This window comes from Mauremys mutica, chromosome 1 (genome assembly GCF_020497125.1).
Source record: "Mauremys mutica isolate MM-2020 ecotype Southern chromosome 1, ASM2049712v1, whole genome shotgun sequence".
In the NCBI taxonomy this organism is placed as follows: Eukaryota; Metazoa; Chordata; order Testudines; family Geoemydidae; genus Mauremys; species Mauremys mutica.
This window is the reverse complement of record NC_059072.1, coordinates 116667177-116739265: the sequence shown is the minus strand read 5'-3', so window position 1 is coordinate 116739265 and position 72089 is coordinate 116667177. Positions and strand designations below refer to the sequence as shown.

Here is a 72089-nt window from a genome sequence, read left to right as displayed (position 1 = left end):
ACAGTATTTGACCTCAGTTTCTTTGGATTAAAATGGTTTTAAATGAGATTAGAATCTGGTCCAGATTCTTCAGTTACAGGATAATTTACTGTTTTCCCATTGGCGTAGGGCTCAATGCCCTAAATTCTCCTATTGAATTAAATGGGAGTTGAGGCCCTTCGGCACTTAGCAAGACTAGGTTCTTAGATGCATATGTGTAATATGTTGTATGGCCTTTTTTTGGCAAGGTCTCTCCTCCACCATAACCAAACTAGATGTGTGTGGGGCCAGAGGGCATGCACCCCATCTTGACTTTAAACCTCAGCCCCTCCTTGCATACTTTCTTATTGTGTCACCACACCAGGCCCTTCACTCTGACAATGAATCTAGTCTTGATGCCCATCTGACCACCTCTCAGAACTGTCTCTGTGCTTCCTTCCATGTTGACCCTTACACCTAGAAAATCTGCTCTGAACTGATCTTCCTAGGCCACTTCCCTGTCCTTTAAATTCCTCCTCAAGTTAAACGTATACTACTCCATACTGGGAAGCCTATGAGAAATTACCCAACTTCCAATGGCTATAGTGAGGATTTGTTTGGGAAGAGGAACTTAGTTGCATGTTTTACCTCTTTTTAGCTACTCTTCGGTTGTTGTTTGTCTTATTGTGAGATTTTTGGAGCAGGAACTATTTTTCACTATGTATATGTACCATATTTTTAGAATGTGGCACCAATTTGGGTCTTCAAAGTGCTACTGTAATACAAATGATAAAACAACAACAATTGATCTAATGAGATACAATTTAGGAGAATATGGATGGATACAAACCCCAACTGATCGCAATACAAATGCTTTTGGGGCTTCCATAGCAATTCTGTATTTAAGATTGCCTTGGACTATAGCAGGACTAAAATTCTTCCATTTTACATATTCATTGGGTTATACTACCATCTTCCTGATCAGAAAAAGGATATTGAGTTTATGATGTGGCGAGAGATCAATCAAGTGTAGCATGAAAAATAATTGGTGATTCCAACTGTCTGTCTAAAAAGTGGCCAAATATAACTTGGGAGCAAGGTTTAAAGAAGCAATTTGTTAAATCATTGCTTCCTGGAACAGTTAGTTCTAGAGAATACAAGAAACTATTTTTGACTTAATCTCAAGTGACACAGAGAAGATGGTTCAAGAAGTAACTTGTGGCACTCATCACTGCACTACTAAGTAATACAGACTATGGTACAATTAAGTTCAACATCAGGGAAATAATCATGTCAAAAACTAGCACTATGACAGTAAACTCTAGCAAGTGAGATTTCAAAAAGTGTCGCAGTTAGTCAAAAAGACTCTAAAGTCACAAGTAAGGAAATTAAAATCCTTAGGCTCACCATAATGAATACTTAAATATCACATTACAGTCAAAGAAGGCATGCGTGCCCATAAACTAAAAAGTAAGCAAGAGGAAAAAAATCAAGGACTGTGAAATAGTGATGTTTGAGAGGTTATTTGATCCAGGCAGGCATCTTTCAGGCAATGGAAACTGAGCCCAAGTCTTCTCCAGTAAGTGTTTATAGATGGCACTCATCATCCTCTCTGAATTCAATTAACATATAAGATTTTAAAAACAGATGAGGAATTTTCTTGTTGGTGAAAATGAAGTTTTGACTGCCCTGGTGATAGAAATCCAATGTTTTTAAACAGTACAAGTATGCTGTGGACAGTGACAGTGCAGACTTCCCCACTCCAGTGCACCAACATACCTCAAACCTACCTTGGTACTAAGGCAGTTTAGCGTCAATAGCCCATTCAGTCTTTGACATCTCTCCAGAGGTGGTCACCAGTGGATCAGCCCATACAATTTGTAACTGTCTTTTATGATGTTGACACCTGTCCATGAAGAACTAAATTAATACCACCAAGCTCATTTCATGTAGACCATTGAACAGAATGCCTACAGTGGTAACTACTGACTTGGTAATGGTTTTGGAAAAAAGATGAACAATACCTCAGTTACAAGTTTTTCTAGTTATACTGCAAGGACTATGTTCCTGAATACAGAACAAGTCCACTTTCTCTCTAATTTCTTATTAACACAGTGAAGATTCTGAGTTGTATTTCCAATATGATACAATGAAGTTAATTGTTGTCCTACCATGGCAGGAGAAACTCATTCAATTTATGGCCATGGTTCTGCCCATGTAAGCAGCTGAATTCCAGTGCACTCTGTTCTCATATCCACTGCTGCCTATATTCATCACATTTGATTTGCAAGCTATCTGAAATACCTTTAATCAATAGTTATAATACTGAGGACAAAGGAATCTAAATGTTAGTTGCTGGCTTTCTGCATATTTAGAGCAAAACATGAATGTTGGGTGCCTTTTAACTTAGTATCCTCTCTGTTTTGTACAAATATGGGGCTGAATCCAGACATTAGATTGATAGCAAACCCTCTTGAGCTTTACAAAAGTTTAGGTCCAAATCTTAACTTTTTAATTTCGTTTCCTCTCTGTAACATGAATTTGAATAAGAATACAAAGAACTATAATTTTGTCTCCTAAAATTCTGTTAGTGCAAGACTCTTTGGGTGAAATGCTACCCCTACTGAAGTCAATAGAAGTTTTGCCATTGGCTTCAATAGCACCAAGATTTCACCTGATATTTTTAGGGAAGTCAGGTGATATGTTGGTAACTTAATGCAGTCCACTGTTGACCAGACAGGAAATACAAAGGAGCAGATCCTCAGTTGGTATAAATTTCTGTAGTCAATGGAGCTATATTGATTAACACCAGCTGAGGATTTGGCCCAAGGTATTTCTCAATATAACCTTGAGCACTGCACTGTACTTTAAAAGCATGTGACCCCCCCCCTTCCTGCCCCATCACAGCGACGTCAGATAGTCAATATAAATATAGTGTACTGAGATGCTGACTCAGCTTCTTATTTAGACAATAGCAGATAGATGGGAATTCTTTAACACAGGATACAGCAGGTCGATGCAACTACGCTAAAGTCACCTTGCCAGGTCTATTCTGCCAAAGGAAATAAGTATCTGAGAAGCCCACAGGTTACATTTAAAACCAGCAAAGACTTTGTTTTATAAGACACACAACATTAGGAAACCTAATTACATTTGGAACGGTCAGAGGTAGGGGATGTAGATACAGTCATTGTCCCTTGCAGGAGTTTTACTTTTACTTATGTGCAGCACACTGCTGTAGCCTTCAAATATCAATGCCCTAATCAACACTCGCTATGATTACAGTCCCATGAGCTGCCATGTCTCTGCAAATGTGTCATATTGTCTTTGTTATTTTTTATTCATTGGGGAAAAAAAATCTCTTCCTGTGAATTCTACTTGATGATCTCTGATGCAGAGGCTTCTGCCTGATCTATGATTTTGACTGCTAATCTCATGTAGTTGGATGAAGGTTACAGTTTGGCCTTGGATTCATTAACCCACTAGAGCACTAGTGTCTAAAACCCCTTTGCCATGTGGATAGGTTTGAGGACAAATTGGTAATTGTACATGTTAAAGTGCATGAAGAAATTCAATAGTTGTCAGCGTAACAAAATCTTTACTTTTACTATTACTATGCTATTTTACCATGGTAATGGAGCGTTTCCCTGTAAAGCCACTGCCGGCTAACATTTTTTAAATAGATGACCAACCTTGTTCCAATACCTCTCAATTAGAGAAGAGACCAAGGTATGGATCTGGAGCTTACCACTCTCAAGGTCAGGTGTGGGTGGTGTGAGGGAAGATGTTGTCCCTGAGGTTTTGGTTTTGTAAAACAGAGGCCATTGGCAAAATTAAGAGTTTAGATTTTAAACTCCCTCAAAATTCAGGATCCAGTGTTTTGGCCCAGGCCTATCTCTAATCTCAAAAAGGCCCCTATGAGCCAGCGATTAGAGAGCAGGAGTGGGAGTAAGGAGATCTATGGGTCATTTCTGGCTTTCCTCTGCACTTGCTGTAAGACCATGGGCAGCTCACTTTAATTTTTCTGTGCTTCAGTTTGTTCATCTGTAAAATGGAGATGATAATACTTTACCATCCTTTGTACAGCACTGATATCTATGAATGAAAACTGTTATGTATGTAAGTGCAAAATAGTATTATGATTAGAACATTTTACCTGTTATTATCTGTACTGCAGTAGTGGCTGGAGGACCCAGTCATGGATCAGAGCCTTATTGTAGGTGCTACAGACACATATAACAGGTAGACAGTCCCTGCTCCAAAGAGCTTATAATCTAAAACAAGTGCCAACACATGGATACTACAAACAGGCATGGACAGCAATAGGTAATAGCGAGACAATTATGATCAGCAGCGTAAGCAGTGCTCACAGCATACCTGCTGCCTAACCATGGTTGAGTATTTTGCAGGCTCATTCAGGTGTGGATAAGAACTACAGAGAGTCTGGATCCATCAAAACACTATGAGCCCACGGGACAAATTCTTCTTGCCCTGCAGGATAGTTTTTCTCAACTCATTCCTTACTTACAAATAAAGCTGGTTGAAATATAGAATTTCTGTTTTGCAGGACATTTTGACATTTCAAAATTTGTTTTTATTCCAAATCGGAATAAAACCAAATATGTTTTGAAATTTCCTATGAAACAAATACAAAAATAATTCAAAAATTTCTGTTTGGGGAATGTTTCAAAATATTGTTTCAAAACCAAATTTTTTGTTTTGAAATTTATTTTTTTTAAATTATCATTGATATGAGAGCTGGATGGAAAATGGAAATTCTTTCCTGCAAGAAATTCTGTGTTTGTGAAAACATTTTCATCCCAAACTGGGATGAAACGGCAATTCTGTGAAATTTTTATGGGAAAGGATTTCAAAACAATTATGTTTCGGGAGAATATAAACAGAATTTTCCAGCTTCCAGGCTGCCCACCTGGAAGGCTGCTCGAGAGGAAGAGAGCAGGGCTGTTCAGCATCTCAAGCTATGGATTAGGCAGGAGACTCAGTTCCAGCTCTCTGCCTCTCCAGCCCATAGCAGGAGGAAAAACTAAAAATCAGAGGGTCAAGACCCTTCCATGCAGCAGCCAGGGAGATGTCATCTCAATTTTTCCATCCAGAAAGTTGATTTTTTCTTTTTTTTGGCAAAAGTGAAATGTTTAGTTTTGTGAAAAAAGATTTTTCTTTGGAAAAAAACTTCCAATGAAAAATCTATGTCCAGTGCTAATTTTTAAATTATGTTTACATTTATGACCTGACATGTCAGTAGTAGCAATGCATAATATGTCATATCATAGCATGTCAAACAATGCCATAGTATGATATGTGATAATAATCCAAATATTCTACTATTACATTTTCTTTCATTTTAAAAATTGTTAAGGGAAGCTGTTGCTACTTACTGCATATTGAAACATCTTATCTTATCAAATTACCTAGGGAGGTTATGGCTTCTCTATCACTAGATATTTTTAAGAACAGATTAGACAAATACCTATCAGGGACAGTCTAGATAAACCGTAGTCCTGCCTCAGTGCAGGGGACTGGACTAGATGATTTCTCGAGGTCCCTTCCAGTCCCACATTTCTATGATTCTATCTAGATCAAAGTGTCTCCTATTTATGTTGTAATGAAATACTTTGACACTTGGATTTAGAAATGGGAGCAGAGGTAAGCCAACGCTGTGTTCTTTACAAAATCCCCACCAGGATCTCAGGAATATGGAGATCTCAGTTTTGAGGTAGGATGTTCCAAAATATTGCAAACTACAAAACAAACAAAAATCATTAAAGGACTTTTCAGAGAATGAAAATCTTTTGTTTTCTTATTAATATAAAACTTTCTCCAAGAGTTTTCCACTGCCAAGACACCTCAGAAAACAACTTTCCTCAGATAACTTTTCTTAAGACAACTAGAGGTGAATTATATAATATATATATCAAGCTTATAGTGAAAACTCTCATTGTCTTACCCTATTTGCCTCATGGAATGTATATGATCTGCAGATTCTTTCATAAAAAAAAACAGGAGTACTTGTGGCACCTTAAAGACTAACAAATTTATTGTAGCATGAGCTTTCGTGAGCTAAAGCTCACTTCTTCGGATGCATAGATTCTTTCATGTTACTTGTAACTTCAGCAAGTCCTCTCAGAGGTTATAATGTTCTGAGACCTTCACATAGCTCACAGAGATTAAAATTTTCATATCTAATACATCCAGAATTTTCCAATAATATATTTAATAATATTTCCAATAAGATATTTAATAAATATCTTCCTATGAACTATTTTTTACTGAAAAATAATATAAAATATATTTGAAGTTTTTATACCAACATGTTTTTAAAATATACTTTGAGAGAAAAGTTTGAAGACTTTTCAGAAAGCGTTACCATTTTTTCCAAGTTTCATTATCCTAAAATATCTTAGTTACCTATGCAAGCTACCCCTTAACCTTAAATTGTTTTTTGTTCTAAAGATAAGCATGAACATTTTCAGGGAAAAAGATGGTCAAACTATAGCATCTAAAGGCAACTGTAATGGTAAGCTTAATTATGGAGTCAACACCAAAATTCCATAAGAAGGCAGACTGGTCCCTGCTTGAAAGATCTAGCAATTCAGACACAGACTAAACATTTCAGACACGTATTATACTAGCTCATACTAAAAGCACAAGGTAGTGCAAAAATCTGGCAGAAATCATCATTTAAATAAGCAAGTTTGAGTTTGAATAATCTAATGAAGTATTAGGATTTTTTTAAATAACAGGGGTTTTAAATTGGCAATCTCCCTTTAATTAACCAACATGTCTAGTAAAAAAAATAATATAATATGCCACAGATCCATAGATCCCCACCCCTCCTCCCCGGGTTGGAAGTATTATGTACACTGTGTCATCATCACACACTCCTTACAATCCTATTTCCAACTTCTTCACATGCTAGAACCTATGGCTTGTGGGACGTGGCCAAAGGTTGGAGTTATGCTTGGGGTTGAGTCAAAGAACTGTAAGCTGCCAGAAGAAATTAAATTTGGGCTGACACTTAATAGACAGAACTCAGACTAGGAATAATGTTGTTTGTTTGCCTTTCATTTCAGTGGGATTTCAGTGGGAGCAGTGTTATACCAACTATAAGCACTACCAAATATCCCATCCTCGGGTTTAAAATGGAATTCCTGGATCCATACATGTCCCTGCCTCAGAAGGGTGGGAAGATAGTGAGGAGAAAGTGAGGTTTGGATCCATAGTTGAAAACTTACGTTAATTCTTATTCCTTTTGCCTGCTGTTACAAGGAGTTCTTCTAAGCTAATCAATAAGCATCTGTCCCTCTGTTCCTTGCATCGCACAATGACATGACCAGGCTTGTGCCACAAGGTCCGGTCACACAGTGTAGCAAGTCAAAGCCATGATATGCCTTCCCATCTACTGATCACAGAAGGGGCAGACTCAGGAAGGAACTGTCAAGCCTTCTACTTCTGGAGGGAAGGTCATGTGACCCAAGGTACTTACAGGTAAGGGCAAGGATGTAAACAGGGTAGAACTGGAGAAAAACATAATACTCTAAAGTTGGGCTGCTAGGTTTGAGCCATATGAGTGTGTGAAAAACAAAACCTCACAGCAGCGTGCAAGAAATCAAGGTTCTGCACAAATCTGAATCATTACTTCAGAAGAACCAAATATTTGACGGTTCATTGTGAGAAAGCAAAGGGAGGGGAGGTTTGAGTGAAACTTGCCTAATTTTTGCCTTGAAGTAGGTTTTACAGGTGCAGTTATAACATTAGAAATTAAAGTCGTGACAAAAAAGTTATAATTTCTATATTGCTCATCACTCATTTAACCTCCGGCAAATTCACAGTTTGTCTAACGGATCAACTGCCACCAGAGTTAAGTGGAGGATGACAATACTGTTTCACAACAACTTTTGAGGTTTCAAAATTGGTTTTCATTCCATATTAGAACAAAAACTATGTTTCAAATGTTTTCATGAAAATGGAAATGTGCTGAAATGTCCATTTTCCGATTGAAACATGGGTGGCCTAGTGGTTACAGCACTGGCCTGGAAAACGAGAGATTCAGGATCAAGTCCTTGTTTCAGTGGATTTAGAGAAGAGTTTTTCATCCCTGATCAAGGATTTGAAGTTGGATCACCCATACCTAACAAGTGCCCTAAGCACCAAGCCACAGAGTTACTTTTACAGTCAAAAACTTTGTCAAAACAAATACAGCACCATGAAATTTCAATTAGTTGAAAATGTTTTGACCAGCTCTCAACATTTCCTTTGTTTTTCTACTGCGAAAGGCTGATAAAAATGTCACAGTTTGCTCCCTGAGTAAGACAGGACTCTTGGAAAACTCACAAGTCTCTGAGTATAGCTGTAATTTGTGATGCTTTGTTTTCTATATCTTTCACCTTCACATTTCTCAGAACTCTGCCTGTCTGCAGAGAGGCTGGTAATTTTGTCCCCAGAGTTACTGTACCCTGTACAAAAGGAGAGACACAAACTGTTCTCTCATGGGGACTTTACTTTGGTTCTTTCTTTTTGTTTCCTTTAAAGTGAAATAAGTAATTTTGAACTGAAACTATATGGTTAACCTTTGTACACAGACACACAAAACTATAGTTTATATGTTAGTACTCAAAGGCCGACTGATAACTTTCGCCCTGCTCGAACAAACAGGAACCTGCTTTCATGCGATTTACAATTTTTAAAAAAATTCTTATTTCCAAAATATGTTTCAGTCTCATATAGGGTGACCAGACAGCAAGTGTGAAAAATCAGGACGGGGTGGGGGGTAATAGGAGCCTATATAAGAAAAAGACCCCAAAATCGGGACAGTCCCTATAAAATCAGGACATCTGGTCACCCTAGTCTCATATCAGTAGATTGAAGTTAGAGGTCCACTTCCCACAAATTTTTTTTTTCCCAAATAGCAGGATAAACTATTATTACTTTTATAGCACCACAACTGTGTGTGATCTCTGCCAAAAGGAGTCAAGGAAAAAAGTCCCCATCCTGAAGGGCTTGCAATCACAATAAAACCTAAAGAATTGTAAGCAAGGAGAACAAATAATGGCATGGAGGCAGAGAAGGAAGACAGAGGCTGACATGAGGGCAAGAGTAGCTGACGCAAAAGAGGAGTTAATTGTAGAAAAAAAAGAACGGGTGGAAGGGAACAAATTGGCACATTGCAATTGCTCCAGCAATAGGGTATTAGTAACTTAGAGCAACTTCTGTGGTGTGTCTTATGGCCTGAATCAAATCCCATTGTACTCAATGGGAGGGCTTTGGATCCAGCTCTCAGGGAGGAGTGCAAGAGTTGACTAAAGTTGTGGAGCAATCTTGGCATTAAGCTCATTCCCTTTGAAACTTGCTAGTATGAAAGGTGTGTTCTCCCCTTCTTTTTGATTACCTTTTGTCTTCTGTAGCTGAGTGACCTGTACCCCAAAGAGGTAGGCCTGCTGCTCACCCAGCATCAACCTTTACTACCTTACATGGCTCAAAAAGCTGTAAAATATACTGCAGTGGACAGTAAATGCAGTTGTTATATTTGCCATTGTTCTTTGCAAGAGCACTGTTGTGGCACACAGGAATCAGCACTAATCTTTGAATAATGCTGTAAGCTAGTTTGCTCAATCTGCTTGCTGAAATACTCGCTTATGAATATGCAACAAAGCAGAAGGAGCATTTCTATAGGTTTTAAGCCTCTTGGGCCTTTAGTCTTTAAGCTTTCTAAATCCAGGCTATGATTTTTTGTGAGTATGCATGTATATGTGTGGAGTATGTGTCCTTGTGTCCCCTCACTTCACGTGTTCACATGCTAAAATGCTAGAGTGTGCATATTCTCATTTGGCCGTATCATGTATCTTACGTATACAGAAACCCATCTGCCATGGGAGCAATATTACTTCTTTTAACAGCATGAATGATTACCTCCCCAAGGGGTATATCCCATTACAACTATAAGGAACATCTGTTGAGGTGTTACCCATGGGTAAAAAGGGAAAAGAAACTTTTGTTAATTGCAACCACTTTACAACAACCAAGATTATCAAGAGTGACTAGCAACTTTGAGTGCCCCGGTCTTTAGAGTGCTCAGCTGGAGGCACCTTAAAGTCACCTGAATTTTAGAGGGTGAGTGCTCAGCACTCTCTCAAAGTCTCATCTATTTAAGCAAGGCCCCAGGTGTTCTGTGGCACAGTAGCACAGACAGGGCCGGTGCAAGGAAGTTTCACGCCCTAGGTGAAACTTCCCCGTTGGGCCCCCCCTACAGCCCTTCGGCAGCCCTCCCCCCCACTGCCCTGAGGCACCCCCCCCTGTGGCAGCTCCTCCCCTGCCCTGAGGCACCCACCCCCCGTGGCAGTTCCCCTCCCTCCGGGAGCCATGCATCACCTCCCCACCCCAGCTCACCTCTGATCCGCGTCCTCCCTGAGCACGCCGCCCCGCTCTAATTCTCCTCCCAGGCTTGCGGCACCAAACAGCTGATTGGCACTGCAAGCCTGGGAGGCAGGAGAAGTGGAGCATCGGCCGCGCGCTCGGGGAGGAACCACTGTAAAAAAAAATTGGGAGCACCGCTTTTTGGCGCCCCCAAATCTTGGCGCCCTAGGCAACCGCCTAGTTCGCCTTAATGGTAGCACCGGCCCTGAGCACAGAACTCCATAGCAAAACCTCCTGAATTCCAAAGCAATGTTAACTGATATCACTCGACAGTGCTCTTCCTGCTACCCACAGAAACATATCCACTGAGTTTGCTTAAACTAGCTAGTATCAGAGGGGTAGCCGTGTTAGTCTGGATCTGTAAAAAGCGACAAAGAGCCCTATGACACCTTATAGACTAACAGAAGTATTGGAGCATGAGCTTTTGTGCACATGCATCCGACGAAGCGGGTATTCACCCATGAAAGCTCATGCTCCAATACTTTTGTTAGTCTATAAGGTGCCACAGGACTCTGTCGCTTAAACTAGCTAGGCAGCTGAAAGAATCAGAAGTGTGGGCTGGCCAGCTGGGGTGCCTGAAGAACATCATGGGAACTGTGACTCAGGGAGCTGGATAGCTGAGCCTCTGAAGTTAGCTGTTAGCTGCCCCCTTTCCTGTAACATAAAGGAAGAAGGGGGCCCTAAACCGGGGAACTTGGACACATTATTTATTTATATTGCAATAGCACCAAGAAACCTGTCAGGCACCAGGACCCCATTGTGCTAGGGGCTGTACAAACATAGAACAAAAAGACAGTCTCTACCTCAGATTGCACTAGTTAATAGCCTTGGAGCTGCACCTCCTAGAGAACTTTGCACACAAAAAAAATCCATCCTCAAGAATAAGCAGACACAAAAATATTCATGGACATGGACACAGACATAATATTAATTCATGAGTATTTTTGCTATATGCTCCAGGTGGCCCAGCTCTAATTCCTGGCTGTCTGAGTCTCAGTTCCTGGAATGCTCTCCCCAGCTTCCTCTCTATAAGTTTCTTTCTAGCTCTGGCTCTCCAAACTCTTGTTGCTTGGCTCCAGAGAATAGTGCACTTTTGGAGCAGGGAAGTCTGATGACCAGCTTGCCTATTGGTCAGCTCACAGCCTTATGATTTCTGCCAATCTATTCGTCCCAGATGGGGCTCGAGCTGCAGCTTCAATCACCCCCTCATAATCTGACTGGTCCCCCCAGAGTTCAGTCACTACAAAGGAGTAGGGGGTAATGGGGTCCTGGACCTACCCACTTCACTGGGTCCCAACCCAAGGCCCTAAGGGGTTTATCAAAGTATCCAGCCCAGCTACTGAACTACCTCAGATTACATTTCACCTTGGGTCACTTCCTACCTGTCTGGAGCTCCTCAGTTTGGGGCATGGTCTCTGGCTTAGCAAATTCTCCTCTCTCTGTGTCCAGTTCAATCAGTCAATCTCAGTCTTTCTCTCTGGGCTTTCAACTCCCAAAGGCAGGATGCGAGAGGGGAGGAATCCAAATCCCTGATGCTAGAGCAGCCTTCTCAAAGCTTTTGCCACTTCTAGCACACCATCAACCTGGCTTCTTAGTGCCCCATGCAGCTCAGTCCCAGTTCCTGCACTGGGAACATGCCTTGCACCTGTTCAGAGGTGGGGCCTCCCTAACTCAGTATTGCTCTGCTCCCTATCCTGGTTCAGTGTGGGGCCTATATTGCAGAGGATGCTGGAAAGGCAGAGGCAACTGCAGGAAGGTCCCAGAAAGGCATGAAGATGGGAGACAAATTGTTGGGGGCTTGCCCGCAACAAAAGAGTGAATTCAGCAGCCAAACTCAAGAATTTGTCAGCATTTTTTGGGGGGGGGAGGGGAAATCAATTCTTTTGCAAAAGCTAGAGCTGTAGATATTGCAGACTACATTGGGTTCTGCCTTCTAAAAGCTCTCAAGCTAGGCACCCACAAAGTGAAGTATCAAAAATCACTAGTTACTTTTGAAATTTTTGGTCAACCTATGTGCAGTCAGGTACACGTACATTCAAATCCATACACAGTGAGCACTGTTAAAAAGCCTTCCTCCCCCCCTCCCACCCCCAGGATTGTTCATATGTACGCATGTGTGTTCCTATGTGGACATGAAAAAAAGGAAAAGAATATGGAATGAGAGAATGAAAAAGAAAGAGATGTATCTGTCCGATGCTGTTAAATTAAATTAGACTGTAATGATTACTCTGTGCCTTCACAAAAGACATTTTGTAGCATTTAAGATTTCTGCTAATTGAACGAGGTGCATTATCGTGCAAAAGAATGTTAGTGAAGGTTGAAAAGGACAAACCAACTATTCTTGTACATCACCATAATTATGCAGCCCCATGTTCAAACAATTACATTTATGTAGACCCACTGTTAAAATCAATGTTACTTGTACAGCTAGTCCTTAATCAATGAAATCAGTCAATTTACCATGGTCACATCCTTCTTCTTAATTAAGACAGTGATATCTCTGGAGCGCAGGGTCTCAAAGAGATAAATAAGTACAGAGGTTGGGAAATGTCAAAGAGGTGACTCCCTGATTTTACTCTCAACGAACTTGGGAGGAAATAAGACAGTTCCTTCAGTTCAGGGAAGCAGCACAATCTTCTAAAGAGATGGCTTAGCATTCATTAAGAAAAGAGCAGGTAGCAGTGTCTGACAGAAATACCACTAATGAGCAAAGAGCGCTTTCAACATGCGTATCCTTCATAGTCATAGTCTGAATTATGAAGGTTGTGCCACCTAAGCCAATTTTAATTAGAGTGAGCATGGACCTCTTTGGACAGTTAGCCTTTCTTTCCAAAATCCATTTCAATATGGTGTCATTTTGTTGTCATAATCAAAATGGCAAAGTGATGGAGTAACCTACTTAAAATGTCTGCAGTGTTAAAGCAGATATGGCAAACATCCTCTAATGACACATGTAATAAGGGTTTTACCTAGAGGACTTTGACAGTGTGCTCTGTATTGTCAGTATAGTTGGAATAATGATAGAGGTCTTCTCTGGAATAGGACAGAGGTCTTCAAAGACCCGGCCTAAACTTCCTGTCCTACAGGTAAGCTATTAAACTCCTGTGTGTTGAAAGAAAGGGAAAAATACAGATCTACTGAACTGCCAAATGCAGATGTAGTCATAACTCCAGTGATTTTTTTCCCCTGCAAAACATATTTGAACTGTCAAGCCAAGATTAGTGATTCCTTTTATACTAAAAGCACTTAACAGCCTACAAAAAAAAAATCTCCAACCTGCTCTCCCCTTCAAACCCAACAATCTTGCAATTAGCTTGCAGTTGTTGTTTGTAAAGGGTTGGTTTTACTACTTCTCTTCCACACAACACAATGTTGTAATATCAATATCTTATATATAATACAGCACATTTCACCTGAAGAATTTTGATGTGGCATAAGTCCCAGGGGGCATATTTGTAAAGGTATTTAGGCACCTAAAGATGCAGATAAGTGCCTAGTGGGTTTTTCAAAAACTTACGTGTCTAACTCTCATTGATTACAATAATTCAATTGGAGTTCAGTCAATTCTGAAATCAATGGGTGTTAGGTACCTAACCTGCTTAGGTGCTTTTGTAAATCCCACTAGGACTTATCTGAATCGTTGGCACCTAAATATCTTTGAAAATCTGACCCTAAGTGTCTAAATCACCTTGAAAATGGGACATAGAATCCTAACTCACTTAAACTCTTTAGAAAAAATTACTCAAAAGTACTGTCTTTCAAAGCAAATAAGATGTGAAATCTGCCTTTATTTATAGGCTAATTCCTTAGCCCAGCGAAATAAACGTAGTGCCTGTTCCTGCTCCCATGTAAGTCAATAGCAAAAGTCCCTTTGCCTTAGATAAGAGCAGGATTGGACCATCATTCTCTTTACAGTTCAAAATGCCTGTTAAATTATGTTCGGTTGGCAACATTCCTTCAGAGGAATAGAATGTCAGAGGCTTTCATTTTCTCAACAAGCCAAGAATGAACATAATTAGCCAAGTATAAAGACTGTGATAACTCCTTATTCAGATACAAAAGGTGTAATGCATGATAAATATTTTAATTCAGAAGGAAAAGGATTTCAGTAAAAGAAGATCAACAATGAACCCACATCTGATTATTCTGTGGGCTGCTTATAGCAGTTCAGAAACAGGTATGTTACTTAGAGGTAGACTTGGTTAGGATATTCTTTTGTTTCATGACAATTTTTAAGTTTTCATTGAAAAACAGACCCCTCCCTCAAAAAAATTGGCTAAAAAAACAAAAAAAACAAAAATCAGTTTTTTGAAACATTAACAGACATTTCCCTCAGAAATGTCTTCATTGTTGAACAACGATTTTTTGTTTAAAAATGTTTTGAACATTTTTTTATCAGTTCTAAGTAGAATCTGGTCAGAAAATGTTAATAAAATAAAATAATAAAATCATTAATTTTGAGAAATTTTGAAGAACAATCCAATTTTCCCCAAATTTCTCCTGAAATTTTTTTTTTCACTGAAAAACTGAAACAAAAAATATCTGTTTTTGAAAACCATTTTTGGTAGAAAATTTCAAACCACTCCGACCCTTATCTTCATTATTCCAGTGGGTAATAAAAAACTCTAAAATGAAAAAGAAAAACGATATAATTCCTCAAGCAAGACACTAGACTTTAATTTGAAAAGTCATTAAAAAAGAAAATAAAAGCAAAATAACCCTTATGGTAGCTACTTAAGAGGGGAGCTACTTGTGGCATTTCTTCATGAGTGCCTCCTGCAGTAAATTCAACCTAAAAACTATGATCCATCAAAAAGAAAGGAAGGAAGGAAATGTGGATCACTGGGTTAAAAAAGAAGCTTCTAAGTTTCTAACCTTGGTTCTGCCATGGACTCACTGTACAGTCTTGGGCAATTCTTTTAACCTCTCTACCTTACTTGCCACAAGTTCAAAATGGGGCTAGTTTCCTGCCATACAAATATATGCAACGTAATAAATTCATGTCTGTAAAATGATTTGAAAAATGTAAAGTACTACGGATTACTCAGAAATGCTAGTGTTCTTACTGGAAAGTTATTATCTTGAGGTTGATGAAGGAACACCCTTTAGATTGATCTTTGATTTGGACTAGGAATGGGACGAAGATGATGAATATAAATTTCCTTTCAACTCTGCTGCAACAACAGGGAACATGGGAAAAAGATATATCAACATACAAAGAATAGACAGTCTGAATCACTTCAACATCGGAGGATTTTTTTCATGTTATGATTTGAAACTGTGTTTAACTACTCTACATTTATTTGCTTCTGCATTCAGGGTATTTTGAAAGCCAAAATTATACAATGGAAATTGAAGTGATTTACTATTTGGGGAAAATTACAATAAAAAAAGTCCAGAATGATTTTTACAGTGCTTTCTGCACAGAAAGAGAATTAAGAGAAAAAAGCCAAGAAAGCTGCAGGGATTAACAAAGATATTTCCTAAGTTTGAAAGCAGCTGTTCTGCCATATGTGCTTACCTGTTCCTTTTTTCTTCAGCTAAAACACTTACTCTGGATCACTACCAGCCTGTCTTGTTTTTAATCCAGTGGTATCATCAACTAAATAACCAATACCCTCTCCTCCTTTACATTAGAGTAAATGGCAATGCAATTTTACTGCAATGGAGTTATATAATACTGTTTAACCCCATTGCAGTAAAATTGCATTGCCATATTTATATACATATAATTTCATTTCAAAACCTTCAGTTTCCTGTAAATTGCAGTACTAAAGACACAAGTTCCCCCAAACAAATGGGTCCTAGTCAACTGGGTAGCCCATAATTCTATGACACTATTGCATATGCTTAAGATCCCAAACCACTAAGAACCCAATTCAGCAAATAATGTAAGCAAGTGATTAATTTTAAGCATATTAAGCATAAATTATTTGCTGACCAGGGATGGACTAAAGCACATGTTTAAATGTTTTGTTCAATTAGGGCTTACCACAATGCATGAACAGTCTTTAAGATTATATTGTGGCAGAGCTCTGACCTTGCTCTTGTGGGTCCTGCGCTTCTAGGCAGTTTATGGTAGCCTCAGTGGCTCACTGTGACCCTCCACGTAGCCCTTCTCTCTCTAGGGCCAGGGTTACAGTCTACTTTTCATCATAGGCTGCAAGGAGGTTGGTGAGAGAACTCCCACAGTCTCTGTTTAGCCTCCTGTCCTGACAAGGACCTGACTTCCCCTTCCTGGAGCTGTTCCTGTAGTAGTGGGTTGGGGGGAACCCGGGCCCGCCCTCTACTCCGGGTTCCAGCCCAGGGACCCTAATGGTAGCAATTGTTGGCAGCCAACCTTTCACTGCCAGAGTTGCTACTTTTCCCTGGGCCACTTCCCCACAGCTCTCCTGCTTTTCCCTTCTTCACCCTTACCTTAGGGCTCCTTTAACAATGGTTTGAGGGTGTCTTCAGTAACCAGTCCTTCAGCCACACTTCCTCTCCTCTGGCTCCCCTGCCTGACTGGAGTGAGCCCCTTTTTTGTAACAGCAGGGCCTTAGTTAGAGTCAGGTGGTCACATTAACTGAATGGCCTCACCTGACCCTTTACAGGTTAATTAGAGTCAGGTGTTCTCATTAGCCTGGAGCAGCCCCTGCTCTGGTCAGTCAGGGAACAGAAAATTGTTAATCCAGTGGCCAGTATATCTGCCTTCTGCTATTCTGCTGTACCCACCTGGCCTGGGTCTATCACAATATATAGATAGAGACATAAATACCCACTTCCATACAGACTCAAACACACATACTTGATTAAGATGACCCAGAACCAAAACCCCAGATCCAAATACTCCCAAATGGTGGTGAAGTTCAGGTCTCAAACTCAGTATCACCTTTCTAGAAAAGTTTTTGATGTACCATGGAGGCTAGTAGTCTATGTTATACACTGTCATGTATGTGTTTTTTATGTCCAGTATATTTGTTTCATTTATTCTGGACTGAACTTTGGAGTGGGTGGGTGATCATGCCTTTGTCTTTCTGGCTCCCTATTCATAGAGAAACATGACAAATGGTAGAAGAATGAAGACAAAGATAGCACGCTTAAAAAAAAGAATGAATCATTGCACATTCAACAATGGAGCACATCAAAATTGTTCTTAGCACCACATACTTTACATTCAATGGTCAATCTTTGCACAAACTAGTGCCTGAGCTATGGCTTCTGCATCTCATTTATCATAGCAGAACTATATCTTTCTCATTTCAAGAAAATTACAGAAAATAAAACTGCAATAAAACCAAAAAGCTGGAAACAGAGATGACACCCATGACAACATTAAAAAGAGGTTACTGGAGATATGTGGCCATCCATTCAGCTTACAATTAATACAGCTCAAGATATATGTCTGCCTTTTCCAGTGCAATATCCGTGAGACAACCTGAAAGTAGAAGAAACACTACACAAGTCTCCTACAACCTATGTTACAAATAGTACAAATCAGTACCTCAGTTTAAGTAGAGATGGGAGAACTAATTCAGATAAAATCAGGAATGCCTCAGACATTTGCCACAAGTTTTAAATGTAGAGATGGGTCCAACTAAGACCTCTGATCCAAACACACCCAAAGTTTGGCAGAGTACAAAACCCAAATCCCAAACTGAAAGAGCTCCTATCCCTGATTCAATCTTGTCCAAATTTTGAGTTGTTCAGAATCTGACCCAGATCTGAATTTTGTAGCTTGAGGCCTTCTTCTGTAACAAATTAAGGCTAAAATATTTTTCCTGAAGTTTGAAAAGGTTACATTTTCCAGTATTTTTTCCTATTTGATTAATTCTCCCCTCCTGATGCCAGCATTGCCAGAAAAATATGTGCTGAAATACCATGAAAAAGCCAGTTGTTGAGAATTTTCCAGTCCAGTATTGCATCCTCAAGAGGGTCATGTTATTTGGCTAAGGTTTGGATAATCATCTATATTTTGGAATATTGACTCAAACCTGGCTTTCACTAATTTTTATTAGGGCTGTCAAGCAATTTTAAAAAGTAATTGTGATTAACCACACTGTTAATCACACTGTTAATAATAGAATACAATTTATTTAAATATTTTTTTATATTTTCTACATTTTCAAATATATTGATTTCAATTACAACACAGAATGTAAAGTGTACAGTGCTCACTTTATATTTATTTTTTATTACAAGTATTTGTACAGTAAAAAAAAAAGACATAATATTTTTCAATTCACCTAATACAAGTACTGTAATCCAATCTCTTTATAATGAAAGTTTAACTTACAAATTAGAATTGTGTACAAAAAATAACTGCATTCAAATATAAAACAATGTTAAACTTTAGAACCTACAAGTCCACTAAGTCCTACTTCAGCCAAGCACTCAGATAAACAAGTTTGGTTACAATTTGCAGGAGATAATGCAGCTGGCTTCTTGTTTACAATGTCACCTGAAAGTGAGCACAGGTGATCGCATGGCACTGTTGTAGCCAGCATCGCAAGATATTTATGTGCCAGAAATGCTAAAGATCCATATGTCTTTTCATGCTTCAACCACCATTTCAGATGACATGCGTCCATGCTGGTGATGGATTCTGCTCAATAACGATCCAAAGCAGAGCGGACCAACTCATGTTCATTTTCATCATCTGAATCAGATGCCACCAGCAGAAGGTTGATTTTCTTTTTTGGAGGTTCGGGTTCTGTAGTTTCTGCATCGGACTGTTGCTCTTTTAAGACATCTGAAAGCATTCTTCACACCTCATCCCTCTCAGATTTTGGAAGGCACTTCAGATTCTTAAACCTTAGGTTGAGTGCTGTAGCTATCCTTAGAAATCTTACATTAATACCGTCTTTGCCTTTTGTCAAATCTGCTGTGAAAGTGTTCTTAAAATGAACATGTGCTGGGTCATCATTCAAGACTGCCATAACATGAAATTTATGGCAGAATGCAGGTAAAACAGAACAGGAGACATACAATTCTCCTCCAAGGAGTTCAGTCACACATTTAATTAACACATTGTTTTTTTAATGAAGCACGTCCTCTGGAATGGTGACCAAAGCATAAAGGGGCATACAAATGTTTAGCATATCTAGCACCCAAAAACCTTGCAGTGCTGGCTACAAAAGTGACATATGAATGCCTATTCTCACTTTCAGGTGACATTGTAAATAAGAAGCAGGCAGCAGTATCTCCCATAAATGTAAACAAACTTGTTTGTCTTAGCAATTGACTGAACAAGAAGTAGGACTGAATGGACTTGTAGGCTCTAAAGTTTTACATTGTTTTGTTTTTGAGTGCAGTTATGTAACAAATAAAATCTACATTTTTACGTCACCCTTTCACAATAAAAAGATTGCACTACACTACTTGTATGAGGTGAATTGAAAAATACTATTTCATTGTTTATCATTTTTACCAGGCAAATATTTGTAATAAAAATAATAATATAAAGTGAACACTGTACACTTTGTATTCTGTGTTGTAATAGAAATCAATATATTTGAAAATGTAGAAAAACATCCACAAATATTTACTACATTTTAATTGGTATTCTATTGTTTAACAGTGTGATTAATCATGATTATTTTTTTAATCACAGATAATTTTTTGCGTTAATCACGTGAGTTTACTGCGATTAATTGACAGGCCTAATTTTTATCAATAGTTCAAAAGTCTTCCTGAAATCAAATAGCATGTAGAAACATTCTCTCCTTTACATTAGAGTATTCTCCTTCATAATTGGAGAGAATTTCTTCTCCTTGATGCCTATGTATAGCTAGCCAGTGAGAAATACATTTGTGGGTCTAAAAGCAGAATTTGGCCCTTCTTGTACAAAGCATTAGCCAAGATATAGACAGACTTCATTAAATAGAAACGTCTCCATCTAGTGTTAGAGAAGTAAAATAATTAGTATTCCTACTTTGCTCACAACTTTACATACAACCAGGTTGTAAGAACTTTAAAGAAATATATTTACCTCTGCAAACAAGACATCCATATGTTATGGCAAAACTGCTAACCCATTACAGTGATGAAGTTCAGATAGACAGATAGATACAGATTGAGTGGTTGAATGTAGTGAGCCAGGAAATGCCATAGCGTGCTACTCTTTTTACAATGACATCATACGTTTCAGTGACGTCCCAAAGCTCAACAAGGGGTCCTTTCCTCCAAGAACTTGTAATCTTGGTAGAATGGGCTGAAAATGATCCATTAGTATAATCTTTGAAAAGTCCTGGAGGTGTTTTCAAAAAATAATATCAGGATAACAGTAAAAAATCTTTGTTTTATCATTAGTGTGAAAAAGTGAAACACTGTTTTTTTTATGGCAGTCCTTTAAATGTCATTACCTCAAAGTGGTTCCTTATCATGCTTCATTACAGAGTTATAATTTTTCTGAAACAAATCTAAGAGTGAACATCAAACATCAGAAAATAGAGGTGCAGAGAAGACACAAAGAAAGACTAGTATACTATAGCTAAGAGGTTGTTTTTTTGTCACCTAGCTTGTTGAATATGTATTGGCACAACTCAGGCACCATACAGAATAAAATAAAATTTGTTTTGATATATGGCCTTTCATACTCAAGGTATCTCAAAGCACTTTAGAGAGCAATGAGTTAGATAATGTAGTGCAGTGATTGTGTTGGCAAACTTGACTGTCATTATACATTCAGCAATAGATCATACATAGCCTAAGATATCAGAAACTGTTTGACAGAGAGGAAATGTTGGCCAAGATATTGGGGATTATCCCTTAATCTTTTAAAGGAGTGTCATAGGTACTCTTAACTCATTAATGGATAGCAGGGACAGGCAGAAGGGACCTCCCTTTAATGTTTAATTCAAAGGATGGCACATCTAACAATGATGCAACATCATCTAATAGTGCAATATTATTGGCTTGGAAAGCAAATTTTGAGGTGGGGTTTGAAGTCTTCTAGCTCAATGTTGTTACTGTTGCTACTCTTATCACCATGAAGAAATGGAGCAACAGAACTAATGGGTCAAATTCTTTACTAGTGAAAAAAGGGACAAAAAATGTCACCCAATATATTATGCTGGGAGTTTCCCATCTGGGCAGCTAAAACAGTGATTCTCCCTCCTTTTAATCACTGGTATCAATATGAATGTAACCCACTGTCAATGACCAATATCTGCAATATGCTAGCCCAGCTACATAATGTATTATGCATAAATACATAGCAGTGATTCCCATGTATACATAGCCCTCTCCCATTGTGGAGGACTTCCAAACCTTGCCAGGGTGTTTTGATTAGGCCTCTATATACTGTATATTGGCTCCAAAGGATTCCAACTACTTCCAGTTGAATTGAAAAGTGTGAGTACCCCAGAGACTATCCTTGTTTGGGAGACCCTGTCAGTCCCCTTGGTGGTCTGGTGTGAAAGTCCTTGTGCTAGGGACAGTATCCCATCACAAGTAGCCAAGGTGAAGATCGGAGACCTTGTAAGAAAAGTGATTGCTGGCTTAGAGTTGGTAAATGCTGTTTTATAACCAGGATTATCATCAGATATTACTGGGTCAGTTTTAACATGCTCTATACAAAAGTGTCTCACTGGACTGCCTCTGATAATTCAGAGATGCCTAGTGCTGCCCTTGAACTCCCATTCATCAAGTCCACCATTGCAAGAAAGTGTCTGGGATTTTAAAACTACGGGGGAGCACGCACTTTGGGATGGGATGTGTTTGTATAATATAATGGTGAATGTTCTTATGTAAGTTTAAAGGTTTTTTAAAACATAAGTCTCTGTTGTAGTGAGTAGTGGTTATGTTTACTTTAATGCTTATAAGTGGCCACCATTAGCTGAACCTTTGCCATGCCACCTATTGACTTGTCACAGTCCTACAGTAGGTACTCTGTTTTATTCTAGTGCTTTCTCATTGTCTTTTGCTATATTACTTCTAAGTAAAGCTGTTCCTGGCTCCACCTTGGGTATGTAATGCTTTCCTTAGAGCAATAAATACAGTGAAACCCTGATATAACATGCCCCGCTATAACACGAAATCGCATATAACGCGATCATAGGTTCAGGGCCGGTGCAACCATTTAGGCAAACTAGGCGGCTGCCTAGGGCGCCTAGTGGTTGGGGGCGCCTAAAAGTCCCCTCAGGTGAGGAGGTGGAGTGGAGGTGAGCTGGGTGGGGGGGCGCGTGGGGAGGGCTGCCCGCAGTAACAGGGGGGTGCACAGGGGAACAGCTCCCCGCCCCAGCTTACCTCCACTCTGCCTCCTCCGCTGAGCACACAGCCCAGCTCTAAGTCTCCTCCAATCAGCGCCGCAAGCCTGGGCAGGGAGGAGAATTAGAGCAGCACCGGTGTGCTCAGTGGAGGAGGCAGAGCCGCGGTGAGCTGGGGCGGGCTCCCCAGGCAGGGTTAGCTGCTGGGGGGGGTAGTCTCCCCAGGCAGGGTTAGCTGCTGCGGGGTGGGGGGAGTCTCCCCAGGCAGGGTTAGCTGCTGCGGGGGGGGGAGTCTCCCCAGGCAGGGTTAGCTGCTGTGGGGTGGGAGGAAGTCTCCCCAGGCAGGGTTAGCTGCCGTGGCGGGAGTCTCCCCAGAAAGGGTTAGCTGCCACGGGGAGACAGGGGAGAGTCTCCCTGGGTGGGGTTAGTTGCCGTGGGGGGACGGGGGAGAGAGGGGTTATCTGTCGTGGTCGGAGGGGGGTAGCTGCTGCAGGGGGGGGGGGGCTCCCTAGGTGGGGGGCTGAGTTAGCTGCCGTGGGGGGGGGTTAGCTGGGTGGGGGGTGCAAGGTGGAAGTTTCACCTGGGGCGCGAAACTTCCTTGCACCAGCCCTGCAAAGGTTGGCTCCCCTTTAAGGCAAATATAACTTAGATAATGTTTTCACAGTACTGTACAGTACCAGTGGTTCCCAACACCATGGCAGGGGAGAGAAGCTGCAGCACCGCGCCTGCCGGGGACAGAGAACTCCGAGGCTGCAGGCGCCGGTGCTCTCTGTCCCCAGCAGGCGCGGGCCACAGCTTCTCTCCAGCTTCTCCGGGGTTGCGGGTGCCGGTGCTCTCTGTCCCCGGCAGGTGCGAGGCCACGGCTTCTCTCCTGCTTCAAGAGGAGCCGTGGCTCCCTGCCTGCCAGGTATAGAGAACTCCGGGGCTGCAGGAGCGATGCTCTCTGTCCCCGGCAGGTGCAAGGCCGCGGCTTCTTTCCGGTTTCAAGAGGAGCTGCGGCTCCCCGCCTGCCGGGGTCAGAGAACTCCGAGGCTGCGGGAGCCGGTGCTCTCTGTCCCCGGCAGGCAGGGGGCCGCAGCTCCTTTTGAAGCTGGTTTGAAACCCCACTATACCACGACCCCGCATTTAGTGCGATGGAAGTTTTTGGACCCCAAAGGTCGCGTTATAGCAGGGTTTCACTGTATCATATTCCCTTATTTGCTAGATCAATGCATGGTTTAGGCCGGCGCTGTTCCTGGAAGCAACCAAGGTACCCTAGCAGAGGTATATGGCGCATATTCGGGTGGAGACACTGCCAACTGCCTTTTTTCATATGAACAGAGAGCTGCTGCAGGTAGATGGATAGAAGATTTCCACCTATCCACTACCACTGGGACATCCCCAGGATTTCCATTATCCTCAAGAACATCAGGCACTCAAGCAAGAGATGAGCACATGTCTGTTTCTGAGTGATGCAAGAAGGAGGAGAAGGTTTATATATTCCTCCCTCTTGTTTGCATAGATATCTATCTATATATAAACCCTCTTCGCGTGTGTGTGTGTGTGTGAGTGTGTGTGTGCTACATGTCATATTAACTCACAAATTGTTGTGTGATCATGTAATTTAAGGTCATATTCATGCAAATGACAACAAGGACACAGTGAAGTCTGCTGTGGGAATCATAACTCTGAATTTCTACACATTTGGGCAACAAAATCTCAGTTATAAGGCTTGACTGTGCAACTCTTACTCATGCTGGTGAGAATTTACACAAATAGACCCATTAAGGTCAATAGGACAGCTCATATAAATATGTGCTCATCAAAATGCACATTGATGTTGCCAAATGTCTTCCCAGAGGCGCAGAGAAGGATTGGTTGACATGAAGATGTTTAAATAGACTCTGAACAAGAGTTGGCAGGTCAAAAGTCAATATGTGGAAGTGAGGCTATTCCAGCAACTGAGACACATGTGACTGCTGTGAAACACAAATCATGGAACATCTGTTGGTCTATGCACCATGGAAGATCTTGCCAGGGTTACAGACCGGGCCACATCATACCAAACCCTGGAAAAACCTATGACTGTGGTGGAAGAACATGAGAAGAAGAATCAACAAGAATAGGATTTGCACAACCTGGCTTTATATTTTGCATTAATGTAGAATGTATTATAATGTGGGTTTTTAAAAAAAAATTAAAGAGGAGAAAAAAATAGAAAATAATCTATCTAAACAAAAACAAAGCACATGGATTTATTTGAACATGTGATTGGCATAGATAGCAGAGTGGACTGTTTTACATTGAGAGAGAGAGAGAGCATGCAAGAGGATCAGGTTATTAGCTATTCTGGACAGGTGTCTGTCTAGCTTTCCTGTTGGAGCTGTTCCACTTTGTATAATTAAATATTCATCAAGACAGACTCAATAGCCCAGTGGTTAGAGCACGGCACTGGAATGTGGGAAAGCTGGATTCAAATCCCAGCTCTAAATCAGGCAGAACAGGGATTTAAATCTGGCTTACCCCTATCCCAGGTGAGTGCCCTAATGATCTGACTATCCTGAGATAGATTTTTCTCTCATGTTTTGTGAAAGTGAAAAAAGGTCTCAGTTTCATTCCAATGCAGAACATGAAACATTTCCAAAATGTCAGAAAAGTAAGGAGGGGGCAGGAAAACCCTTTCTACTAAAGACTACTAGCATATGAGTAGGCTGTACATAAATCAATGGGTACACGTGGTTCATTTCTGGGTCAATAGACTTTCTATCTTTTCTTCAATATGTCAGAGTAATCCAGGAACATGCAAGTCTTCCTCTGAAGAATATATTGGGCAAAGGAGAGGTGTAAAAGGTGTATCATTAGGAGAACTTCCTTGAGTTTACAAGTAGTTTGTACTTTCTGGGCAAGTATAAAGAAAGAAGCCAATTATAAAATTAATATTCTATTATAAACCCAGGGAGGGCTGACACATAATGCAGTGATTTATGTATTGGTAATGTGTCAGTTGTGTTTTTCTTTATGCAATCATAAGCTGGTAAAATGGGAAAATGCTACCAAACCCTGGTGTCCTTGCAGCTACAGTTCCTTCTAATGGAGCAATGAGCAGAAGTTGAGGATGCTGATTCTTGAGGGTTATGTGATCTTTGAGTTAAAACCAAGGCCTTTGGGGGTTATGTAATTAGAAATTGGAAAGCCATTTTTAAAAACTATTTTTTGCGTAATTGGCTAGATTAAAAAATGTGGTTTTATTGAGGGGATTTTTGTACTAAATACTGAGGATGTTACCTAGTCCAATTGAAGCTCATATGGGTTAATTTATTTGAGTGTTTATTATTCTACAATTAAAGAGTACCCATCCAAAGCTCTGGGCACTCTTCACAATCTGTTGAAAATACACTAATACAGAAACAGACCCATAAGTTATGGCCAAATCAGATATCCCAGCAATAACTTAAATATACCAGGAATTATACTGAAGTTCCTGCTTTTTTTCCCTTTAGTTTTAAAGGTTTTCCCCTCCTTAGCTGGAACGAGTTAGGACTATAGACTTACACCCAAACTAGTTGATTAATAAACATTGCTCCAAACTGCAACAAATTTTACTCACTGTTTGCGTATGAGAAATCATTTTGCTTCCAATTAACTCAATGAGAGCTTGGCCATTGACTTCAGTGGTCCCCAAGTGCCTGCCTGTATTTGTAGTATACAACAAGATACAGCAGCATCAAGAGGAGACTTCAAATAGTGAGAGAAGAAAATGTATCTTGACCTATCATTTTTGGTAACTTCTTTGGGAGTGTAGCTGAACAACTGCTGTGTCACTGACAAAATCCCACCCCAGAGACAGAGAGAAAATGTAAAGATGAACCAACTGATGACTTGGTACTTTGGCAGAATCACCTGGTGTTTGCTGAGTCTTAGAATCATACAGAAGGAAATAATTTGCTTCTTGCTCATGTCTTGAGTCATATCCCTCTCAGTCAACTATTTCAAAAGAAGGAGCTGCTGCAGCTAGAGAAACACATTGCAACTGCCAGCTGCACTTCATCTTTAGGGTGCTTAGAAATCAATACTTGTGTAAAAAACACCAAGGGAATTTTTGAAAGAACTGGGCTTGGCCAATAAATAATAGCTTTAAAAATATATTTGGCAAGAGAAGCAAGAAGGAAACAACAGGAGAAAGCACAGTAGTAAAAATGTCAGAAAAAAGTTGAGAAGCAAAGAAAAAGCATCAGGGTGACCGAAACCCATTATTATCATTTACATGAAAAGGAAAAAAGTAGGAAGAAGAATCCACATTTACCAAATTTCAATTTATTGCATAATTGCAAATGTAGTGCCCAATCCTACAACCCTTACTTAGGTGAGCACTCCTTACACATGCAAATAGTCCCATTGAACTCATTAAGAGGACTTGCACGGGGCCAGAGTCTGACACTCCCGCTCATGTTAGTATTGATTTAAATTGAATTCATGTTAGTATTGAATTCAATTAGTCTATTGATTTCAATTGATCTGATGGCTAAGGAAGGGTGGCTGAATCTGGCCTATGATTAGGAATTTCAGGATGAGTCTTATACTTTGCAATCTTCATCTAGAAAGGATACCAACAGTGCCTTTCATCCTACCGCTGCCAAGGCCCTTCACACACTGAATTGTATTGGTAGTGATAATAAATGACCACTTAAATATTGCAATCACCTCTCTCTACTTAAGAGAAAGATGACGTGGCCTCCATAGTAACTGAGCACTTCACAATCTTTAATATATTCATCCTCATAACATCCCTATGAGGTAGGACAGTGCTATTATTACCATTTTACAGATGGGGAACAGAGGCATAGAGAGACCGCAACCAAGGCCAAATAAGAAGTCTGCACTGGAGCAAGGAATGGAACAAGTCTCCCCAGGTCCTAACCATGGGACCTAACTTAGGCTAAGTTGGGAGGGGAGGACTATAGGTAACTTTGTTACTTTTTATTATTTATCATTTTTATTACTCCAGCACCTAGCAACCCCAGGCATGGACAAGGGCCCCATTGTGCTAGATGTTGTACAAACAGAACAAAAAGACAATCCCTGTCCCCAAAAGCTTACAATCTAAGCATAAAACAAAGGACAACAGGTGGATTCAGGCAGACAGATGGGGAAGCGCAAGGAAACAATACTGGTCAGCATGGTATCAGTGCACTAATACCCTAACCACTGTCAAGTTCTGGCCACAAAGCAAAGGAGGGATTTGGAGGACGATAGGTTTCTTTATGAAGAAGCATGGGGGAAAGCACAAAGGCTTTAAAATTTAACAAGCAGGCAATGGCGGGTGGCATGATGGGCTGATCAGAGGTGGGAATTGACATCTTGGCAACGAATGAGAGATGATAGGTAGGGTGTGAAGGGGCTTGAGAGGGAAGACAAGCAGCTTGTGTTGAATGTGATAGAGAATAGGGAGCCAGTGGAGGGATTCAAAGAGAAGGGTGAGAGGGCCCAAGTGATATGGCTAGGAAAATGACATTTGCAGCAGCATTCTGAGTGGATATGTGCCGGGCAAGATGGCATTTGTCAAGGCCAGCAATTCAGTAATCGAGATGCAAGTCGACGAGAGTCTGGACAAGGGTTTTAGCTGTGTGGATGGATAGGAAAGACTTTATCTTAGAGATGTTATGCAGAAAGAACTAGCAAGATTTAGACATAGCCTGGGTGTGAGGACTACAAAGAGGTCAAGTTGAAGGTGACACCCAGGTTATGCTACCTTTACATCTCTCTCCCCCTCCTCCCATCCTGGTGGCTGCTACGTGCATTGTGCTCCAGTACTGCTCCCATTTCACTTCCAACACTATCCCAGGCCCAGGGGCACATACCATCTCAAAGAGGGACAGATAGGGACAGTTTGAAGATGTGACCATGACTCAGTCCCTCTCTCTGCAGCAGCACTGGAACAGGGATAGCACACCCAGGAGAGTTTGCTGCATGCCTCTAAAGATTGTAGCAAGCGTGCTCTTCCTGTGTGACAGGGAGCGCCAATGGGAATATTTCATTCTTAAAACAGAGTTTCTCTCAGAACTATGCACTACCCCCAAGCACAGAGCTCTGTCTAAAGAGCACAGCTGAACCCCAGAATATGTGGGACTAATGGCTTTCTTTAAGAGATGATCTTCCAGGGCCAGATCCAAGAACCACACACACATATACCCCACTAGGCATAGCACTTACCAGCATGAGCTGTAAGTAGTGTTTGCAGATTTTGGCTCCAAAATTAACATTGTGACTAATAGTTTTGCCTCTTGGGTCAACATTATAGATGAATAATACCTTTTTATTACCCATATACTATGAGCTTGGTAAGCATGGGCCAAATCCTGAAAGGTGCTGAGCACCTTGACTTCAAGGGGCTTTATATCAGAGCTTATATGCTCACTTCTATATTGTTTTATTGTTTTTATTTATTTTACATTTTCTCTAAGCATCTGACTCCAATGTATAATTTACCTCTGGGTTCAAAGAATGCTGTTGTCTGGATTTTCCTTTCTTTAATGTAGATATCTCTTTTTCCCTCTACATGTACAAAACCACATGAAGACTGCTAAAAACTACCATCTACAGGAAAAATAAATACAACTCTATTATAATATTACTTATATTATTCATTGTCCCAGTTATTAATATATTTACATGCCCGTTTACTACTGAAATGCTAATAAAACCAAAACACAAGTAAAAATTAAAGGATGGTAAAATATCTCATTTTAATTGTTTTTTTAAATCTTTGATATTGACATTTTTTGTAAATACAGCAAATGCTTCTAATTATATTTTAACAAGCAGTTATGAAGAGGTATGCCTCCTATTGGATCCTAAATGACTTAAAATGACCTACTTTAATTTTATTCATTATCTCTAACTGTTATTAGAACCTGTATTTGACATATGTGGATATTATTTGATCTTTTCAAACCACATTCATTCTCATTAGGAAAGCCCCAAGACATTTTCTCTCTGAATATTTTTCAAATATTCTGAGATTTCGCTTGTTATGTGAAATGTGACAGCACTTTCAAGTTCTTTATTATAGTTTTTTCTACGGCAAGAACCAATTATCCCTTCCCAGGACTGGTGTCTAGTTTTGAACTCAATATTTAAGCAATTAGTATCTGTATCTGTAAATTAATACATCTATATTGCTAATGTAGTTTTAATAATACAAAATGAATATGAACAGGGTCTGTCCGTTCCCCCCCCCCCCCCCCGTTACTGAAGGTAAAGAAATGTTTATATAAAGTTAAATTGAAATTAAACTATGGTATGGGAAGTACTGGATATAATTTTATGATACTTGCTGCTGCTTGTCTTTTCCTGGTGAAGAAGGCCACTTAAAGGAGCATTACTCTTATTTCAAAAATGGCTGTCTACTTCTCACAAATTGAACTTGTTTTCATATTTTAAAACTGACTATAAAGATGTTTGCATGATGACATCAGATCCATTAAAGTTATTTGAACTTTTGGTACGAACCCCTGTACTTCTAATTCAAAGTATATCGAATTTTATCCTGAAAATATGTTATGTTGGATATTCTATTTAAACATCGTAAAATATTTCTGCTGTGAATTCTCTTGAATACACTATAATTGATACAGATTTTGTAGTTTGGCACAAAAGTAGCCCTTTTAAATGCATTTGTGATCTGTTAGCTAGATCAATTATTGAATCTGGATCTTCCCAGAAGCACTGGACATCAACATTTATTTCAATCAATAGCCTACACAAAACAGCTTTTCTGGCACATGAAAACTAATTTCTTCATTTTGTTTTCTTATCTTGCCTGCTGAAGATGAGTAATAAAAAACCTACTACACAGATCTGCATTCATTATTACCTTCTTACGTTAATCACCAATTAATGATTTCTTTCTCTTATGAATAAAAGTTCTATAAACGTTTTAGGTCCACTTGCTGATATTCTGATGGATGGATTTAACTGACCTTCAGATGGCTTTTGTTGCATCCTATTCACAGTGATTGCCTTATAGTGTCTATCCAAAAATGGCTGAGAAATAAAGAAAAGTTGAAAAAGAAAAGAAAAATTACTAACAATTGTATTTCAGTCTAGAATCTTTTAAAATTATGTATAATACTTTCCTCAATGTATTTCCTTACCTTGTCTTCATCTAATAGCACATAGATTATTCTAACAATACGTTTAAATCAAAATGAACAAGTTGAAGAAAAAATGAATTCAGACCTACCTTAACATTTGAGTGTTGCAACCAGAGTCTTCATAAATAGTCTTTTCTGAAAAAAAATATAATTTCATTTTATACTGTATTAGATTAGATGGGGAAAGAGAGATGGAAAAATGAGGTTTCATGAGTTGGCCTTGGAAAAAAATTTCATAGGACTTTCAGAAACTTAAACAAGAGGTAAGCCCAAAATAAATATCTAGCACTGAATACTTCCAAAACTTTGGTAAAGTTCAGAGCCAAATCCAAACTTTGCAGCCAGTTCTTATGTCTAATGCCATAAACCTGATCCCTGGATCCCAAATCCCTACTCTGGTAAAGCTGACAGTCCTCAAATTGCGTACGTCACCAAGAGACCATACATCACTGGCGTAATTTAGAGAACCCCTATGCTTGGGGGCCATCACCGACCAGCCCTCAGAATCAGGGAGCCAAAACTGGATCTCTGATTCCCCTGCTCACCTGTGCCAAGAGAAGCTCCGCCACAGGGGATACTCTGCCCACGAATATGGATCTGTTTTTTGAACATCTGACTCTCATTATTGACTTGGGACTGACAGTTTTAAAGGAGCCTGAGAGAGCCTCCTGTGGTATTCAAAGCACGGGGGTTCTAGAACTTCTCCATGAAAATGTTGTGAGAATTTAACATTTCCTCCCTAATCTTTTTCTTAGAAATGACTGAACCATTTTAGCTGAAACTTAAAATAAATTAAAAGCAGCCTAAGACAGACAGGTGCCATGAAAATTTGAGCCCACCCTTTTTAAATATGACAAAGATGTAAACAGTGCAAAATGGTCTTATAATGGAAAGTGTTAGGCAAACAATTATAGGCATCACTACCTGCTCACTACCTGCTCTGTCCATAATATCCATACAGCTACATATACGTGTGTGTATGTTTGTGTATAGAAGTGTGAAAATATGTAGATTTTCACCTCCTAAAGGCATGGAATAGACCTGATTTGAAGAAGTTAAAGCAAATTGTAGGCTGGAATTTAATGCACCCAGGAAGCATAAATTACAATACAAGCTATTTACACAAATCAAGCTGCTATATATACATATACATACTGCTATATATATACATATACCGAGGTGGCATGATTGTGAACCTCCAAATAGTATTCTGCTAGCTTTCTTTTAGAGTACCCCCTAAAGTTCACATGCTGGCTTCTAAACAAGAGCAAAACTTATTTCCTTATTTCCCCCACCCTCTTTCCTAATTTCCCATCAAGTACTATACAGCTTTTTCCATTATTCATGTTCATTTTCAGATTTCTATGTTATTTTTCCGCTTTACAATTTCATGTATTTTCCTCCTTTTAAACAATCTGTTGTTCTCCACAATTTCAGCCTGATTGCAGTCCTGACTCAGGAAAAACTGCCATTGAATTAATGGAAGTTCCTCCTAAGCAGTGCAAGATGGGAACATCAGTTTTACTACTTTTTGGAATAAGCCTGAAGAAATTTCCATTGCCATAGTACATATGTACGAAATTCAAGTTGGGGTGGCTGTCAAAACTTTGGTCTTCTCATGAAAACTAGCCACAACCTTAACTATGAGATTATTGTACCATTTCTCCATAATAAGGATATGATTTTCCTAGACTCTGATAATTCCATAGCTATGCAGTGTGCAAAAACTGGAAGGTGCCTTGCACAGTGCTCATAAGAACAAGGTTACTCTTTGGCTGTAACTCTGAACAGTGCTTTGGGGTTTGAAGTACCCTTCACATGTATCACTCACATATAATCAGCACAGCGAGTAGGTGGTCACCCAAAAACACGGGGGGAAGGATAGCTCAGTGGTTTGGGGGGAGGGATAGCTCAGTGGTTTGAGCATCAGCCTGCTAAACCCAGGGTTGTGAGTTCCCTCCTTGAGGGGGCCATTTAGGGAACAGGGGGGACTGGGGGTTGGTCCTGCTTTGAATAGGGGGTTGGACTAAATGACCTCCTGAGGTCCCTTCCAACCCTGATATTCTATGATCAACAGATAAAGGATTACACTGCACCTAGGCACCTTTGAAAAGCAGACAAAGAAATTAAAACTGTGCCAGGCAATTTCAATGCTGTTCTTGCAAGTCTTCAGGGTATGAGACAAACACCTAGCATGTACAATTACTAGCAGGGCAATGTTGGAAACTCATGCTCAGTAGTGAAGAGAATAAACCTGATTCTCGACTGTGTTACACATTAGGGTGGAATAGATTGTTCCCTAGAGTGAATACACAGTGTGCCAGATGGGTAAGAAAATTGCTATGTTAAAGATATGGATTGGACTGAGCCTGTATGGTACACTGGGACCAAGCTCATGCTGCTATCTTGTTCTCCACAATTACAGCTTTACTTTTAAAAAGGGTTCTGGCTGTTATGGTTGTGAAGAAAATCTTAGAAACATGAAGTAAGAGTAACCTATGCAGAGATGTTTAGTCAAATCTGCAGAGAACCTGGAGTGATAGCTCTAAGAGGTGTGAACTCCCACATTCATCTCAGGGAGGTGTTAACTCAGATGCTAAGTGATGATGCTTTAAATGTCATCATTGTTTACTATTTCATCCCTCATGTAAGAAAAAAGAGGAAAGACCACAGATCTGCACTACTTACTATGAATGACATTTCATTTTGATGTCATAAGCACTTGGCATTTGGGAAGTACCACCTTTTATGTTTTAAACCTGCTGCCCATTAATTTCAGTTGGTGGTCCCTAGGTCTTGTATTATCTACTTGTATTACTTGTATCTTATCTTGTATTATCCTTATCTACTTTCTCCACATCACTCATGATTTTATATACCTCTATCATATCCCCCCCTTAGTCTCCTCTTTTCCAAGCTGAAAAGTCCTAGCTTCTTTAATCTCTCCTCATATGGGACCCGTTCCAAACCCCTAATCATTTTAGTGTCCTTCTCTACTCCACTCTACTCTCTAGTTGCCCTTGCTACTAATCTGTTATACTTTACATTTTTTCCATTGGAGTTCTCTTGCTGACAATAAATCTTCACTATTTAAGACATCCACACTTTTAATCAGGATTGTTTTAAAATTGGCCTTCGATTGGTTTTGTCATTTTGTGTGAGAGCCATTGGCCAAGGTCTATCCCTGCTGTCTCCTTCTCCAGCTGGACCCTCTTGCTCTCTCCTGACATGGCTGCTTAACTCTTAATGTTACCCCACATCCTGAGTATACCATCTCCATACCAATGCTCATTCCTTGTTCTACTTAAGATCACTGCTATCTCTTATATCCCAGTATAACTCAATTTTCTCCATTCTCTCTTGCTTACTCCCCTGTGCCATCTCATAAACTGGATCACATGCCTATGGCTCCATCCCTCGGTAAGAGGATGTTTTCACAATTCAGATCCATAACAGTATGTGTTTGGTTTTCTTTGGGGAAATTCAATTTGGCTATCACAAATTATAGCAATAAATTTAAACCTTTAATATTTCAAGTTCTACTACTTAGCCTGTGTTTGAGAAAATGTAAAGATGAATTGTTGTGTGAAATTTGAAGTCTGTGTAACATTTATAGTTTAGGTCAGAGGAATTTAAAGAAATTGTAAGAAAAGTGAGGTAAAAATTGAAAGAAGAAGCATTTTTAAACATTTCCCATGCAAAAGATACTAATCCTTTTCCAAAAAAACAAATAAAAAATTAAATTGTGCCAAATTTGGAGATCAAATTCAATCTTTAATTTGTAAAACATAGGATTTGAGTCCTGCTTTAAGTGCAAATCTTAACTACAGAGTCTGATGTTTCCATTACATGATTTAATAATTCCAGATACAGCAAGAAAGCATTATCAAAGGGGAAGGCCTTAATGATATTCTAATCTCTGCTTGAAAGCTCTTTTCATAACCTGACCCTCCCTCTTCTGACAACACTTTATCTCTGGCTCTTGCTTCTTTCATCCAGGGCTTTGTAGCTAGCACAGCTGCTGAGGAGCAGAACTGTCTTATTGGGTGACGCTGGAGATGTGGTCACGGAGGTAGCTTGCTCCAGAACCACTGATGGCTTTGAATATCAGGATCAAGATCTTACACTAAAAACAATAGTGGACTGAGAGCCAGTGGTGGGATCAGAGCACAGGGCTGTTATGCTCATAGAGGCTCACCTCACTGATGAGACAGGCTGCCACAGTCTGCACAAGCTGGAGCCTCTGCATTCACAGATACAGTGAGTGTAGCAATCCAATCTGGAGGTGAGGAAGGCATGGATCACTGTGACAAGGTCCTGTCCAAACTGAAGATGGAAGAAGGCTTTTTTTTATCCCCAGTACTACCAGGTCCTCTGGGCTTACTGTTGAACTAAAGACTATGAAACTTCTTGACACTTAGCCAGAAGGCAGATGCCTTAGATACAAGAAAAGGTCAGTCTCCCCATTAGTTCTTCAAACCATTTGTTTTCTTTGAACATTATTACTTTAGTCTTACCTGATCTTAATTTGAGCCAGCTGCTCTTCACCCAGGAGCCAATCTCTTGTGATGGTGTTGGTTACCTGTGTGGTAAATGAGATATACAGCTAGGGGTTATCAGGGTAATTGTCACAGAATTTCTCACCACATCTCCATGTAGTCTCGTGTCAATGATGAATAGTGGGGAAGGGGACAGGAGCTATTCCTGTGGAACTCCAAAGGAGAAGTCTTTTGGGCAAAGAAGAACAGTTGTCCATTGCTATTCTCTGAGTCCTGTTGCAGAGAAATGCGTGGAGTCTTTGCAATGTTGTGCAGTCTACTTCAGCTATGTTGTGTAGATAGTTCAGCAGCATCTTGTTATTGACTCCATCTAAAGCTGCAGAAAGACTGAGTAGGGTGAGCATGGAGTTTAGGGAGGTCGTCTTTTGGTGCTACCAAAGCAGTCTCCATGCTGTTCCCTTACCTGAAGCCTGACTGCAAAGCATCCAGATATGCAGATGTCACATATTTTTGGAATGGCTTTCTCAATGATTGTGCCACAATATTAATAGGAGTTACTAGTACATAAGCAGAGGAGACAAGACTCACAGTGTTAATCTGTGATGAAAGATCTTGCACTGATGTGAATGATATACGTTTCTTAAGGAACATAGATGGCCTGAGTAATATTGAACTTTCTTCACCTTGCATTGAAATTATAATGATAATATTTTTAACAATTGCATGAATATTTAAACATAATTCATCTCTACCTTATTTTAATTAAACATGTGCTCTGCCTAGTCCATACACTTGTAAAAATTTATTTATTTTGCAATTTGACAGGATGATATTATTGAACAATATGTGAATTGGCTTAAAAGTAACCAGATTTGAAGCATCCATCAATCACTACCGGTGCAAACATAGGTCACTAAAGCTGTCAATTTCAATCAACTCTGTAATTAAATACATCACCAATATAGATTTTGTGTAAGAATGTCACTTGTTCTTCAGATGTCTGCTACGAGGACAAATCACACTTCGGTGTCTTTGTACGTGCCTTCTAAATACAGTTTTTTAAAACAGCATAACATCTCCATCCATCTGACTCCAATTTGTTGAATAGAAATCCATTTACTAATACCTACTCTAAACACAGAGTTTTTAAAATGTATTTGTTCCCCTTTCTGTTTAAATAAATGCTATCGTATTACAGTTGGCATTTTAAACTCGCCTTGTCTGAACTGGCATTTGTTATGCAATAAATTAAGAATAAATAATATCTCTTAAAAAAGGCAGGATCATCTGTAATTACAATGACTTTGTTATTTGTTCAAAAAATAAAAGCACCAGATCTTCAGTCATGAAGAAATAAATTATTAATCCCAATTTCACCATAAGAGCAAAACTATAACCCATTAAAAAAAAATCCCTTTTACTGATTTTGAGTGTCAGATTCTTCTATTACACTTGCCACTAGCTGGGAAAAGTCTGAGACAAAGCTGAATTACCAAATATATATTGCCTGCCATTTGATTTAATCTTCAAATAAGATCCAGGAAGCAGGTCCCTGGACAGTTAATCTTTAGTTTTGTAGCCCATGCACATTTTCAATAAGGTTACCAGGGAATTAGGCCCAGTAGGGAGGGGAAAGGAGTACTGTCTTATTCCACAGGCAGCTGTCAAATATCCAGCTAGCAAACTATAACTTTGTTAATATAAAAACTTTATTAGCCGACTTCCCCACTATCATGCAGCATTAGTGACTCAAAAGGGCAACACGCTTCTCATCTTTTCCCTAGTGTATATATATATATATAAAGCCAGCAGTACTTTGTATATACTGTAAATGTAGGGTCCAATCCTCATGGTTCTGTGCACCTTCCTGGGAGGTGCTAAGAACCCTCAAGAATAATGAGACTGGGTTAATGGGCTGAAGACTTCATTAGGTATAAGAGTGGACTTATGGAAGATTGGTTCTGTTATCTCCTTGGGCAGTTCAATAGGTGTATTGTTGACTAGGTTTCTAAGAACACTGTTGTTTTAATTATTGTGAAGTGCCTAGAGACAGGGATAGGCAATAGAAAAGCTGAAGTAAGTAAATAAATACAGAGTGTGATTTTCAGAGCGGCATTGCACTCACAACTTCAACTGAGCTGCAGGTGCTCAGCACTCCTGAAACGAAGGCCTGTGATCTTCATTCAACAAATGGCTTTATATTTTGGAATTAAAAAAAATAATTTATACAAAAATCTATTATAATCCTTCCCAACCCTCCCCAGGCACTCAGGGCACTGGACAGCATAATAAAAGCAAAATGAATTATTTTATGGAAAAAGGTTTATAAGTGTTTTCTATAAATGGGAGTGGGAGAGAGGTAGAGGAGGAGGATTGCGTGGAAGCATGAGCTCCATATTGTATGGCTCACCACAGTAAATTCATGATTGCTTATTGGCTTGAGAGGAATTTGAGGCATTTTGATAGCAGGTACTGTACAGAGATATCTATTAGAATGAGGACCATATGGGTTTTGGGAATATTCAGGTGACAATCATGCACCTCCAAAAGCATCAATCTAGCCTGCAGTCTATTTGCATTTTCTAAGCAGGCAATGTAAAAACCTAGGGCAAATGTAACAAGCTCATGTTCAAGAGAGAATTTAAAAAAAACGAGCTTCATGGATTAAGAAAAGCTCCATGTGACACATAAATCAATAAAACAGTCCTTGCTAATTGTTAATTTCTTTTTGCAACTAATTGTTCTATTTAACAAGCACTTAGCAAAATGTATTGCTTGCATCTTCTAAGCAGATATTTTATAAGGAGCAATAATGTGATAGATGGCCAAATTCTACATGGAGGAAGGTTGGCTTTGTAGTTAAAGCAATGGACAAAGGACTCAGGCCAGGAGGCCTAGGTTCAATTCACAACTCTGCCACAGCTATGAAAAAACACTGAACTCTGAGGACTGAATTTGATTTATAGTTACACCCATGAAACAACTTTATAAACAAATTCTGCATTGGCTTCCATGGGAGATGCAGAGGTATACTGAGCAATATATGTGATCCTACAATGCTATGTTACACCAGTGTAAGAAAGGGCAGAATCTGGCCCAAGATTATATTATTCTCCCATATACATTCAAACTGGAATTTATACATACTGGAATCCCCTCTTCACAGTACGTATCTGTCCTTTGCAGATTCTTCAGAATATAGCAGCATAATTGCCTACGGGTTTGAGGAATTGAGTGGACAGTTGGTCTTGTGAGTAAGGCACAAGACAAGACTACAGAAGATCAGGGTTCAGTTCCTCTCATGATCCCACATTTCCTGTGTAATCTTGGACAAATCATTTAATCTCTCTTTGCCTCAGTTCCCCATCTGTAAAATGGGAATAGTAATACTAGTTCATTTCTCCCATGCTTTGTCAGTTTCATCTATTTAGCTTTGTGGAAAGGAGTATCTCCAACTACTTGTTTGCACAGTAACTAGGGTGGGGGTTCTCAAACTGGGGGTCAGGAGGTTATTACATGAGGGCGTCACGAGCTGTCAGCCTCCACCCCAAACCCGCTTTGCCTCCAGCATTTATAATGGTGTTGAATATATTTTAAAGTGTTTTTAATTTATAAGGGGAGGGGGTCGCACTCAGAAGCTTGCGATGTGAAAGGGGTCACCAGTACAAAAGTTTGAGAACCACTGAACTATCACAATGGGGCCCCATTTCAGACTTTCAGGTGCTATTTCAATACAAATAAATAATAATGATGATGCATATAACTGAAGACAGAATTTGGCCCACAAGGGAATTTCCCTTATAGTGGAAAGCCACATGGAGCGAGTGAGTAGAGCAACAATCACCAAGCAGACAGTGGATGAGCTACACTGCCAGCACATGTCCAGGCAGTTCAATGAATGCTGCAGTATACCTTATTGGGGCAGCATCACCTCACCATTTAGCACCTGCTGCAGACAGAAATGTAATGTTATGCACAGGAGTGGTAGTGAGGAACTGCAAATCCTCTGAGGGGCAAACACTCTGTAGCCTCAATTGGCATGTTAGTCAGTCCACCTTCCTAGCACTCAAGGGTCCACAAGGATGGAATTGTGTCTAGCTGGTGCTCAGAACATCTTCTTCAATGTATGGGGCAGAATTCAGACCACAGTAAATAAATTGTTGGAGAGAAGAATTTAAAAATCCTTTTAACAAAATCATGAGAACTTAATCATGCTACTGTCCAACCAGAGAAATTTCCAACCAGATAAATATAAATAGAGTTGCAGGTATATTAACCTCAAGTTGCTGACTTACACTTCTTCTTTTCCTTCTTTTTATTTTTATTTTTTGTCATCAATTATAGCTGATAACTCCATGGCAAGTTCTTGTGAATTATATTACACAGAGCCTCGGTCTTTCTAGTTCAATTTCCATTGTGAAAAATATCAGGAGACAACCTTAAGCATGCTTTTGGAGCTCAGTTGTGCTAAAACAGGAGCTGATTCATAGCTGACCAACCAGACATTGATGAGATGGGAAAGAAGATAAATGGAGACAATGGCACAGACTTGTTAAGTACTTCCCTGGCTGAAAGTCTACAGATGAGGAAGTGAAGACAAAAGGTTTTCATAAAACTGTCTTCCTAGATGACATCCAGAATGGACCTGTCTTTAAGAAAGAGCAGGGCTACTCAATTCTAGAGCTAGTCAAAAATCAGAATTTCTATCCCTTGGGAAATTCCAACATTTCAAAATTTGTTTTCATTCTGAATTGGAACAAAACCAAAAATGTTTGACATGCTCAAAATTTTTGAAAAAAATAATCATTTTATGTCAGTAGAAATAGTCAGTTGTGATACAATCAAACTGTTTTGTGCCAATTTTGACTTTTTAAATCTTATAATTTATCATATAAAATAAAATATATATTGAAATGAAAATTCATTTTGAAACAAAAAAGCTTTCTGTTCTGTTATCAAAACACTTTTCCCTCCAATTTTTTTCTCAATGAAATTAACCTATTCCCATGGAAAATTTAAATGTTGATTAAATTATATTTTCCAATGGAAAAACAATCCTGTGGAAAAATTCTCAACCAACTCTACTCCATATCCTGTCTACAAGTTCAGGGATCATTCTGTCCCTTCACCAAGCCACTGTGTGCAGCACCCTTGCAAAGAACCAGTTTAAACAGACTATTTGTGAGCATTTTGACTTTCACCTGCAATGTACAACTTTAAGATCCTACAAAGCCAGCATAATAAAATATGCATAGATGTTTTCTCCTTTGCAATGTAACAAAATTTGTCTTGAGGATGTCAACTGATCAGGCATTACAAAGCTGAAGCCAATGTTGTAAATAAAATAGGCAATGAAATTTCCTACTGATTCCAAAGGTGAAACTCAGATTTGGATTGGCAACAGGGGCAGCTCTAGGCATTTTGCTGCCCCAAGCATGGCAGGCAGGCTGCCTTCGGCGGCTTGCATGCAGAGGGTCCGCTGGTCCCGCAGCTTTGGCGGACCTCCCGCAGGCGGTCTGCCGAAGCCACGGGACCAGCGGACCCTCCGCAGGCAAGCCGCCGAAGGCAGCCTGCCTGCTGCCCTCGCAACAACTGGCAGAGCACCCCCAGTGGCTTGCCGCCCCAGGCACGTGCTTGGCGTGCTGATGCCTGCAGCCGCCCCTGATTGGCAACCATAATAAATATTCATTTTTTTCAGGTCTGGTTGACTGATCAGCCAAACAATAGAGACACGGGGTATCAAAAGGGCTATGTCTTCACTGAATGTTAGTTAACCCATGATAGCCTAACCTGCAATAGCGTGACCTGTGCTATCATGTACCATGTCTGCACAGGTGCTGTATCTGGCCATTACAAGCAATACAGCTATCTAGACACACATCCCAAGATTTACAGTGCCACAACTCATTGTGCTGCTCTATCCTCACATTCTCAGGGTGTTGTGGGACAACTTGTCTGGCCACTCTGGGGATTTGTATTTATTCATGTGGCCAGGCAGCTGCATATCAACACATGGTCTTATTCTGCTGTATCAAACACCGGAGATGTAAGAAGCTGGATAAATTGCAAACTGCAAGCAGGAAACTGAGCAGAAGGGAGGAGAGAACCAAGCATAGGAAGATTGGTAGTTGGTGGTCTTATAGGAAGGGATTGGAGGGCCATCATGCTTCGACTGTTGTGACTGTCCCTGGCTGAACATCTTCATTGCAGTTACTTTGGGTTGCAGTACTCATTAACAGCTACCTTCTGCTCTGCCCTGTAGCTCAGAGAGTGGTGGCTACCTCACTGTGTAGCACCGGACATGAAGCCTGGTCAGGGGAAAACCTGTGATTAAGCCTGAGTGAAGTCTGCAGTGAAGACAAACCCTGAGTAATGGTGGTTACAGAAGATGTATGGTGAGAGAATGTTACCACTTTCTAAACTTAGGAGCATGCAGCGAATGCATGCTCCTAATAATGTGAGCAAACCTGACTTTCATGCTGGGCCAGGGCAGTCAGTACATAGCTAAAAGAAAAATCTCCTGAAAAAAGAAAAGGTAAATGAATTTAGTGTTAAAAGGTGCTGAACTGGCCCTGAAGACTGACTTCTTTATCCAGAGAACAGCTACAGCAGGAGTCCTTGCAGTATAATTTTTGCCATTTCCTCCCATCTGGACTTGGATCGACTATGTTTCAGGGGTTGAGAATGCCAATTACAGGTCTCTCTGATGAGACAGGCAGCATGTCACTTACTGGCATTTGTGTTGGTAATTTTTGCAATGTGGACACTTGCCTGCATTAGGAGTTTGAATTAGATCACCACCTTATTTCACAAAGGCCTCAGAAAGCCATAAGTAGCAATGACTCTCAGGCTGAATTTGAACCAGTGGAAGGAAGAAAATAAGTTTTTAATTACAAAAGCTTATTTAAGCATGTAGCAGGGTGGACCCCTGCTCCTGCCCTGAGGGGTTAAAAACAGCCCTGGGAAGGGGATGAGGCTTGAGAAGACAGCCTTTAGGCTGGGCTGATTGGGGAAGTGGCTGCAGCTGGGGCCATGCCCCAAACTGAGCCACAGCTGGCCCCTATAGAAGGCCAGGGAAGCTAGAAGCCAGAACACAGTCTCTCTCTGCCTTCAGAGGGAGAAGGGCCTGGCTGTAAGGAGCTAGAGACTGGATACCTGAGTGAAGCAGGGCTGGGGAAAGGCTGAGGAGCTGGGGAGCTCCAGCCTGGAAAGCCCCAGGCTGCGGCCTAGCAGAGGGCCAACAGGTACTGGGGGTTGCAGAGGGCAGCCCAGGGGTAGGCCAAGGCAGCAGGTCCAAACCCCTTTGCCTATGATGAACAGGCTGATACTGCAGTCTGCCCCAGGATGTGGGGCTAGAGAATGACTGGCAGTAGCCACTACTGAGGCGAAGTGGGGATTGTAGGGTGGGGGTTCCCCTGGGAGGGGGAGACCCAGTTAAAAGGGCACCGGGTCCAGGGAGGGACACGGGGGCCTGAAGACAGGTGGATCACTGGCCTGCAGAGGGCGCTCCAGCACTGGACAGAGCTAATTCCTGGAGTCACCAGCAGGAGGCGCCACAGGGCTGAGTCCGACCCATCTACAAAGCAACTCACCAAATTAAGATTCATCAGTAGATGATAAGGATTATCTCCCTAAGATCCATGTCTGGAAGTGACCAATATAAGGAATGATAGCTCAAGCTGCCACCACAGTACCATCCATCCACTTCCTCAAGATCCACCTTGGGGCTGGGATAGGGGATAGGGTGGAGACTGCCCAAGCCAGGGTATGTGAATGCACATGGTCTCTAATGGAGATGTTCACCACAAAAATAACACAGCTTGGATGCCATATTGCAACAAGCCAGGCCAAACTTGCTGTAACTCTGGTAGAACTGTCTGTCAGAGAAGGGGGAGGGGGGAAGGGAGGGAGAAATTCCTGGAGATCAAACCTGTGGTGGAGGCACAGCAACACCACAAATGGCCCTAAACTCTAGCAGATCTCACAAGTGATGCAAGGCCTGGGGTTGGTCAATTTTCCACATGAGAGCAAACCCTGCTCCATTGAATGGTATCATCCAAAGGGGGATCTCCAGAAAGGGAGCATCATGGAAATTTCTCCCCCAGATCTTCCTTCCTCAGGTTTTGCCACAGAAGGAATGATCTAGCTCAAAAGATTTTACACCCAAAATGATAAACAAATACAGTACAGAGTATATTTTGCCAAATGACCCGAAGAACTTAGAACTACAAATCATTCATATGTATTGGTGATATTGAGCACTGAAATAAAATCTGAAAAATAAAAAAAATAAGGATCCTTTTAGGCCAGAATTTTCACAGGGTCCTGTCAATTTAAGCACTCACATCCCATTGAAAGTCAATGGAAATTTGGCATCTAATGCCATTAAAAAAGTTTCCAGACTCATTCATTAAGAATATCCAAATAAAAAGTAAGTTTCCTGCAAGTGAGACATAGTAGTTGAAGTAGTCGTTATCTAGAAGGAAGAAGAAACATGTCACAGAAAAACAGGAGAATGGGAAACAATCATTTTCATTGCTCTGTGGGGTTTAACACAAAGGTCTTAATCAAGACTAAGGATTAAATGTAGTATGTGGTGGATTGAGGGCAAAAGATAGGTGGTGGCCTGCTTCTAATAACTCCTAAATTGCTACTAACATTATTGGCTAATGAACTAGTTACTATGATGATCAAATAGTCAAATATCATTCTGATAGTGTTGTGGCCTTGAATTACCATATGCTTTGCAATAAATTCCCTTATTTAACATGTGAATTCAAAGGGATTAGGTCTCCTCCCACAACAGTATAAATCAGAAGTAATTTTACCAACACCAGTGGAGTTATAGCAGTTTAAAAGAAAATATTGTGAGATCAGAGTCATGTTATATATAAATACATGTTATATATAAATAATGTTCAGTATACATAAATTAACAGAAAAATGCTCGGTCTAATATCTTTTTTCTTTCTTACCTACCGGGTGCAAGACAAGAAAACATTAAATTTGATTTTGTTTATAATTTGAAGAATAGCCATTTTACAGATTATTAAATTAATGACAATCTAACCTTGAAAACACCTCTATCTGCTGAAAGAGCAACACTCCATCACCTGTTTTGATTCATTAATGTATCATTTAACTTGGTATGACACATGTTCAGCAGTTATAATTACATTATGGCCTCCCTATTACATCAGCTCTGCTCCAAGTTTCTGTCACCACAAGTCCAATTTTCAACACAGAGCAATCCAGTGCACTCTTTCCTTATTAGTGTCATCTTTAATGTAGCAGAGAGTCTGAACCATTACTTGGCACTGAGAGTTTAACAGCAATTAACCCCTGCTCTATCCCCAGGGAGAAGTACATCAGCAACTTGCCAAAACAGTGTAAACAAGCTGGCCAAGATCAATGTAAAACCACAGCGGCTGCAGAGCACCTAGTATATTAATTTAGGATTGATATATATATATATATATATATATATAACAAAGGAAAAAAAAGATCTGTATGAAATTGATCTAAAATAATGGCCCACCCAGGTAACGAGATTTTGTTAAGACTGAAAAGGAAATTTTAAAAAAATCCCTACGTTGCTAGTTTGCAAATACATAATCTATTCTATTTTGGCTCTTATACCAGGGCCATCACCATGGTATTTGAATGCCAGTTATCCCAGAAGAAATATGCTTTTACCACCTTGGAAGAGAAAAACAAAAACAAGTAGGAGACATTGTAAATTATAATTAACTATTTTAGACACAGTATTAAATATGTTTAAGTAATTTTATATGAGAGAGGGAGAGAGAGAGGGAGAAAATCACAAAAAGGATGAAAATACAAAGTTAACTTCTGAATGGCTGAAATCTGATGCCTTATGTTACCAAATACTGTGGAAACTCCTTAGCTGCCTACCTCTCCAACGCATATCAAAAGGTTAAAATTAAGGTTCAAATTCTACCCTTAGATGCAAACATGGGGCCTGATATAATGTCCATTAAAGTCAATGCAAAGCCTTCCACTGATTTCAGTGGATTTTGGATTAAACCAGTGGAGCTCAACATTGTCATTGGCAAGACCTTGTGCATTCATTTAAGAGCAGAATTTGACCCTAAACCTCTAACTTTCTGCGGCTGTTCGTTTAAACCACTATTGTGTTAAGATATTGCAACACAAAACTGTCCCCTGCTATTTTTCAACAAGCACAAAGGAACAAGCAAGGCATAGAATAATAAACTGATATGAGAGCTGAGAAACATTCTGAATTTCCATCCCATGGGAACTTCTGACATTTCCATATTTGTTTTCATCCCAAATTGGGACAAAAAGTTGAAATTTCAAATTGTTTTTGCAGACTGCAAAAATTCTTGAAAATTTCCATTCAGAAATGTCAACATTTCTTGTTTTGACATTTTTGATCAAACTGAAATATTTCAATATATCCAACTAGCATTAGGTCTCCAAAATTTAGTTTAAAAAAAAAAGGCTTTTTTTATAAAGTCTAATGGCCAAATGCTGCAGTCCTTACTCGGGTTAAATGCCCAATAAACTGCAAGATTGGCCCGATATGTCTGTATGATTATCACAGGGTGACAGGCCCCTTTAAGGGGCAATGGGGCCAGTCTCATGGGGTAATTAACTGCAGCCCAGCTTCTGGGGGCAGGACTAAAGGGGTCAGGTGTTAATACAGTGAGCATCTGAACCTCAGAATAAAAAGGCTTAAGAGAGCCCCTCAGGGGCTGGCTGTGGAAGAGAGCAGTCAAGCTAGATTTTGACTGGAGAGTTGAGCCACAGAAGTGAAGCTAACTCCTGTGGTGGGGCCCTGGAATAACGGGCAGCCATCAGGGTGGCTGACTTAGAGCTGGTGTTCCGCAAGAGAGGATAGGGAACTGAAGAGGAGCTCAAGAGGGATGAAAGGCTCAAGCCCAGAGGGGAGTGAAAGATGTTTGGTAGTGTTTACTTTTGAGTATTACTGAGTGGCCCATCTCCAATTATCAATGTGGAGTTATGTTAAGGACAGAAAATGACATAGCAATTGAAAGCACCCACATACTGTTGGAGACAGGTTCTCAACTTCTTAGGAGTGCATCTATCTACAACTGCAGATCACAGAAATGCAGGATGCTTGCTGCTTGATATGACTTAAAAAGAAATAACCAAGCATTTTGCTCTGATCATCTCATCCAAATGTGCTATAGTACAACACCATTCCTTCCTATCTCTTTCTACCTAAAAGACCTTAAGCTAATGGGGGGAAACAAACTATTAAGCCTTAGTTTTTTTGTTTTTTTTAAATTAAACTGGCAATAAATTAAAACTATGTGTAGCCTTTTAGTCAACCATCTCCAAATCAAGAGATGCAGATGTAAAGTGCTTCTATGGTGCCAAGTTAATTTCCTGGAAATGAGTGCCTGAGGTTGGACCAAGAATAGTTTCATCTGCATTCAATATCCCTGACAAAGAAGAAAAACAGAAACTAGAAGAGGAGATAAAAGGAAAATAAATGGGACTCAGATTACTTTTGCTCTAATGGATCCCTAGCCCAGTTCACCCTAATAAGTTCAACTGGTATATGGCCTGCTCTGTAGATGTATCAGCTGGCAGTAATACGGCGTACATACATTATACATACAGCAGTTTCATTCTGGACTTGGTAGCAAGCAAGATTTTTGGTGTAATGAACGAAAAGAATGATCCACTGGCACTCTATATCCTTGTGCTCTTGACTTACAAGAACAACTTTGACCCCCTTCCCAACACACACCAGCTAGAGTACATTTCCCATGATGCACACACAGCCATGTAAAACCCAGGGTGCACCACACTGTTCAGTCAGAGGGGAGACTGTGTTCCATCATGGGAGATGGCCTCTAGGAGAGAATGGGAGCATCGACCATCTTAACTACAGCTCCCACGAGGCAATGTGCCTGTAGCGAGGCGGTGGGGTCCCCCACAGCCCCGCTAAGGGACAAACCTCCCCCAACCCCACGGTGGGAGGGGCCACTGGGTCCTGCGCCCGCCCCTCAGAGGGCATGGCTTAGACCCGGAAGTATAAAAGCGGACCTGCAGAATTCAGTAGGGCCCCAGCCACCGCAGGGGCCAGATGTTTGTGGCCACGGTGCGCCGGAGCTCCTGCCTGGCCAGCCAAGCCTGTCCTGTGCTCGCTACCTGGAGGAGGACTGGCCGAGCCTGCCCCGCTCCAGCTACCCCGAGGAGGACTGGCCGAGCCTGCCCCACTCCAGCTACCCCGAGGAGGACTGGCTGGCCTGCCCTGCTCCAGCTACCCCGAGGAGGACTGGCTGAGCCTGCACTGCTCCAGCTACCCCGAGGAGGACTGGCCGGGACCGCCCCGCTCCAGCTACCCCGAGGAGGACTGGCCAGGACCACCCTGCTCCAGCTACCCCGAGGAGGAACCGAGCCCGCCCTCGAACACTTACCCCGAGGAGCCGATGGTGGTCAAGACCCCTGGTGACGCCACGACGACAAAAGTACTCGATAAGGGGGAGAGTGGAAGTAGCCCGGGGACAGCGACCCCAGTCTGGCTGCAACACTGTCAGAACCAATGTCAGTGTGTTGCGGCCTGGATCCCCACTGACAGCAGCGGGTCTCCGCCACTGCTAGGGCCTCGGGCTGGGACGCAGTGGAGTGGGAGGGCCTGTGTCCCCCCCCCCGCCAGACTCTCCCTTTTCCCTGGTCTGAAGAGGCCGAAACCTCATATTGACTCACTGTTTGTTGCCCCGCCCTGACCTAAGAGCTGGGCTTAAGACTGCTCCTGCTCAGCCCTGCCTGAGGGCCTGAGGCCATTGACTCTGTGTTGTTGCCCCGCCCGGACCTAAGGGCTGGGCTTATAACGGTGCTGCTCAGCCCTGCCTGGGGGCCTGAGCCTATTGACTCTGGGTTTGTTGCCCTGCCCTAACCGAGGACTGAGCTTCAGGCCATTAGTAGCGAGGCCATGGGGTCCCCCACAGCCCTGCTAAGGGACAAACCGCGGCCAAGCCGCGTCACAGTGCCACTACAGAAAAATGCAGTTTAATTTTTAACTGACTAAAAATGTTTTGGTCAGTTTTAAAAAAACTGAAATATTTCATTTCAGGTCAACCTGACCTGCACATAAATATTTTGTTTCGGTTTTCCTCAAGGAAAATTGAAAAAATTCAGAAAAATAAAATTCCCACAGAAAATGTCAATGGTATGGAGACGTCATTTTCCATCAAAACACCATTGTGATGGAAAATTCCTAACCAACCTCCTTGGTCTGCAAATTGTATTAGGAGCTTTGTGACATCTGGTTCTATCATGGTTTGTAATGCTTCCATGCTTTGGTTTGGCTAGAAATGCCTGGACAATAGCCTTTTATGTTATTTCAGTCCTGCTGCTTGCAATTCTGGCTGTGACTACAGGCACCTGAAACACAATTATTAAAAAACCCAGAACAACAACAATTAACAGAATCTTTCCCAATCTGAAATGTAGTTTTAATTCAGTTAAAATTTTGAATCAGTCCTTCTTTAATATAAACCAGTTTTTCCCTAAGATAAATGTAGTTAATATTATAGAACCAACTAGTACATGGGAATAGGATATAGAATTTGAGCAGTGAGGAATTTCTGAAGCTTTGCCCGGCTTTGGCTTTTGTTTCAAACCTGAAACTCAGTGCAGGTTCATCAACAAGTTTTCCAATCGCTTCATAACTTTTCAACACACCTAGGCTAAAGTTAAGGTTTTACAACAAAATCTGAGGTAGGCCGGAGCCAAAGTTAACAGAGTCATAAGGCCACAGGAGACCATTAGATCATGTAGTTGGACATCTTGTATAACAAAAGCCATAGAATTTCATCCAGTTACTCCTGTTTTGAGCCCAATAATTCATGTTTGACCAAAGCTTACCTTCAGAAAGACATCCAACCTTGATTTGAAGACTTCAAGAGATGGAGAATCCATCACTTCTCTGGGATGTTTGTTCCAGTGGTTAATCACCCACACTGTTACAAATTTGTGCCTTATTTCCAATTTGAATTTGTAACTTCTGTTTCACTATAAAACATTTTTTCTAGCCCTTGAATAATTCTTGTTTCTCCTCTCTTCCTTCTCCAATTTTTTAACACCCACTTCAGATCCGGGACTTGATTCTTTAGTATCTTGACCCTTTATACTGATTTACATCTATAACAAGGGTGGGTAAAAGGCTACAGTCTGGATTTAATAAAAGATTAAGACCACTAGGTGCAGGTGTAAATGACTACTCAAGGTACATGGATCTGAAAAATCCAACACAAAGGATTTAGAAGCAGTCTTCTCTAGAGACAGGGATGAACTGCAAAGTTCAAATCTATCTCCCCTTTCCTCCAAAAATTGGGGGAAGTTTGGGTTACGATTCAGGTCCACCTTATGGTTTTGACATAATGTACCTTGAAACTTTGTACTTTCTCTTTGAGCTTCTGAGTATCATCAAACATGAGTTAATAGGTTTGAGTCCTCACAAATCAAAGCAAAGGTTTGAGCAAATTCCTGTGAACTGAAACCATCTAGCTCTGCACAGCTCTACTCATAACTATGGCTGTATAAATCTTTCTTTCTTGTGATTCTTCCTTTCTTATTACATTTGAGTCTTGAATCACTGAGCAGCTGTTTCAGACTCAGGATCTAAAGTCTTTCTTGTCTCTTTTCACCCCGATTGGTGTCATCTGTAATAAAATAAAATATATTTCCAAGAACAAAAAAATGAAATCACATCATGAGCTGAAAACAGAAGTTAAAGAGAATTTACAGTTTTTCCACACTCCCTATTACAATAGTTCACAGACTGGATCAAAGTGAATCAACTGCCAAGATTTAAAAAGGACCTAATGGAGACAGGTAACAGGATAGGGAATCTTTCACCTGTGGATTTGGTCCAGGATGATAGTGAGTTAAAACAGGTACTGACTTATGGCTTTTTGGTGACCCGTGTAAAATGAATTAATAATCTCCATCCACTTGCTAGAAGCCAATTGTTCACATCACTCGCATGGTCAGCACAGGTGCTGAACCAATGGACAACCTATTCAGTGGGGTAAAGAAATTAGAATTATTGAATTACCTATGAAAGGGCCCGCCAAGGGCTTGTTATATGCCCTACCTACCCTATATAAAGGAAGAAAGGGGAGTAAGATTTCCCCTTACAGCTATACACAGACTTTACACACTGCATATCTACTTATGTCCCCCTCTAGAAACACCTGGGCAGGCATTGGGTGAAGAAAAGCAAGGAATAGAAAAACCTTTGTCTCTTCCTCTCCCCAACCCCCCTAAATTGCTGGCCAGTGCAGCTGAGCAGGGGCAGGAGCTGTTGTAATTTGCTGCTGCTATAGGCCAGCAGAAAGGAAAAAGCGCATCTGGATCAGAGTTTAAATGAAATAACTATTTTATTACATAAATAACACTTTATTGTCTGAGTGCTACATGGGATATTATCAATTTTCAAAGCACAATTTACCAGCATTTACATTTTTCTTTAGCTATTTGCAGATGGATAAGAACTGTATTGTAATCCAAAACTTCAAAAGAACAATGAAAAATGACTAATAGGTCAAGACAATAATTGTATTTTATAATTAAATCATTTTGAAAAGGTGTTACCAAGAGACAGTTTTTAAATTCTACTTGCCTTATTCTCCAAAGTCTCCATAATTGTTCTATGGTCTCTTTTGTTCTTTTCTAACACTACACTCCATTATTTTGTCCCACCTGGGGCTTTGCCTAACCCTAATGAGATTGACGTGGCGGGAGGTGGGAGTGCCTAAAAATCCACACCATTATCTATTCTGTTATCCTCCAACTGTATCAAGTCCTGGGAAATCACAAGCCTTTAAGAAATAGCATTCTATTAACCAAATTAAAAGGAGCAACCAGCGTAAGAATTGGAATCAGGACACATGGCTTCTATTTTTAGCTCTGGCACAGACTATCTGTGTGAGTTTAAGCAAGTGAACTGATGTGCTGTGAGGCTTACTTACTTTGTATTTGCAAAGCCCTTTGAGCTCTTCAGATAAAAGGTGTTATACAAATGAAAAGTATTATTATTATTATTATTAATTCCATTAAGTTATATTATTGTTGTTAAGAATAGTAATAAACAGTTTACTTCAAAAAAATCCTTCAGTTCCACCAAGTAACCACTAAGAGAGCAGAAGGATCCAATCTGTAAGAGCTATCCTATACTTCCTACACTGGCAGTCTCAACAGCGGCACCAAGAACTGAAAGGGAGTGCAGGCTGAATTGCTCTCTACATCTAGGGGTGGTTCCTTGGGGTCATTGATAATGAAGCACACTCTGCCCATGGTCTGCTGCTGTTCTGCAGACAGAGGATGTCAATCTATGTGGCTATCATAGGTGCTGGATCTAGGGGTGTGGGAGGTGCTGCGCACTCCTTGGCTTGAAGTGGTTTCCATTCTATACAGGGTTTACAGTTTGGTTCAATTGCTCTCAGCACCCCCACTATACAAATTGTTCCAGCCCCCTGGTGGCTGTTAGTCCAGCACTAACTCTAAATTAAAAAAGAAGGGGGAGAATCAATGCAATTTAAAAAAAAATAATCTCAATATATTATTGAGTCACATAGTCCCCATTACACTTGCAGATGGCTTCCTTGCGGAGGGCAAATTCTGCCACTATTCCTCATATTGAGCAGTGTTCTACTCAGGGAAATGCCACCTGCCTGCATCAACAAAGGGGGAATTTGATGACGCCTCTTTCTGTCTTGTGGCAGGGATGGTGTTAGGATGAGCTGAGTCCTGAGGGTAGGTTGAGGAGATCCTACCCGGTATTATGAGTCATATAATAAGGAGCCCTGTAACTCTGGTACCAGTTATGGATTATCTGGTAAGAAGCCCTGTAATCCCTGAACTGGAACCAATTAAACCCATGGTATAGGAGAGTATGGGTAATGGGCAGAGAGTACTCCTCCCCTGTGTTGAAGTTTAACAGAAGTTGCAGCCTGCCTCTTAATTCCATGCATGTGTCTGTCCTCATTTTGCAGCTGTGTCCACATCAATAAAGCCCTGCTTCAATGCGAGGTAGAATGACTAAATCAGGCCAAGAGAATCTACTCAACCAGAACGGTCTCAAAAACCGGAAGGTCACTGTGACGAGTTGGATCACAGAAACCCCCTTGGGGCTGACAATTGATGTGCCAAGACTACTTCTGCCCCTGCTTTCCCTGCCAGCTTGGGACTCCAACACCCTGTCTTGTTGAGCCAGACACACCAGTCTGCTCCAACACAGATCTAGGGTCTGAACCACGTGCCCCAAAGCTACAGACTTAAATGAAAGCAACTTAAGAAGTGTTCCTGTCTTTAACACTCAGATGCCCAACTCCCAATGGGGTCCAAACCCCAAATAAATCAGTTTAACCCTATATAAAGCTTATACAGGGTAAACTCATAAATTGTTCGCCATCTGTAACACTGATAGAGATATATGCACAGCTGTTTGCCCCTCCCAGGTATTAATACATACTCTGGGTTAATTAATAAGTAAAAAGTGATTTTATTAAATATGGAAAGTAAGATTTACCTGGTTCCAAGCAATAGCAGAAAAAACAAAGTGAATTACCAAACAAAATAAAATAAAACACACAAGTCTAAGACTAGTACAGTAATAAAATTGAATACAGATAAAATCTCACCCTCAGAGATGTTTCAATAAATTTCTTTCACAGACTGGACACCTTCCTAGTCTGGGCACAATCCTTTCCCCTGGTACAGCCCTTGTTCCAGCTCAGGTGGTAGCTAGGGGATTTCTCATGATGGCCGTCCCTTTTGTTCTGTTCCACCCACTTGTATATCTTTTGCATAAAGTGGGAATCCCTTGTCCCTCTCTGTGTCGTCCCCCCCCCTTCTAAATGGAAAAGCACCAGGTTAAAGATGGATTCCAGTTCAGGTGACATGATCACATGTTACTGTAAGATTCCATTACCCACTTGCCAGTACACACATATACAGGAAGACTTACAAGTAAAACAGAGCCATCTACAGTCAATTGTCCTGGTTAAGGGGAGCCATCAAGATTCCAAGCCACCATTAATGGCCCACACTTTGCATAATTACAATAGGCCCTCAGAGTTATATTTCATATTTCTAGTTTCAGATACAAGAATGATACATTCATACAAATAGGATGAACACACTCTGTAGATTATAAGTTTTGTAATGATACCTTAGAAGAGACCTTTTGCATGAAGCATATTTTAGTTACATTATATTCACACTCATCGGCATACTTTCATAAAATCATATAGAGTGCAACGTCACAGTCACCACACCAGTCCACTTCAGAACACCACAGTTCCAATGATCCTACAAACGTTAAACCCATCGCACTACACTAACTCCAGCCCAGGACTTTGGCATCTCAGAACGTGAAATCAAGACAATGAGGCCCAGACTACCAATGTAAGTGCCACTGTACCTCTATGTTTGTGTTTAAATTACTGATTGCATGTGCATAGAATGAGTTTAGAAATTAAATCATGGTAATTACACTCTCAAATGCAGCCAAAAAGTTGTACACGAGCCTGGGTCTACCTTTTTGAAATTTGTCTCTTAGGCATTCATCTTAGCCAAAACTTCCATCTAAAAAGTTCAGAGGTATTGTAATTTTTAACTTCAAATGGTGTGCAGATAAAGCAAACATAGTATGCTCCACAATTATCAACGGGGCCCTGTTTTAATAATTGATGACCTGTACACCTGTGACTATCTTAAGGAATAAAAAGAACTAATTTAAAGGGAATTATTGACATAATATAGCACATGATATTCTGTTAATAAAATTCCCTACTTCTAATTGAATGCTGGCACCTAGCCACCAACTAAGCCCAACTTCAAAAGCAACAGCTGGGAAAGCATCTTTTAGATTTTAATTACTGTAGTTCGTAAGCCACTTATCTTTCAACTTTTTTCTTCATAAAATGCTTCTGTTTCATGGGAGGGAGTTCAAAGGTATTTACTAGTGGGGATGAGAGAAGTAGTTTTGCCAAATTCAAAACCCACCTGTAAATAGCAGGTTCTGGACTGAAAAAAAGAGTACCAGGCTTTGAGATTTGTGTCCTGTTTGGCTCTGGAAAAATACAAGTTCTGGGTTGCTTCATGTTTCTGTGTTTTATTTCCCCACTGGTTCTAGGAACAGGATGAAAATGACTTTCAAATTTATTTTTATCTATTATTTGTATTGTGGTCATACCTACAGGCCCTAGGTGAGATCAGGGCTCCATTGTGCAACATTTTCATTATCCAAACACATAGTAAGAGACAATCCTTGCCCTAAAGAGTTTACATTTTAAATAGAAAAGACAGGCAAATGGAAGTGTTAGCCCCATTTTACAAATGGGGAACATCCACAAAAGGGCTCAATCTCTGCAAGGTGCTGAGTAGTCTGGCTCAGTCCAACGAGGCTCTTAAGCTTGTGCCCAACTATAAACATGTGAACAGCTCCATTGATTTTAATAGGATTACTCATATGCTTAAAAGGTAAACGTGTGCTTAAATGCTTTGCTGCATTGGGCCAGGCTATTCAGAGCCCTGCAGGATTGAATAAGTTGTCCAAGGTCACAGAACAAGTCTATGACAGAAGCAGGAACGGAACTGAGGTGTCCACACTGGTAATTTAGTGCCCATTCCACAAGAACATCCTTCCTCCCAATTTGCAAACTAGACTGTTGCTTAAAAAATGTGTTTTTAATGAAATAGAAGCAGGTGTTATGCAAACAACAATTTTTCCTTTGTCAATATCAATCATTTAAATAAAATGAAAAATTATTTAAGAAACTATCTGCCTTCAGGGCTCTTTAATCTAGTAGACAAAGGCAAAACAAGAGCCAATGGCTGGAAGTTGAAGCTAAAATCAAACTAGAAATAAGACACAGAACTTTAACAATGAGGGTAATTAACCCTTGGAATATCTTTCAAGAGAAGGGTCAAGTAGTAAATTCTTCATCACTTGGAGTCTTTCAATAAGACTTGATGTCTTTCTGAAAGATAAGTTCTAGTTCTACCACAAGTTATTGGGCTTTATGCAGGGATTACTGGGTGAAATTCAGTGGCCTATGTTATATGAGAGTTCAGACTAGATGATAATAATGGTCCCTACTGGCCTTAAAATCTATTAATTACATGTTTTCCGAAACCCCAAAATGAAAAGACAGAATGAAAGAAAACAATCTAGATGTTTTGCAAAACCGAAATATCACCCAGTTTTCCCCATGAAACATGTTTGACAAGTTCCTCAGAAAAATCCACTGAATTGCCATGAGCCCCTCAAATGATACATTAATGACAAAAATATTACTTCTTCCTGTGCTCCTTGGTGAGCATGTAGAATGGTACACAAATCTGTGCAGGCTCCCCAAATCCTGCTCGCCCTCCCAGAAGAATTGCATGAGTTCCGCTGTGTGTGGGGCTGTCTGGATAAAACAAAGGATTTAGCTTCAAAGAGAAAAAACCTCACATGACAGAGAAAGATACCCAACTAAGTTCTGAAGCTGAAGCATCATATTCATGCATTCAAAGTACATACCCATAACCCACCTGGGCACATCGTGTGAGCAGGCGGACATTGATTTAGGGGCAGCACAGTAATGGTTTTAACTCCCTAAAACTCTCATTTTTTTCCTGAGAGAGTCATGATATATTTACCTTATAATTTTAATAGCACCGTCAAAGATATTTCAGTATACCTGCACGTTGTAAATCCTCAAAAGACCATAAATGGGAAAACTTAACAAAGAGCCTGTGAGGCATTGCAATAGGGGTGACAAGTATTGTTAATCGTGAGTAAAGGAGATGAGCATTGCAGGTGGTGTATAAATGGACTGGCAATCTTCCTAAAAGGTCAGTACCTCTCAGTTGAAAATTAGTACCACTCATTTCAATAAAGTTTTGCAGGTAGCGGTTAGAAAGCAGTCCAAATACATCTCAGCATATTGCCTACCACTTCACATCATCTTCCTTTTGTTGTATGGCTCATTGTTTAGTGGATTACTTCACCCCATGTTTGGAGACCTTGGTTTAGAGCTGTGAAAAACTTAGCAATTAGGTCCCCAGAGGTTCATGCAAACATTGCCTTTAGCTGACACTCCCAGAGTTATGTGGGTTCAAAGAGAAAAGCAGCAGGACCCCCTTTTCAAAGACCTCTACCTTCTTGTAATAGTCTGGTACGGGGGCCGTGCCCTCTCAGGGGCCGCCGGGAGCCAGGCCGCCTCACTACACGGCCCCAAATCAGTCCTCGGGTTCTGAAGGTCTCGGGTTCTGCCCCTCAGGCAGGGGCTAAACAAAAGGCACACGGTCACTGCAATGCCCCAACCCTCGGTCAGGGCTGGGCAGCAAACCAGTTCTAAGCTCCGGTTCTTGCAGCCGGAGCTGAGCAAACACCAAGTCAATAAGCCCTAACCCTAGCTCCGGGCGGGGCAGCACACAAGAGTCCAGGGGCTCAGATCCTGTCTGCAGGCTGAGCACCCATACAGTCAATACGCTAAGCCCCGGCCCTCAATCAGGGCGGGGCACCAAACACTTAGTGCTAGGTTTAGGGCTCCGGTCCTTGCCCCAGGGGCGGGGCAGTAGCACTAGTCTCAGAGCTCAGGTCCTTACTTTAGGAGCTGAGCAGTAATAACCAAGTCAGGAAGCCCAGGCCCTTAGTCAGGGCGGGGCAACACACAAGAGTCCAGGGGGGCTCAGGTCCTTGCAGCAGGTGCTGAGCCCTAACAAAGTCAGGAAGCCCAGGCCCTTAGTCAGGGCGGGGCAGCAACACAGCAATTCTAGGCTCAGGTCCTTACAGCAGGGGCTGAGCAGCAATGATAGTTCAGGGCTCAGGTCCTTACAGCAGGGGCTGAGCAGCAATGATAGTTCAGGGCTCAGGTCCTTACATCAGGAGCTGAGCAGCAATGATAGTTCAGGGCTCAGGTCCTTACATCAGGAGCTGAGCAGCAATGATAGTTCAGGGCTCAGGTCCTTACATCAGGAGCTGAGCAGCAATGATAGTTCAGGGCTCAGGTCCTTACAGCAGGGACTGAGCAGCAATGATAGTTCAGGGCTCAGGTCCTTACATCAGGAGCTGAGCAGCAATGATAGTCTGTAAGCCCAAGCCCTAGGTCAGGGCGGGGCAGCAACCAATAGTTCAAGGGGCTCAGGTCCTCGGGCAGGAGCTGAGCAACAGCAGGTGCGTGCAGGCTTCTATGCCTGAACGCTGGTGTGAAGGGGAGACTGCCACCCGTAAGTGGGGTGGCAGAGGGGACACAGGCCCACCCACTCCACTGTGTCCCAGCCCGGGGCCCTACCAGCGGCAGTCAGTCTGCTGCTGTGTCGGTGGGGTCCTGACCGAAACACACCGACATCGGCTCTTCCTCTGTCGTAGCCAGACTGGGGTCAGCTACCCCCGGGCTACTTCCCGTCTCCCCCTCCATGGGTACCTGGTCATCGCGGGGCTCGGCAGCGGGGTCCCACACCATGGGCTCCTCGGCGTGCTGAGGGCTGTCTAGGTCGGGCCGCTCCTCCGGACTCGGGTCAAGGGGACGCTCGGGCCACTCCTCGGGGTACCGGGCTCGGGGCAGGCTCGGCCAGTCCACCTCGGGGTACCTGGCTCGAGGGAGGCTCGGGCGGTCCACGTCCGGATACCTGGCTCGAGGGAGGCTCGGTCCGTCTGTGTCCGGGTACCTGGCTTGAGGGAGGCTCGGTCCGTCTGTGTCAGGGTACCTGGCTCGGGGCAGGCTCGGTCCGGCAGGAGCCTGAGTAGGAGCGTCTGTCCTCTCCGGCCGCTGGGCTCCAACTGAGCGCTGGGGCCGGGCTTTTATACTTCCTGTCCCGCCCCTTGACTTCCGGGGGGCGGGAACAGGTGGCAGCAGCTCCGCCCACTGGGGTGGCTGCTCTGGTTCCTCTCTCTCAGGGGCCGCCGGGAGCCAGGCCGCCTCACTACACTTCTGCTCCACTGTAATCCTGGTCAATGGAGCCAGTCCTGAAGACTTTAGTCAGAATAAGGACCGTAAAGCTTATAAACCCCAATTTGTGTTCTAGACATTTGTCCACTGGGAACTAAGATGGCATAACAATAGAACAGAGATAAAATTCTAGAATCTCCATTCTTTTCTTTCACATTATACCGTCTTTCTAAATTTGCTAATTCCTTCGCCTCTCCACACCACTCTACTACATATTCAGTCATTCTGTAGGCATCCTTTCCCTCAAAACTTAAAAACGAAACAAAAAAACCTCAATCACTTTTGTTTCAAATGTTTGTACTGGGGGGGGAAAGGGGAGAGAATAGATTTCTTATGGCATGCACCCATTTAGATGTCAGAGAGAGTTTCTTATGTCCACTAAATTAAAACATCCTAATCATTTGCTGTCAAGCCTTAGAGAATTTGGCACTACCTCAGATTTCTGTTTATGACAGCTCGGAGAGGGCATGCTGTGAACTGCTTTTGCCTGCTTTAGGACCCAATTACTAGTGACAAATGCATCAGTAGTTAATACCAAAAATACATGGACATATAATTTTATGAAGTATGTGTTTACCTCATCAGTTGTAGCCTACCACTGTGCTGCTACAAAGACACACTAAACCAGAGTCATGAATCAAGATCATCTGGAGCTACAGAACTGATCTTACCTATTGTAGTTAAGTTTGCTCCAACAAACCTTGGCATAGTCAAGTCTAGCCTTTGTCACAGCCTAAGACCTGATCCAAATCCCACTTGAAATCAGTGGAAAGACTCTCATTGATTTCAAATGGACTTTGGATCAGCCCTTAATGCTGAAGCTTTATTTCTATCACAGGGGTGCTGGAACAATTTGTATAGTGGGGGTGCTGAGAGCCATTGGACCAAATTAGAAACCCTGTGTATAATGGAAACCACTTCAAGCTGGGGGTGCAGAAGCACCCCTAGTCGCAGAACCAATGTTCTATGGGGATATAAAAGGTGTTTAGATGCTGAGCTTGATCATGACTCCTAGGTTAGCAGAGCATCCAATGTGTCTCCTCTGAGTGCTTCCAATACACCACACCTCCAGAATTTCTTAAAGAGCTGCAATAAATATCTCAGTGTCAGACAGGTGGGGCAAATGCTTCCTTGGTGTAACTCCACTGAAGTCAGTGGAGTTACCCCAGAGGTTGGTATGGTACATGAAGCATATCTAAGCTAAGCAATCACTACAGACTTCAAGCAATAGGACTAATTATCAAAGAATTTCAAACCTAGCAGCAGCACAGTGCAATAAACAAATTACTCACTCAGCCAATCACTTCAGACCTCTGCCTCCACTTCCTTTTTCTCCTAGCACATGTTGGCCTGCTAGTCTGTGCTCTCCTCTGTTCTAAGCAAAAAATAACCCCTGAAGTGCATGTTAATTATTAACATATCTGTTTGCCTCATTGAACAACTCAAAAATATCTATTTAAGCTGTGATTCATTTTTCATTTTTTTGTTCTTTTCACTTTTGAGTACCCAGCTGTATTCTTGCCTAAATGAATAGTGTCAGGTGTCCAGCGACACAATTTCTTTACAGCTCCAATTAAAACATTAATTATCGTGGGTGTCATAAGGATAAATAAGTCAAGGAAACAGAAAGAAAACATGAACCACATGGCACACAGCAGCGGTTTTTCATTTCCAATCCAGGTTGTGAAACCTTCTGGGGACAACTGCACACATTCTTATCACTATATTTCCATTGCTTCCATTTTGCTGATATCTTTTATTTGCATACTATATTAGAACAGGTCAAATACCAACCCTCCACCCCCAGATTACATTATTTGATGTATGTTATTGTTATCCATCAATAACATATTCATCACAGCCACAGAAGCTGGTCAAATGCAGTAAAATATTATTCATCAAATAAATTATTTGACAAGAAATGGAAAAAATTGCCAAATAACATACTTGATTAATAGTATGCTACTGGCCAGTTCTATTCCATATCTGTGCTGTGTCTGTCTTTTGCATGAGACATAAACCCAAATTCCTAGGCACTTGTGGTCATTAAGGGCCCATGACATTTTGTGCAAGGGTAGGGGTGTTAATCTCAGTGTCCTGGCCAAATTCCAGCATCAGTAATTAGATTATTTCTGTCTGCATTCTTCTGGTATTCTTCACTTCCCCTCTTAGTACTCTATTATACTGTGGCTGTGCACTGCTAAATAGCTGCCATGCAGGTTGTTATATTTCAGCAGTGGGCAAAATGATTTCTCTATTTGTAAAGTTTCTGAAGTGCTTAAGGAATCCCTTGGAATTAAATAAATTATTGTAGAGATTAGAGGTCACTTTGAAACAAAGCTAAATAATTTAGTTTTAATTAATTATTTGATTTTAAAAACCCTTTGCAGAACTTTATCAGAAGGATGAAGTCTAAACTGATTAGTGTTCCCCTATAATAATCAAAGACAGAGGACTCTGGACTCCTTCCGTACAATGAACTAGATATTACTGCCAATCAGACAATATGAAATCAAAAGAGTAAACCACATTACAACACAATGTTTAAATGCAGTTTATACATAGAATGGCAAATTGAACCACAATGTAGGTTATGGAACATATCATATTTCCATTCTCACACCAGCATGGTCAGGTAGAAGAGTTAACAGAGAAGGCTATATTATGCAGGAAACACATTAGCAATCACCTTTTATATGATTTATCTTTCCTTTTGAACCCTTCAGGAGATCAAATTACAACTTTAGACTGTGGGTGATATAATCAAATAAGCATTAGCTGGACATTAAATCTAGAATTTTAGATGCACCTTGATTTCAAACACCACAAGTTTGGGTGGGGAAAGGCCCTGGAGTTTTTATTGCACCAATATAATGAGAAGGACAAATTACAGATTATTGGGATTTAGATACAGGATCAGATTTCAAGGACTCCCCTAGTACAGAGGTGTTCAAAATTGGGAGTTTAGTTCAGGCTAATCATTGCCCTTATGCCATCATTTATAGCAGTAGCAGATTCAGTTACAAAATGAATGTTCTGTTTGCCATACCACAATTCAATTTCTTTCACTGGCATGCACTATTTCTTAAAAAGAATTATAGATGAAATGGTAACAATACTGTTTTTTATTCACTACAAAATAAAAGGACATTATATTCTAACTACAGTAGCAGTGGTATCAATACTGCTCATGAAAATTTTAGGAGGCACTAAAATATGGTTTTACCTACTGACTTACAGCTACAGCAGGGGAAATCAAATCACCATGAATGTCTTATTAGAGCAATCTCTGTGTGACACTTCCCTTACATATAACTTTTATATCTTGCGTGGATTTTTAAAATTAAAAACAGGCTTTTACATTAAAAAGTGTTATGTTAAAATCTTCTTAATGATTTTAAGAATTATACATGTGGTGAAAAAGAGGTGATAGCTTTGAGACCATGCACCATGAATGTCACACACATCCAGCTCCTATTGGCATGAGGGGCAGCTGTCCCTATTTGTGAATGGAGGGCATTATATTACTTCTGGCATTTTCTAGTCTCTCAAAATTTACTCACACAAACCACAGGATTCTTTGTTCTCTAAGCAGTGACCTCTTGTTTCTTTGTTTCCATCGTTACTAGTTGAGACCTGTAGGAAAATCAGTGCGAAAGTGCGGGATGGTGGACTTGAAATGCCCACGGTCTAAAAGAGCTACTTAGGAAGACAAATAAAACATTTAATTACAACAAAAGGAAAGAAAATGAAAAGTGATCTGTTCATCTGAGTGAGGTGTCACTGCACTGTGTGCCACAACATTCAGCCGGGCTTTCTGGTGTCTCACTGTTGGCTGGACTGGCTCTGGAAGGTATGCCTCATGGGCTGTAGGGCTTTGCGTAACTATTTATTCCTTCTTGCTTGTGTTATCCACACAAATCCAGCTACAAAAGGTTTTCTCTTAGTGGTGACAAGGTCTTGGTCTTATGTTTATGTAGCATATGCTGTGCTACATTCGGACCCCTCTGATTAAATATTGCTGTAGCCCAGGCCTGCTATAGAAGGGTGTAACCGAACAGATAGTGCTTTGTGCAATAATATAACTAAGGAGAAAACAAAGAATACTAAGGTTTGTGTGGTCCCTGGATTAACTGAATCCCCAGATGCTATTCATCACCTTCTAAAGGAAATTTTACAGGTTAAGTTATCTCCTAAGGTCAAGCATAATATCAGTTTATATCTGATTAGTAGGACTAGCTTGAACTTGCAGGGGCATGGACATGGCCATCTAAGAGGTCATTTCTATCTCACTATTATGATCTTACAGTTCTCTTTCACGTAGCCTTAAATGGGAGTTCTCAAACTTTTTCACTGTGAAGGCAGTACGTTAAGAACAGTATCTCGTGAAATACCTCCTCATTCCCTGTCACAAACTTCCATGTGGTCAGTACAGTAAATTCTTTAGTAATGTACTTTTAATTTTTGAATGTAGTTTTGCAATTGGAGAAAAGGGAAGTAAGCACCATGTGAGCAGCCAGTTTTCTATAGAGCACCAACAATCAATGGACCACAGTTTATGAAGCAGAGGTCTAAACATTTATCAACTGGATGCTAAAACTGAAGGTGTATAAAGAACTCCCCCCAAAGCCAGTTGTATTATACTTATCTAAGTCTTTTGATGCATAAAATTAAGAATAAATATTAAGGATAATAATAGTTTTAGAATCATAGAATCATAGAATATCAGGGTTGGAAGGGACCTCAGGAGGTCATCTAGTCCAACCTCCTACTCAAAGCAGGCCCAATCCCCAACTAAATCATCCCAGCCAGAGCTTTGTCAAGCCTGACCGTAAAAACCTCTAAGGAAGGAGATTCCACCACCTCCCTAGGTAAACCATTCCAGTGCTTCACCACCCTCCTAGTGAAAAAGTTTTTCCTAATATCCAACCTAAACCTCCCCCACTGCAACTTGAGACCGTTACTCCTTGTTCTGTCATCTGGTACCACTGAGAACAGTCTAGCTCCTCTTTGGAATCCCCTTTCAGGTAGTTGAAAGCAGCTATCAAATCTCCCCTCATTCTTCTCTTCTGCAGACTAAACAATCTCAGTTCCCTCAGCCTCTCCTCATAAGTCATGTGCTCCAGCCCCCTAATCATTTTTGTTGCCCTCCGCTGGACTCTTTCCAATTTTTCCACATCCTTCTTGTAGTGTGGGGCCCAAAACTGGACACAGTACTCCAGATGAGGCCTCACCAGTGCCGAGTAGAGGGGAATGATCACATCCCTCGATTTGCCCCTACTTATACAGCCCAAAATTCTTGCCTTCTTGGCAACAAGGGCATACTTTTGACTCATATCCAGCTTCTCATCCACTTTAACCCCTAGGTCCTTTTCTGCAGAACTACAGCCTAGCCATTCAGTCCCTAGACTGTAGCAGTGCATGGGATTCTTCCATCCTCAGTGAGGGAAACTGCACTTGTCCTTGTTGAACCTCATCAGATTTCTTTTGGCCCAATCCTCTAATTGAGGGTTTCTCAAACAGGGGTCGCCGCTTGTGTAGGGAAAGCCCCTGGAGGGCCGGGCCGGTGTGTTTACCTGCCCCGTCCGCAGGTCCAGCCGATCACGGTTCCCCCTGGCCACGGATTGCTGCTCTGGGCCAATGGGAGCTACTGGAAGCGGCAGCCAGAACGTCCTTTGGCCTGCGCCCTTTGAATCCTATCCCTACCTTCCAGCATATCTACCACTCCTCCCAGTTTAATGTCATCTGCATAATTGCTGAAGGTGCAGTCCACACCATCTTCCAGATCATTAATGAAGATATTGAACAAAACTGGACCCAGGAATTACCCTTGGGCACGCCGCTTGATACCGGATGCCAACTAGACATGGAGCCATTGATCACTACCCGTTGAGCCCGACGATCTAGCCAGCTTTCTATCCACCTTATAGTCCATTCATCCAATCCTTACTTCTTTAACTTGTTGGCCAGAATACTGTGGGAGACCGTATCAAAAGCTTTGCTAAAGTCAAGGAATAGCAAGTCCACTGCTTTCCCCTCATCCACAGAGCCAGTTATCTCATCATAGAAGGCAATTAGGTTAGTCAGGCATGAATGCCCTTGGTGAATCCATGCTGACTGTTCCTGATTTCTTTTCTCTCTTTTAAGTGCATCAGAATTGATTCCTTGAGGACCTGCTCCACAATTTTTCCAGGGACTGAGGTGAGGCTGACTGGCCTGTAGTTCGCCGGATCCTCCTCCTTCCCTTTTTTAAAGATGGGCACTACATTAGCCTTTTTCCAGTCATCTGGGACCTCCCCCAGTCGCCATGAGTTTTCAAAGATAATGGCCAATGGCTCTGCAATCACATCCGCTAACTCCTTTAGTACCCTCCGATGCAGCGTATCTGGCCCCATGGACTTATGCTCGTCCAGCTTTTCTAAATAGTCTTGAACCACTTCTTTCTCCACAGAGGGCTGGTCACCTCCTCCCCATGCTGTGCTGCCCAGTACAGTAGTCTGGGAGCTGACCTTGTTTGTGAAGACAGAGGCAAAAAAAGCATTGAGTACATTAGTTTTTTCCACATCCTCTGTCACTAGGTTGCCTCCCTCATTCAGTAAGGGGCCCACACTTTCCTTGACTTTCTTGTTGCTAACATACCTGAAGAAACCCTTCTTGTTACTCTTAACATCTCTTGCTAAGTGCAACTCCTGATTTCTCTCCTGCATGCCTGAGCAATATTTTTATACTCCTCCCTGGTCATTTGTCCAATCTTCCACTTCTTGTATGCTTTTTTTGTGTGTTTAAGATCAGCAAGGATTTCACTGTTAACCCAAGCTGGTCGCCTGCCATATTTACTATTCTTTCTACACATCGGGATGGTTTGTTCCTGCAACCTCAATAAGGATTCTTTAAAATACAGCCAGCTCTCCTGGACTCCTTTCCCCCTCCTAAGTAAGGAATGCAGGATTATCTTCACAGTTTGGTTAGAGTCCCATGAGCCAAATTTTGATACCAATGAGTCCTAAGCCAAAACTCCCATTGACTTCAATAGGATCAGAGCGTGGCTCTGAGTTTACGGGAAAAAAACAAAACTAATTTTCAGAGCTGACTGAAAATTTTCCAACAGAAGTTTACTGTCAGAAAATGTTGGTTAGTTGAAATCAAAACATTTCATGGGAATTTATCAATTTCATCTACATTTTGATGGGAAATTATCTAAATATTACATTTTGGTATTATGTTATATAAATGCTAAAAAGAATCAAGTTGACAACTGAAACTAAATATTTTGATAATATTTCAGATATTTTGTTTCACAAAAATTTCCAGTGTTTTGTCTTTTTGTTCTAATCCAAGATGAAATCACATTTCAAACTCTCTGAATTTCTCATGGGACAGAAATTCTGTTTTTCAGCCAGTTATACTAACTATCAATTTACACCAAAAACACAACAATGTTTGTATTGCATACGTACTATTTTTTGTATTGTCATTATTGTGGCTGTGATGATCCCAAGATCAAAGTATTTCTCAAGATCTTTTTACAGCAGACCTTTGTATACTGTAGTAAATGATGCTGATGTTGTGCATTCCCTGTGTTTTTGAAGAAGCTCTATTGTTTCCCACTATTTTATACAGCTGCATTGCTATTTTGATCTCTATGAAAAATTATAAAGTTTTAAAATAAGATTTCCAATTCCCTCTGGGTCTTCCTCTGCAGCCAGTTTAGTTGCCACTCCTAGAACACTATGAAGAACTTTCAAATCCTGAAATTTTAGAAATCTGTCATTGTAGCAGACTCAGTTCAGCATTAAGAACCCCAGTCATCCTCTCTCAGTGGGTAATTTAAGGCTTTTAACCACCCCAAGCAAGGCAAATCCATGATCTGGAAAACAGGACACAATCATGTTACTCTCCTAAGCATTTTTCCCTTGTACTAAGCAAGTCATTTCTTTTCATCTCATCCGATAGAATTTCTTCATTTAAGAATGTTCCCATCACATTTCAGTCATCTTCTGCTTAGTGTAAACAGTTCTCCAAAAGGAGTACAAGGAAACAATAATCTGCACCCCAGGTAAGGGGCTTTCCCCATCCTTTATCTTTGCAGAACCACAAAAGAGAATTTGGCCTAAGCATTTTCCTCACCCACCGCATATAGATCAAAATCCTGTTTCTAGTGCCCAGCTCAAATGGCTGAGCTGTGTACTGGGGGCTCTGCCTGGCCACAGCATGAAGGGGAGGGGTGAGGAATAGGGAAGCCTCTTCCCTTGGTTACAGAGCATTGTTATACCCCATCTTCAGGAAGACATCAGCTTCCATGGCTCCTGCCCCTCCACAATACATAGAAGGAGGGGAAGTAGTAGAGGATCTGTGTAGCAGTGGATCCTTTAGCTCTGAACTGTCCCAGTATATGTAAGACCCTCATAGCTTCTTTGATCTCTAGATCCTTGGCAGAGGACTCCTTTTTCCCTGTCCTTTTAAACTTCACAAATGTGTGGCGACTGCTACTGTGTGATGCTTCCCAAAGCTAGATGGCATGCTCAGATTACAGACATTCATCTGAAGTGTTCTTGAGCTTCAGTACAAAAACAACCTTTCTACAACCTCCTTGTCACTTCAATATGAGTAATCTATGCCTAGCTTCAGAATTTGGTGTTTCTCTTGTTTTGCTGTTAGTGTCTCCCACAGCCTAGATTTTCCTAACATCTCAGTCTGCGTGTTCATTTTAGAGCTCTCTGACATCACTCATCACGATCTGTAGGAACATCTCCACAAATTAAGGGGAAGAGGATCTCCTTGCTTTTGATTTTCTGTACCTGTTAGATATACCTCTGATAAACTCTGGTGTCAGGCCAAGTTCTGTTGCGCTCTTCCTTTCTCTTAAACTGACTCAAAGGAAGTCAACCAGGACATTTCTGCTTCCTCTCACATACCACTTGAGTTACTGATTTAGCTAAAGTAATGTGAATTACACATCATTTCCAGCCAGATTCATTAATATGTTAGAGATGAAGTTTTTAAATTAAAATAAAAGTCTTCTTCAAAGCTCCCTTGTGGACTTTGTCTCAAAGATGGTGACCTATGAATATTGCAATGGTTACCTGACTTAGTTTCAATGATTGCCGTCAAATGCTCCCATTGTGTTTGGCAAATGTTAGAAGCATCACGCAAAAGATGAATTTTGATGGCTAGATTGGTCAATAATACTGAATAATACTCAGTGCCTGTTCTTACCCCTTTTCTAGTCTGTGACTCAAGATACAAACACATTATTCCAGTAGCTCCTTGTGAATGGGTCTGTATTGTTACATTTAAAGCAGTAGCAATCTTTCCTCAATTAACAATTCATGAAAATCAACTAAGATCAAAGAAAAACTTCTTTCTCCACCTGAGGGATTTGTGTAACCCCAACCACTATCCCATAGTTACACCAAAGCAAGGGTCTTTTACCCTTTTAAAAAATCAAATATGGCTTGATTGCCTTGCTCATTAGACTGAAACCACCACAGATGAAACCTCTTTATCAATTACAAGCAACTGAACATCCTTTAGCATCAAACAGAATGACAAAAAGCTACACCATAATGAGTAATGGCTAAGGCCAATTGCTATTTAATTATGTAGATGACTTAACATCCTTTCATTGATGTTATCGGTATGTTTCTGCATGAAAGTTATCGTGCAATGCCTTGCTACGCCTCTTACAGTATATAAAAGCAAAAGGAAAAGTGAACACTTTACCAAATAGGAATGGTTGAAGATAGCAAAATATATCAACCTGGCAATACAAATCACATTGCACATGTGCCTACAACACATAGGAGCTTGTACACATCCTGGGGGAAATAAATTTATGCATGAGAATTTACTGTGGGGGAAGAACACTGAAAGACAAGAGAGTGACTGCAGGAGCAGGAGTCTATGTTGAATTTTCTGACAAAATGTTTTTTCATCAGAAAAATGCCATTTTTTTTAATCTGAAACTTTTTGCAAAAACAAAATTTTCATCAGGAAGATTTCTACCTCCAGAATGGAATTTATGGTGAGTGACACACACCCAATAATCTAGAGGTTGGGTCACTCATCTACACTGTAGGAGGTCCAAGTTCAATTTCTTACTCTGATTCAGGCAAGACCTGGTTATATAGTCAGTGTCTCTCTCTTTCCAGCTCAATGAATAATTAATTATTTATAGAAGGTCGGACAGGAGATACTGACTCCATAGCCCTGTGGTTAGGGCACTCACCTACACCTATGTGGAATGGACAAAAGGACCTAATAGATCTTTTTCCATCTCTAACTTCTATAAGTCAAGATGCTCTGTCTCTAGCTGGGAGCTTGTGGCAACAAATATTCCAGAATCTGCCCTCACGTACACCCACAATTTAAATCAGATTGCATGGGGTTAATGAGCACAACATTTATCCCAAAAGGGACAGTTTCAGTCCAGTCATGACTCTTTTTTAGTGGGCACAGTTCCATGTTCAAAATTACTTGCATGTGTAATTCAGTTAATTTAGACAAAAGTGCAAACAGGTATTTAGAAAACAACAAAAAATAAAAGTAGTCAAGATGCAATTGGGCTCATGTTAATAATACGATAAGTCATACCTACAAATAACTACTGATGCAACAGTGCACCCAGAGTTATTTAAGCCTGCAATTTGATATTGCAAACCTTGAAGTTTGTGTTTGAAAATTTGGCTCTATAAATTTACAGCCCTGCATGTGTGTTTGGTGTTGCTGAATGTTATTTATCTTGAATCAAGTGTAAAGAGCATGAGAGTCTATTAGAAATAATTAGACTAAGAAGCCAGATTGCATCTTAAGTATCCCTTTCCCATATATAGTCCGTGAAAGTTTTAGAATTTACAAAAACAAACAAATTATTTGCTTCTGGTAACACCCACATAAAACAGAGAAAGGGTGTTCCAGCCCTGAAGAACTAATAATCAAAGATCTCAATCCAGAAAACACTAAAACATATGTTTGATTGTCAGCATATGTTTGATTGTCAGTCAATCAATCCCATTGACTAAGGTTAACCATGTGCATAAGTGTTAGCAGAATTAGGGCCTAAAAGACAGACAGACAAAAGATAGGTGAAAGAAATACAAACATAATAGTCAAGATGGCAATGGGGCACATTTTAATAATACAACACAATGTTTTGCAGAAATTACAAATATAAATCCACTCCTGATTGCCAATCTGTCTCACCATTATTAGTCAGATAACTTCCTGTAGGTGTCACAGTAGGAATGAGTCTTCAGGAGGGATTTGATAGTGTCCAAATTAACATCAGATATGTCTTTTTATATAAAAATATTAAAGGCCAGGGGCTGACAAGAAAAATAAAAACATGTCCAAAACCCCAGCAAACAGAGTGTTTACTATTAAGTTTTTTTTTTTAAATAATAACCTTGCCAACAGTTGATTTAAGCATGAAAGAAAACAGTTGCTACATGCTGACTCCTTAATGGTGAATTCTGTAGATTTCAGATGCATTATACAGAGTAATATAGCTTGAGCATATTGAGAATATAGCTTAGTGACATGCTAAATTATCCAAATCAGAACTGGTAATAGACATACCATAATGGCTATGCAGGAATAGCCAAATGCACATATATCGTGTGAGTGTGTTCTACATGTGACATCCGTAACTATATTACAAAATTCCTTCACTCATCCCTTTAGAGCTCTTTAAGAATTTGTTCTAAAACATCCCAGTTACTACCTTATTCCTTTTTCTTTGGTGTGTTAGTTAAATTGATAGGTTAGAGGATTTTTATAGCTGCTAGATTCAGTAGGTTTTATTTTCATCATAACATTTTTTCTGCTTTTGTACCTAATCCTATGGTAGCCTGTGAGTCTTGATTACAACTGCACTACCAATTTATTTCAAGTGGCCGAGTATCATTCTGTCTGCAGGAGTAGTAATCTTTTCTCAATTAATACTTTTCAAGGATCAACTATGATCAGAAGAAAGTTCTATTCTTTTTTTGATTCTGTGGATCTGAGTTTGTTAAAATTTCTTATTCAGCAGTAGCTTTCCATCTACACAGGGCCTCTCTTTCATGTCCTCTAAAAACTGAAGAATGATATTGGTTTGTACCTTGATAGGTTCTAATTTTCTGAAATGTTTGCATAAATCACAAATGTTTTAGTTTATTGACTGGAATCTATTTCAATTTAACCAGACTTTCTCTGGTCACGTTACTCACCCTTTTCCTATCTGATCCTTCTCCAGATGACTCTCTCTACCAAGAAAATGGAATTTGTTTTTAGGAGACACATCTCAAACAGAAATTGTAAAGAGAGGAGAGCAATTAAAACGAGCTTGGAATATAAGATAATGAGGAGGAAAGGTAAAGAGAGAGAATTTTGTTAGGCCTGAAGTAAAGACTCAGTGGGACATAAGGTAAGACTCTAAAACACATAAAGGGATGTTCTACCTCTCTTGTTCTACTGAACAGGTAAAGAATGGACAAAAGTATCACTATCTCACCTGAAATGCCCTGTAAATGTGATGAAACCAAGGCTTGGTCTACACTGGGGGGAGAGGGGGCAGGAATAGATCTAAGTTACGCAACTTCAGCTACATGAATAACATAGCTGAAGTCGACGTACTTAGATCTACTTACCATGGTGTCCTCACTGTGGTAAGTCGACTGATGATCTCCCATCAACTCCGTCTGTGCCTCTCACCCTGGTGGAGTACCAGAGTCGATGGGAGAGCGCTCGGCGGTCCATTTATCATGTCTAGATTAGACACGATAAATTGACCCCCACTGGATCAATCGCTGCCCGTCGATCCAGCAAGTAATATAGACAAGCCCCAAGATCTGGAGAGATCACCTCTTGAAGGGGTAATGAGAAGTAACTTCATCCTTTATATTCATTCATCCATATCCAAATCCTCCCTGCTATGAATGCCAAAAAGGGGATCATTTTGCTGATGGCCTTTATGCCAAAATAGCATAAAGTCCAATTCAAGTTATTTCACATATGCCACTGAACAGTCATCAGCCATTAGTGACTTTTGGTCACTATCAATCTGGATCAGCTTTGAATCAATGATCTAGAAATAAAATATTCCATAGGATTTTATCCCTGCACTACTCTGAAAGGGACTGTAATTTGGTGGATAGGGCATTTGGAGATCTGGGTTCTATTGCCATCTCTGACACTGATCTGCTTTGTGACGTAGGGCAAGTCACTTCATCTCTCTGTGCATCTGCTTCACCTCCCTCCTTACGTTGGTTTAGATGTAAGCTCTTTGGGGCAGGGGTAATCTCTCACTGTGTATGTTAACAGTGCCTAGCATGATGCAGCACCTCTTTCAGTTGAGGCCTCTAGATGCTGCTGTAATATGAATAACAAATTATTATTTTTATTTATTTTTTGTATTACTATTGTGTCTTGCGGCCCCAGTCATAAATCAGGACCTCATTGTGCTTGGTGCTGTACAAACAAACATGATCCCTGCCCTTTTAGCTTATTGTTCGCACATTGTATGGTACCAAATACCCTTATGTTAATTTCACAGGACATGCTTCTTGTTTGTAACATCTAATAATTTACTTGATATATTATCATTGTGAACCTACAGGAACGTATTGATTAAAAATACATTAAGATTTACCTTTTCACCTCCCTAACAATCATGTATACATGGAAAGTTTTCTATTCTCTTGGAAGCTCTCTTTCATAAATTCTAATAACCACTAAATTAACAAAAAATGTACAGAAATAACTACAGATAGATACTTATTTCAGGTAATTTCACTGTCTATTATGCAAAGTTCAGGGGAACATAAAGTCCACTGTCTAGTTAAGGATATAAACAGGATCAAACACTTTAGCTGATTTAGCATCCTATTCAGTTGGGGGTCTCCACAACTGGATAGACAACAATATGGTAAGAAA

At 40.7% G+C, this 72089-nt stretch overlaps 1 long non-coding RNA gene across 1 annotated transcript; it reads right to left on the bottom strand.

Moving 5' to 3' along the window:
• Positions 1 to 29042: 29042 nt before the first annotated feature.
• LOC123359120 lies at positions 29043 to 50193 on the bottom strand. Its single transcript, XR_006575826.1, has 5 exons — positions 50089 to 50193; positions 35227 to 35291; positions 30799 to 30844; positions 30536 to 30599; positions 29043 to 29150 (listed from the first exon to the last, which is right to left on the bottom strand). It is a non-coding gene; the product is annotated as an uncharacterized LOC123359120 (long non-coding RNA).
• Positions 50194 to 72089: the final 21896 nt, after the last annotated feature.